This window comes from Strix uralensis, chromosome 27 (genome assembly GCF_047716275.1).
Source record: "Strix uralensis isolate ZFMK-TIS-50842 chromosome 27, bStrUra1, whole genome shotgun sequence".
NCBI classification, from domain to species: Eukaryota; Metazoa; Chordata; class Aves; order Strigiformes; family Strigidae; genus Strix; species Strix uralensis.
This window is the reverse complement of record NC_133998.1, coordinates 2755007-2821833: the sequence shown is the minus strand read 5'-3', so window position 1 is coordinate 2821833 and position 66827 is coordinate 2755007. Positions and strand designations below refer to the sequence as shown.

The following is a 66827-nucleotide window of genomic DNA, read 5'->3' as shown; positions in this document are numbered from 1 at the left end:
TCACTTGTGTGCAGGTGTTGGTGTTTGCGGGCAACAGCTGCAGAGGGGGGACTGCGATTGCTCCAGCCCGCGCATGTTCTCAGAGCTGGAGTGAGGAGCAGACACCTCCACTGCAATAAAAGAAAATTAAATCTGCCCTGTTGCTGTTCAAGACCAGTGATTAAACCTGCCACAGTACCCTTAACTCTGCCCACTGGAGTGCATTAAAAAAGGGGACTTCACGGGATATAGCGATCTTGGGGCTGAACAGAGAAGAATGAGGACTGAGAGAGGATGACAAATGTGAGTGCAGGTCCCCCAGGTCCAGTGGGAGATGGGGAATTCTTGTCCTTGATACACAATGCAGCTGTGGGGAATTTAACCTCTCCTACCTCTGAGCTGACCCCATTCCTGCATTTTGGCGAGCTCCTGGCATGGGCAGCAATGTCACCTTGATGCTATTGTATTGGCCCTAGTAGGGGACACCATGACCCACACTGTCAGGTGGCCACGTGGGGTTATACGAGGGGCTGTGGGGACAGGGATGGGGAAGGGAGTCCCTGGTCCCTGGCTTGGGGAGCCCCAATCCCACAGTCCCTGCAGAGCTGGGCAACAATACACTGCCCCCCCCCAGGGGAAACCCAGCCTGTGCCCGCCCACCCACCCCCAAGGGGTTTGGGCAGAATAATTGACAAATGGAGCTGTGACATCAGCTGGGGCTGAGGTGGTGACAGCACGTCACCCCCGCTGCCATGTGTCCTGGGGTCTCACCAGGTCGCCCTGTCTGGCCTCTGGTTGGCCTCAGAAAGGGCAGAGATCTGCCTGGCTGTGGGAGGTCCTGAGCAAATATCCTGCCCCGCTTTACAAGCAGGATTGAGTTGCTCTGCCCTTGTCCTGGGAAGCCCCTCTGTCCCCGCGGGTGGGGGTCTCCTCCTTGTGAAATGGTGCCTTCCCCAAAACACGGGGGGGCCGGGGGGTCTGTGGCCGCTGCTGCTTAGCCCAGCACCCTCTGGGTGATGGGTTAGTGGCGGACGCAGGAGCGTTGCTGCAGATGCAGAAATGTCCCTGGGACCAGGGGCCACGTTTGCAGCGTGACACATCGGGCTCTTTGCTCAGTCTTGTGTGAACACGTGGATTTAGTGATGCTGTCCCAGGGCTGGGGTTGAGGTCATGGACTGCAGTGAGGCTTTTCGGACCCAGTAAGATCAACTGGAAGGTGGTGGTTAAAGACAGCAGGGAGGCACCTCTGGGCCTGAAGCAAGGGATTTTCTGCCTCTGTGTCCCAAGCCAGTTTAGTAACACCACGATGCTCGATGGTATAATCTGCTTTTTGGCAGGAAAGTGGTGGAAAAGTGAATGCTACTGCCCAGCTCTGGCTCATGCAAACTCATGTTTCATAGGGGGTTTCGTGGTCTGCTTTTGGGCTTTTTTTGTTGTTTCTTGTAGTGCTCTTTGGCCAGAAGCCAGCAGCCCGGGGGATACAGTGTGCCCAGAGCTGCTCCTTCATGGCTGTGGTTACACACACCCAAGGGAAACAGCTCCTCATCTGCTGCAGGGCTCATCACTTCTTGTAAAATCCTGCTTAACATTATTCAGAGGTGCCAGCTGGCACTACACAACCTTCACCCTCAGCCCACGGGTGTTTCCCTCCACTCGAGATGGGCATTGCTGAGCTGCTGGGATTGAACGCGGGCAGGTTTCCCTCAGGGCTGTCTGATTAACGTGCAGGTGGCCTCATGCAGCCGGACCGGATGGCTTCGTGGTGTACCTGCTGGGTGGTGGTTTGCAGCACGGATCCGGCTTGCTTTCGCACCAGGGAGGCCGTGGTGGAGCGGGGGACACTGGGCTGCGCTGCGGGCACAAGAGCTGATGAAACGTTGCATTGCCTCAGTGCTCCTTCTTTCGCTGATGCATTGGGCAAACTGCAAGCTGAGGCATAAAAATATAATTTCCTGATCTTCTTTCTCCTGCTGCCCCTAAATCTGGTGCTTTTTACTGGAGAGGAGCAGGCGGGCTGGTGCAGGGAAAAGGAGCCATCAGGCCCAGCAGTGGCTCGGAGGGAGATTTTGTATTTGCTTCTTGCAGGCTGGAGGGGGGGAAACAAAATGCAGCAATTGTGGTGCCAACAAAATAAAGCTTTTACTCCTGATAAAGCAGACATTTCACAAATTAAATTCCTGGTTGGGCACAGTGCAACTCTCCTGCTGCCTGTCCCAGTCTAAAGTCCCCAGTGGAGCAGGGCAGGAGAAAGGCTGACAAGATGCAATTAGTGTTGAAGCAATGAAGGGGATGAGCAGAAAGGATGAGCCTCGCCTACAGAGCTATAAATCCTGGCAGCGAAGCTGGGGCCAGGTGCTCTCACTGTCTGCGCATGGGGTGGGTGGTCTGGATCCTGCCTGGGACAAGGCAGCTCAGGTTGTTCAGATTTTCCTCTCTGTCGAAGGTGGAACAGGATGGAGTTCAGCCGTTGGGAAACAGTTCTGGGTCGATGCTGAGAACAGGAGGTTAGAGAGGTGTCTGAATGTGTGCCCTTGCTGCATAAAGGGCTTTTTGATGACTGTTTCCAAAGCAGATGGAGAATTTTTCTATCTATAAGAGCCAAATTGAATAGAATTGCTGGGGAGAATGATGAGAAGCAGCTGAATCTTTTATCGCTGCACTTCAGGCTTGTTTCCAGTGTTCAGCACAAAATGTTTGAAGAGCTGAAAAGGAGACTGATAAACTGTCTCTTACTAAGCAGCAATTACCAGGCAGGGCCAGGCAGGTCCATCTAGCCCCATGCTGGGAAAAGAGGTGACCGAGTGCTGCCAGATGCCAGTTTGTACACTGGTAACAGCGGGGGAATCTGGGCTGAGTGGCATGAAGACAAGTGCAAGGACAGAAATGCTGAGAAGCAGTCCCAGTGCATCTGTAGTGCGAGGGGAGAGTAGAGGCACGGGGAGACCAACGATGGTGCTGGGGGAAAGCAGCGACGGTGGGTGGTGCTGCAGGCGGGCATTGATGGAACCAGGTCCAGGGCAGATCCCTGAGGTCAAGCTGAGCCTCTTTTCCCGCTTGCTCTGCCCTTCCCCAGCCCCAGTCTCTGCCTGGGGCCAGGCCACCACGCCAGAGGCTGAGCCACCTGCGTCACTGCTGAGCCAGCCAGGCCCCAGCAGCCTTGCCGGGGGCCCCTGTTTGGAAACAGCAGCTCCATAGCAAACGCAGGCGGGTGTCCAACCATAACATGAAGCGCATTGCGACATGGCGTAGGGGATGCTGAGAGGCACTGTGGTATGTGAGGGCTCCTTCCTCTTGGAAAGCATCCCTGCAGGAGGCTCATGGGCACCAGCCATCCCCACAGCGTGCTCAAGCTTGGCCCTCCCTCCCTGCTGCTTTCTCAGCTCCTCAGCCCCTTTTCCCCTCTCAGTTGTCTTGGTGCCCCTTCCTCAGTGTGTTTCAGCTTTAGTTTTGGGGGTTGGGTATCAGAGACTGGCTGGCAGGGCTGGGGTTGGACTCCCCTGCCCGTGGTGGCCAGGGTGCGTGGGGTCGGACGTGCGTGGCACATCCTGGTCTGCCAGTGAGTGCTGGTGGCTGTGCCAGGGAGAGGGGGATGCTCAGCATGTGTGGCTGCAGCTATTTCTGAGGAAAGGCATGTTTGCAGCAACCCCGTAGGGAAATGGGGGTCTCATGGTATTGCCAGGAAGGTTGCCTTGGCTCTCTGGATCCCCCACAAACAGGTCGGGCAGAGCTGAGTGCTGCTGTACTGCATCTAAGCTAAAGCTTTTCTAAATTAGATCAGCTATGTGTGCCTTTCTGTTGAGCAGACACAAATTTGTCCCACTGCTCTTGGGTTTGTCCTGGGGCTTGAGGTGTTGCCTGGAGCTCCCCTGGGAAACTGCTGTATTTTCTGCCTTCCTTTTTGTCCCTGGGCTGGACAGGACAGCGGTGCCAGTGCAGGGACTGCTGGTCTGTGCTCTGCAACATGTGCTGGGCCTCTCCTCCTGTTCCCAGCAAACCTGGGGAGGAGGCGGTGTGGCTCATGGTGCTGAGAGGTAGCTCTTCTCCCGTGGCCATGGTGTAAAAATGAAAATTCAAAACCTCTAGGATACAGGTCCAAAACATAGCACCTTCCTCACCCAGCGCGTGCTGGCTGTCACATCTCCACACCCTGTGCTGTTATTAACATCAGTCGTGTGTGTTTGAGAGCAAGAGAGGAGGCTCCATGGGGAGAGGGGAGTAGGGCACTGGGCTACCAGGATGAAGGAAATGGAGGCACAGCAGGGACAGTTGGCTGAAGATCTGGGGGGTTTCCCAGGGCTGCCAAGGCAGGAGCTGGTGCTCTGACTGGACCCCACCAGCCCTGCTCAGTCATTCAGCTTTTCTGGAGTGCTGGTATCAAAGCCTGAGCTGGGAAGTCCTTTCCCCTCTCAGCGCTTCTGTCTGCGATGGCTGTTGCAGCCAGAGCACTCTGGGTGGCACAGAAACTTGCAAAGGTCTTTTGGAAGCAGCTTTGAAAGCTTTTAATCTGATGTCACTGACATAATATTGGGTGCTTGAAAACCTTTGTTTGATCGAGCAAACAGGTTTCTAATCCTCTGCGTAGGAAACTCCACTCTGCGCAGAGGAATCTGACCTGGGGGACGAACTGGTCCAACTTGCCATTGAGGAGCTTTACTTTGAAAGTTAAAAACCAGTTTGATTGTGTGGAAACATTGCCTGCAGTGGAAGGATTAATGACTAATCATGGTTTCATTAATTCTAATTCTAGTGCTTTCACTTTCAGCAGAGAGTTCATCTAATGATAGTATCAAATAATTAAAGATCAGCACCATCTCCTGCGCTCCGCAGAAAATTGAGGCTTGCAACAGGCTCTCTCTGGGAAGTCTGTCTGGCTCAGGTGGTCTGGAGGGGCAGTAAAAGTCCTGATCTCTGTAACATCAGACCATGGGATGCCCGAGACAACTGAGGAGCTAAAGCTCAGGGACTTCAGCAGGGCAAAAGTAGTTTCCAACTTGGCATGAAAAGGGCCGCTACAGAGGAAATACTGTTTCATGGCAATAACCATGGTATTTATTCAGCTGAAATCAGTATCAGTCTCAAAAGACACAGTGTGACTGTACTGCACTCAGATTTAACAATGCATCTTTACATAATCTCTTGACATAATTTTAAATATATAAAATGTTTTAATCAATTTAAGATATTTGCATTTTAAAAGGTAAATTAGGAAAAAGCTAAAATCTAGATGAAGTTTCTATGTTTACAATAGTCCTCAAAATCTATAAATTAGCGTAATTTTAAGCCTTTTTCAGAAAACTGACATTAACACTGAAGGGCCTTGCAAACTGCTGTTCCTGGTAGTCTTTATTTTCTGTTGGTTGTGTAATATTTGTGTAAAATACTGCAGTGCTTAAAAAAATATTTTCCTCAAGATCTGCATTATTGGCAGTTTCCCATAGTATGAAAATAGTTGTGGTAATAGTGCAAAGATTTGCCTCAAGACAAGAGAAAATGCTAAACATAATTTATTAAAGAAACATTTTTCTAGTACTCATAAATATTTTTCCTTCATCAATGGACAAAGAGGTCTGTGAAGACAGACTTCATCTGTTATGTTAATGAACTTTTCTTGTGTTCAGATGTGGGAAGTACATCCCATAGATGCCTTGTTGAACTTGGTATAGATGTGACTTTCTTCTTAGGCAAAAGACAATCTGGTGGGAAAAGAACAATGTTAATAGCAAAAAAATGAGTCTGCACTTTTCCCTTCATTAGATGCCCCCAGACCATGTTGCCAGGTGGGGATGGAGGGACTAAAGCTGCCTAGGCAGACCCTAGCACAACCCCCAGTTTTGAATCTGAGGTTTTTCCTCTTCTAAATCTGTCTGACTGTAATTTTTACTCCTGAACCTCTAAGGACAGTAATCGATGTTCTCTGTAGATTTAGCTGTTCTTTTCTAGCTGGTCCAAAGCAAACACAGCTGCTTTCGAAACAGTGCTATTAAAATGGTGTCCCCTGTCAAATCAACACCAGAGATCAGAACAGGATCTGCTCTGTTCTCGCAAAGGGTACGCAGCTGGAGTACAGCCCTGCAAGGCTGCCACAGTCTGTATGTTAAAAGCACTGAATACAAAATTCTGGATGTCATCCTTCAGGTTATTAAAAATGTCATCTTCTGCGCTCCCTTATCTGATCATTGTGCAGATATTTGGACGGGGAAGAGATTTAAGAAATGCTGCAGGAGATCCCCTAACTCAAACTGCTTGTCATCTTGGTGTTTGCCTTTGGTTTTGTATTTTTCTCTCTGCAAAGGACTCTCATTCAGGATCTACTGCTTCCTCTCCTAGAAATCTGCTTAGCTGAGTGTAAATACCCTTCCCCGTCCTTGTGTGCGCAAGTCTTTGAAAGAGCTGGCAGTAACTGAAAGAGGATTTGGCATGACATTTGCTGTTACCATGCGTGTCTGGTACTGCTACCACTGGGCTTCTTGTGGATGTGTCTGAATGCCTCTCCTGCAACTCCCCAGGTGGCTGGGCACTGCTGGAGTCAAGTCAGAGTAGGACAGCAAAGGGGCCACTTACCAGGAAGCATAACAAGAGGAGGAGAATGAAGCCAAGCAGGGTAAAAACACAGATGAGGATAATAGCCCAGAACTGAAGCTCTGCAAAGGCAAAATAAGAGCACATCAGTTTGTTGGACTCCTGTACATGAGACACAGAGAGGGAGATCTTGACGAAGTTGAAAGTACTGTACAGTGCATAGCTGAGGCAAAATTGCTGAAAGACAGCATCTGGCCTTCCCTGGCCACAGGGCAAACATGCCCCAGCGACATCAAGACACGTGGGATGTACAGAAACTTTGGTAAAATGGAGCGAGGGTCTGAGGATCTACAGACTCTACTCTCAGTGAGTGTCAGACCCCTCAGATGGTTTCAGGGATGTTCAGAGAGACAAAGTTCTCTCTTAGCTGCTGGATGAACCCTTTTGGGGGAGGGCACAGGGCTAAAGGTGTCAGCAAAAGTCGTAGTTAATTTTGCCAGCATGTTTGTGGTGCATGGAAAAGCAACAGTTCAGAGTACTTTTTTTTTCCTGTTTACCGTTAATTCTGGGGTTATGGCTATTTCCACAACACCATATCTAGATTTTTTTGTAAATACTGTGTCGGGGGAGGCAGTGGGTCTGCCACCAGCCTGTTTGAAGAAGAATTTAGCCAATACTGCAGTTATCAAAATTTACTGGTGTCAGAGCTCCAAAACATCTTCCCAAATTGTATTGCTTTTGCCTGTCCTTCACCTCCATTTTCCTCAGGCTGGCTGACTCTGATGGTAACTGCTGTTTGCTGCCAGCCTACCAAGAATCCTAGATTTCTGGGCTCTTGCATGGGTCTAGTCTCCGTTTCAAGGTATGTGATGCTAATTTACTATAGTTCAAGTATTCAGTGGCTGTAGGGTCAATCCATCCCCAAAAGCACTTACCAGATCTTTCAGACTCCTGTTCATCTGTCTTGAGTGGAGAGTAACCTGGAAATAAAGGGTGGGACAGATGAGAAAGAGAGCGCTCTAGAGGTGATTAAAACAAAGCTAATAAGCATTCCCACAGGAGCTCTCACCTTCAACAACCAGACTCTGCTCCTCCAGCTCATAGCTGGGGCCCAGCTTGGTGAATCCCTGTGTCAGGCGTTTCAGCTCCTCATACACCTCTTGCTTTTGTAAAGTCCGTGAGAAGGGGTCCAGTGTGAATTTGCAGATGGAGGCAACATTTGTATAAGCTTTCCCACGGACAGGCCTGGAGGATGATGGCCAGAGTCATCATTATGGGAGAAAAGAAAAAAAAAAGTAGAGCTGAGTAGAGGCAGGGAAGAGGGATTCAGAATCAGGCTCAGGTCTGCAGATGTCTAAGCAATGTTTTATTAGCACGGGATCAGTTTTTGCAGTTTATGCTAGATGAGGGGGGAACTCATGCAGCGTTGTGAAATCCATCCACTGGTTTAATCCCAGGCAAGGCATTTCTAAGAGGTAAATCAGCTCAGCTTTTTTTGTTGCTCCAAAGAGGTGTTGGAGAAGACACACACAAGTAGATTTTGTTTTCAGGCTCGTCAGTTCTAATGATTGTTTTGATAATATGGTTCAGTGGAGTTTTAGCTTATTTGAATAAGCTAAATGAGAGAATGAATCTATTTGTTTTACTCTGGAATTGTTTATGCATGAAAATAGCTTTGCTAGCATGGAAACAAAACCAACTCTCATTTGGACAGAAACCTTTTGTGGTAAAGGCAAAACTGACTGAGAGTGAGTGAAGGTGCCTCCGATGTGTCATCCAGAGCACAAAGGTTGGCAATGAGGCATAAACACCGTGCTGAGGCTCTGGATGCCTTTTCTGCTAACTGCTCTTTTGGGACTCAAGAGAAAACACTTCCGAAGCAGGACTTACCCAAAGCTCTCGAGAGTACAGCCAGCGAAGTAGTCCTTCAGGTTGCTAGTTCTGAATACATCAAGCTGATGGGAAGAAGCAAAACAATTGAGGAAAATTGGGAAAATTTTAATGCATCCTTAATTTGGACAGGGAAATCAAGCTAGTGCTGTTAGTTTTACCTCTTTCTCAATTTTCTCTTTGTTCACTTGGTACACCTGTGACCTGGAGTCCTGCAGTTCTGGGGAGTAGGGAAGGTTGGAGATTCTGAAATTTAATCGGAAGGTTTCTTTCCCAGACTTGAGGGGTGTTTTGTAAGTTACTGCCTCAATTGCTAGTTCCAAGCCTGGAAATTGAGAGAAGCCAGTATAAATTCAAGCAGCATGACCTGCAGACTTATAGCTAGGAAAACTTGAAGAAGTCTTAATAGATTAACAGAACTTAAGTTGCAGTAGGGTCTGACCGCAAATTCCCAGTCTACCCTTTCAATCAGTCCTTCAGCAATGTACTAGGCTACTCATTTCCATGGGAAGTTGTACATTTGAAAAAAAGCTAAAAGTCTGTTTATCTCTAAATGCTTGCAGTTATGGTGACTAGTTACCACTTCATTTTCTTATTATTTAATACTGAGTAACACCTTAAGCCACTGAGGACTAAAGGGCTACACTGAGCCAGGCTGAATGTGGCAAAGGACTGGCCCAGGTCTGACCTGAGTTCAGTGATTCAACTTGATAACAGAATTATTTCCACACACATCCCCTCTGATAGACCAGAAGTTGGGGAATTCTGAGTATGCCGTAGCAAAGATCTGGGTGGAAACTGGGCAGCTGTGATTTGAGCTCTGCATACTGTCTACTGAGAATCCTTGCAGCTGGTAACTGCTTCCCAGCCACAGTCCGGTTGCATTGGAAGTCCCGTCCTGAAAGGCCCTTTCGACCACAGCCTGGTTGATGCTGGGCTCTGGCTGGAAGAAGCACTTGCAGTCAACCACTATGGATCCAGTCCTGTGGACAGAGAAACAGAGGTTCTGGGATAAATAGGCTGATGATCATAAAACTTCTTCACGTGGGAAAGTTTCCTGAGGGATTCCTGCTATTCTGAGTGTTAAGTGTTTTAAGCTAATGTGGTGCTATTGAGATGTAGAACAGGCTGTTTTGGACTTTTCCTTTGGACAGGGACAGTAAATAAAATACCACTACCTCTTCTCTCTGCAATCTTAGGTTATGCTGCATGCATACAGGGAAAGATCAGCACTTAAAAAAAAAAAAAAGCTTTTACCCTGTGTGAGGGTCCCTTGTCTAAGCCTCTTTTCATCTGGAGTAGGACACTACAGCTATACCTGAAGCCCACATTTAAAGCCCCGTGGAGTCCAAGTCAAGAGGAGGAGTGCAGAGGTTGCAGGGTCACCATCAGTCCTCATTAAGAGGATGGCAATGAGTAATTACTGGGATATTCAGAGACCTAAGAGTGCCTTACAGAAATCCTGACTGAGACTGAGAAAAATGTCGGTCCATACCAAGTCAGAAAAAATTCAAACTGATGAATTCTGGGGAACCTAGAAATGACCTCTTAGGGCATAAACTAAACCATTTCCAACATGAGAATGGAGAGGAGGAATTCTGCAGACGACAATGTCACTTGGCCATTGGGGAATGGTGCCAGGGTGTGGCAGCCTTTCAAACAAAATCAGATTGTTATCACAGACCTCAGCCTTGTGATACTGCAGTTCAGGAACTGGTCTCGCAGGTTGCTCTGATGGTACAGTTGATTCATCTGAAATAAAAATGTCATGTTAAATATTAATGAGTTCTGGGACTCCTAGTAGATGCTTCAGGGCAGCAGGAGGGCTTCTAACTTTGGAGAAACACCAGACTTTTTTTTTTTTTTTCCCTAGTTGGATTTCAGGGGAGTTGGTTTTTACTTCAGAATATGCCTTCTGGTGATGAAGTCTGACTTCCAGCTTGGCAAGCCTTTCTTGTCTTATCTGAGCAAGCTGCCAGTGATAAACAGCACAATCTGCTGACTGACAGCTGTCATCTTGATCCACATTTCACAGGCAGCACAGACTCAGAACTCAAAGTATGGAATGTTATGGCTTCATCTAAAAATCAAAACCTACCCAATTAGGGCTTTACTGGGTTGATATGTTGGTGGATTGGTGCTGAAGAGAACGTGTTGCATTCTCAGCAATGAATTATGATGTGCTGACCTCTGAGCTGGCAGAGATCTGTGTACACTTCTAGAGATGGACTGAAATGCCGAGTGGCTGCATTCAACAGATGACCTAAACCTCTTGCCTTTTGTAGTGCATGTCTTTGGCTGGAGATAATTTTTAAAGACCACATGTAATATAACAAAATCAAAAGTGATTCAAAGGACAATCTCATCTTTTAGACTAGAAATTTTTGTTCCCAAATGTTGATTTTTTTTTTTTTTTTTTTAAATTAAGACATAAATCTACAGCAGTTGTTGCAAAAATTGACCAGTGCAGACATGGTGGCATTTGAACTGCATTACCTTGTTACTGATGCTTTCCACTGCTGCTTTGTATTCTGGAGACTGAGAGTCTGGGTTAGTTAGATTTTCATTGACTATTTTAAAGCTCAATCTGTAGCCCAATTTGGCTGGAGCTTCAGTCAAGATAGGCTTTCTGGTGATAGCTGAGTCTGTGAGGGGGAAACCTAAATAAAAATGGTAGAGTTAATTTATTTTTACATTAGATCTACACATACCACAAAGCAATATAGGTATGCCCCTGTTTACATTATATAATGTAACAATGAAATTCTCCAGGAATTTGTATGATTTAAAGAATGGAAATGCTCCTAGAATGGCAATATCATGCTGGATTTGTTTTAGCATAGAGTCAAAACCTACAGAATACCAACAGACCAACGGGGAAGTTCATGAGTGCTCAATTCCCAGTGGAGTGGAAGAATGAGGAGTGATCTCCAAGTGATCCCAAAGTCATACCTTGATACTGTTCATGGACACTTACCATCGACATACAGGCTGTTCTTCTCTAGGCTGTAGTGCCCTAGTTTGGTGACATCATTTGTCATGATGCTCAGCTCATGATAAACCTTTTTTCTGTCAAATGTGGCGAGGCTGATGTTGTTTTTGTAGCTGCAGACAGCATCTACGCCTGTGTCACCCCTGTCTCTCCCAGACCTAAGTAAAAATGTCAGACACGTTCTTTAGGACACTGCTAATGCTTACAGAACATCCTGTGTAATTTGAATGACTAGGAATGACAGGCTATCAGTGCAGCTGGGCTCCTACATCTTTCAGCAGATTCTCAAGAACTGTGGAAATGACATTTAGATACCAAAATGAATTTACCAGCAAGAAGATCATGAACGGACAGGGAGGTGTCACTGGCTTCTGTTTTCTGGCATCAGAACAATTATGATAACATGCAAATTTAAGGTGTGTAAGAGCAGATAAAGAAATGGTTAATTGCACTTTCAGGAATCTTACCTAAATCTCATAACTTTACATCCTGTGTAGGCAGAGCTTATGCTGCTTCTTTTGAAAAGAGGGTCAATCTGTGGAAAAAAAAAAAATAACCGAGAACTTGAAAGCATGTCCTGCATTTAATGCAGGCAGATTAAGATCACCACCATAACACAAAATGGGCAGAACCAGAGCCAGACTTACATAATGGTTGATAACTTTTGCTGTGGAAATGAATTTTTGGGAACCAGTTGCATCCAGATCTGGAGTGTGCTGGAGGTTGGTCAAGGTGAAATTAAGTGTGAAATGCCTGAATGTTGGGCTTGGTGCAGTAGTTATGCTCAGAGCTATAATCAAAGAGGAGAAGGATTATGATCTTACTATTAAAAAAGCTATCTTCACTTTCAAAGACATTCCCAATCTTAGCACACTTCAAGGCTATTCTGAAGAATCTCTTCCCCTCTTATTTTCTGAGTGCACCAATCCTTTGATAGCTTTCCATGGAATGAGCTTGGCAAAACACTTACATGATCTCTCAAGTGGTTTGTTGTAACCTGAAAAGGAAATGCAAGAGAAACATTATGTAAGAGAACTATACACTTAAGAGAATGAAAGAGAAGAGGAGATGATTAAATGGATGACTTGGGAATGAATCATCAGAACCAGTCCCCGAGGGTGTGAATCTATTAAACAAACAACCTGCTGCTTTAAGCAGAACAATGTGCTTTTATAATAGTGAAGGCTACAGTGAGAAAATGTATGTGACACTGTTTAAATGAAATACTGGTGGAATAGAAATCAGGTAAAAATGTTCATATGCAGGTGAATGACTGAGGTCAAGACTAAAATTAAGTCACTCTTCAAAGTAATACAGAAATGAAAATCTTCAAAAATGTCTACGTGAAAATGTTCTTGGAAGCATTCGCTTAATCTTATGCACATAAATTATGCAGTAAACTCCAGTGGGACCACCTTCTCCTTAAGGTCAGCTTTTTTTTTTTTTTTTTTTTAATATTGAAATGGTCCCTAAGTCCTGAGGTGATCCCAGACTGCTCTAGTGCCTGGAGGAATGAGAAAATCAAGCACTTACCATTGATATAGAGGCTCTTGCTGTCCAGGTTATAGATTCCTAATTTGGTGATGCTGTTGGTCATGCTCCTTAGTTCTTGGTAAACCTTAGCTTGGTCAAACTTGGGCACTTGGGAGCCATTTCCATAGCTGCAGATGGTGTCTACTCCCGTGTTATCCCTATTCTTCACTGACCTGAGGAATTGAATATCATGAAGCTTCTGTTAGTTATTCCAAAAATCTGTTTTTTTCTGATGTGATTAAAAACCCCCCTAAACTATTAAAATCTGTCCACAGTTCTCAGAACTGCAGAAATTACTGAGATATGGTATTACAAAGAAAAAGGCTTTGTAAGATAAGGACCATACAAAAGTGCATAGAAGCTTTATTATAATGATACGGACTTCTTGAAAAAGGAAAAGAACTGTTATTAAAGTGCCAGTCAAACATAATGAAATCCGTTTGCTAAAGCTCAAAGTTAATCTTTCAGCTATATTGCTCACCTGAATCCTGTTACTTTGCAGCCAGTGAAATAGGGGCCAATGCTGCTCTTCCGAAACAGGGCAGCAAACTGAAAAGGGAAGGTCTTTGTGAGTATGGGGAACCCCAAATACTGGGTGATTTCAGTGAAAAGCAATGTGACTTTGGCTTACATAATGTTGCATTATTTTCTCAGTAGAATTGAATCTAGCAGAATTTGGTGTCCCTAGGTCTGTTGTGAATCTGAGGTTGGTTATTGTGAAGTTCAGTGTGAATTGCTCTGTTACTGGTCCTGGGCTTTGTGTGGTGGTTGGCTTCACCACTGTGAGAACAAAAATTACACAGATAAGATAAGAACAGGATCTTTATAAGACATAGTACTGTTATTATTTGTCTTTACATTTAGAGCAGAAAAACATATTAACATGATCACACACTTAAGATACTTTGCAATCTTCCAAGCACTGCCAAATCAGGGGGAAACAAAATCAACTTATGTCTTTGAGTAGCTTTAACGTATATCTGTTTTTAAATATACTTACATGACAGACCATGCAGTTCGTTGTAATCTGAAAAACAATGGACAATTATTAGGAAAATAGTCCAAGAATGTCTCAGCAGGACTAAACACGTGTTTTTTATTACAGAAGATTCAGGATCATGGCTACTAAATTCATGACTGTTTTAACTTAATGACTCTGGCAGTTCTTTGCCCTCTACTTTTTGTTAGCTGGTTTGAGAGGTGTGTTTAATCCTCTTCATTCTCATTTCAAAGTAGTCTGTGTCAACGTAAAGCCTAATGCCTCGAGGTGGTCTCATTACCATTAACGTAGAGGCTCCGGCTGTCAAGGCTGTAGTGTCCCAGCTTGGTGATACCATTTGTCATATTGCTCAGCTCATGGTAAACTACCACTCTGTTGAACTGGGGACCTGAAGGCTCCTCTCTGTAGCTGCAGATGGCATCTACTCCCGTGTCATCCCTGTCCTTCTTTGACCTAAGAAACGAGACATTGTTTTAGGATGTTTTAGCATTATTGAGAAGTCCCTCTTAAATTTTAGTATATGACCAAAGAGGTAGATAAGAAAACCACTCAGAGACATTACCACGATATAAAAAAACCACTCAGAGATGTGTTAAATGCTGAGAAATGGGAAGCAACTTTCAAAGAAGCAGGTAATGCAGACGTTTCCCAGACATGGCTCTTACCTGAATGCCATTACTTTGCAGCCAACATAAGCAGGGCCGATGCTGCTTTTCTGGAGTAAAGTGTCAACCTAGAAATTTAATAATAATATTTAAGTAAAACGTCATGGCAAAGGTAAGAGATTAGAGATATTAAAAGTACTGTGCCCAAGCAGGGCATCATTTGCCAGACTTACGTAATGGTACATGACTTTTTCTGTTGACTTGAATTTTTTAGAATTTGGCATCACCAGATCTGCAGTGAACTGGAGGTTGGTTATAGTGAAATTCAGTGTGAAGTTCCTTAGTGATGGCGTCAGAGGTTGTGTACTTTGATCGACAGCTGTAATGAGCAAGGCAAATTATTGCTTGAAAATACAGTTTATGATCATCATCCCTAGAGGAAACACTGTAAGAAAAATTCTCAGATATTCTAGTTGGCTTCAGGGTTATAGCAACTGCAGCTCCTTAACAGGCACCCAAATTCTCTTAACACTGTTTTATAAGTGTAGCAGTGCTCTTGGTTGGTTAGTCCAACCTTCTTTTTTGGTTATTGCTAACTAGCAAAATCTTCTTGCTCTTTCAGTTTCTATTTAAAGGTACTTACATAGTTCAGGCTGCAGTTCATTATAACCTGTGCGGGGGAAAAAAAAGGACAGTATCTGAGAAACTGGTTTAGAGTTTGGCAGGTCTGGCACACAGTAGAATATAGAACTTGAATTCTTTTTGTCTGAGAGATCCTGTGCACACATTTACTACAAAAGACTGATTTTATGACTCTCTAGGCATAAATACACATTTATACTTTTATTAGAGATCAGTGCACAGAATTGTCCCATCCCTTGGGATGTTGAGAGGGAATTTATCCATTCCCTTAGTCCAATTTAACTTCTACATTGACAATTTAAGTATGACTTTTGTCAAGTGGTGTCCAGTTCTAGCGCTGTTCCTCTGCAGGGGAACACGTTCCATAGTGCACCATGAGAGGTCAATCCTTAAATTTTCTGGAGAATGACCTATGCTGTATTTGGTTAAGTTACTTCGTTCAAAGCAATAACAAGGTGCAAAGGCTGAGTGACAGTGGCCTCTCTGCTTTGGTTAGCATTTGCTCTTGCTCTCTCTCCACATTTTATTGATTCTGTAGTTATGTAGTAACTCAGTTCCTCCTAATATCAAATCAGCAGTCAGGAGAGGATTCCCTCCTGACATCAGCTCAGCCACTTACCATTAACATAAAAACTTTCTGCATCCAGCCTGTAGGGTCCTAGCTCAGTGCAGCTGGCTGTCATCTTGCTGAACTCACGATAAACCTTGATTCGGTCAAATTCAGAGGTGGTAGCAGTGGTGCTGTATGTGCAGACTGCATCCATGGCAGTGCCCTCTCTGTTCTTCACAGACCTGAAAAATCACACACATGTTTACAGGGCTGAGTGGCACTTCTGTGCATTTGTTTGAATTTGCTTGCATGCTACCATGAAATTGGATTTCTCCTTAAAATACTGTGAAACAATGTTATTACATGAAAGAAGGCCCTCAGATTCTGGAAATTTTGTATTATGCTGTTTTATACAATTGGAACAGCACTCTTATGATCTAAATGAAATGCAAAATTGGTGTGAAATCAATGCAAGCATAATCAGAAGAAATTATGTAGTAACCACCCCATCACAAGGGATCATAAAGGAGGTGTAATTCTACTCAGCACTCTAGAATTTTACAGGTTCTACCAGGCTAGGAGGAAACAAAATCAGTAAGGGATTACATGAAAGGAAAGATTTCTGCATAATCCTATTGTCAGCCAAAATTTGAATTGCCCTTGTCTTCTATAACACTTCTAGGATGTGCCTACCTTAGTACCACCACTGCACATCCAGCGTAAGCAGGACTAATGCTGCTGTTCTTGAGCACACGATCAAGCTGCCAAGAAAAAAAAAACAGTTGATAAGTCACAGTGAATAAATAATAAAACCAACAAGAACATAGATACAAGAGGAACCTGACTGACACTCACCAAGTATGTCAGAGTTTTTTTTGTAGCAATGAACTTTTTAGAATTTGGATTTCCTAATGCTGGTGTGTAAAGGAGGTTGGTCACAGTGAAGTTCACTGTGAAATGCCCCTCTCTTGCAAGAGGAGTAGATGGAGCTGCTGCTGCAATAAAAGCACAAAATTTGTTGCAAAGAGAAAAGAAATACTCATAAACCTGCTAAAGCCAGAGATAAAGAAACTCTTATCAGTTGGAATGGAGGGGCACTATACATAACAGATCAGTATGGGATGATGATGCCAGCAACAGCGTAGCATACAGCTGTGGAGCAGATGAGGGCTCTCCAGCTCATCCAGATGCCTAGAGAAGGCCAGTCACAGCTGAGCAGGCTGTAAACAGGTACCTGACCACTTCAGATGAGGAGCTGAGGTTAACTCCATCTCCCCTTTTATCCTGGAGTGTACAAAACCTGATGTCCTTTAATCATACCGGCCTGATAGTCTACCTTTGTTAAACCTCAGATTCTTTTCACTTGTTGTGTTCCTGTTGGAAAAGACTGAACTGCATGTCAACATCAATTACCCTCCAGCCTTCCAGCAGTGCAATTCGGTGCACCTGGAAACAGATCTCTTCTGACTTCCTATGAAATCCTAAACTAATTAAAATATGTCATGAGACATTGATCCCAAAGGTGCTTAGTAGTTAATTCCAATTAGTGGGAATAACTCCCTGTCCCCAAGCCGCCTCTGCCCAGGAGAAGTCCCCCGCGAGGCACTTGGTGCCGTCTGAGCCCAGCCCGCTCCTGCAAGGGACTCACCGGGCAGCACTGGCTGTTCATTGTAACCTGGGAAGAGAGAGAGAGAGAGAGAGGGAGAGAGGGTCATGAGCTGGCAGTGGGGATGGGGCAGGGTGGGCAAGGCTGCCCCGGGACAGCCGAGGAGGCAGCGAGGGCAGCATCGGTCACCATTGACGTAGAGGCTGTCCCTGTCCAGGCGGTAAGGGCCCAGCTGCGTGGTGCCCCTGGTCTTGTTGGTCACTTCGCGGTAAAGGCCCACCCTGTCCAAGGGCGGGGCGGCGGGCTCCTTCCTGTAGGTGCAGACGGCGTCCACCCCCGTGTTGTCCCCTTGCCTCACGGGCCTGGAAAATAGAGCGCCGTGCCTGAGCACCCCTCCTGTGAGCCCTGGCGCTGCAAGGCCAGGCCTTGGGGCTTCGGTAGCCGTCCGTGCACGGGAAGACAAGCTGGGCCTTCCCAGCGCGTGCGTGCACGATGCCCGGCTACTGCTCTCCCGCCTGCACTAATGCCCTGGGTCTGCTGGGGAAACACGGGGCCAGGCAGGACTTGAGAGTCGTCTTGGGGCTAGCTGTCCGTGCCCTGAGGCGAGAGGGCAGGCAGCGAGGGGAGGCCCTAAGGCAGGCGGGCATAAGGAGGGGGCCCTGAGGCAGGGGAGTGTCTGGGAGAAGGTCCTCCAGCCTTAGTGTAGGCGGCAGCAGGGCACGGGAGCGTGACGGGCCCCGTCGTTGGGTCGTGGGGCCTGCAAAGGGAAACCTGAGCACGACCCGTACCTGAAGGCTGTTGTTTCACACCCGAGGAAAGCGGGGCCAATGCTGCTTTCCTTCAGAAGGCGGTCAAGCTGCCGAGGAGAGAAGGTTCACGGTTAAGCCCCGGCCACCTCCCTGCGCTCCCCCCAAGTCGAAGGGGCTACCGGAGCATGGCCATTGCTGTGTGGTGGGCCGCTTACCAAGGTGACCATGACTCTCCGTGTAGTGTTGAACTTTGCCGAGTTGGGAGTCGCCAGGTCGGAACTGTGGGGGAGGTTGGTGATGGTGAAGTTGATGGTGAAACGCTGGAGGGCTGCAGCGGTCGTTGGTGGGTGTGTGGGAGCTGCAAGAAGCACAGATGGGAAGTGACGGGGTGCATGAGCCAGGCTGTTAAGGCTCTCTCTGGGTGGACAGAGGCTGAGGTCTCCTGCCAGCCATCCCTCTTTTGCAGCCCTCATGTCGGTGAGGAAGGCTGGCAGGCTCCCTGCTTCTCCCAGGCATCAGGAGCCCTGTCCCGCAGCCGCCTCTGCCTGGGAGAAGCCCCCCGCGAGGCACTTGGTGCCGTCTGAGCCCAGCCCGCTCCTGCAAGGGACTCACCGGGCAGCACTGGCTGTTCGTTGTAACCTGGGAAGAGAGAGAGAGAGAGAGAGGGAGAGAGGGTCATGAGCTGGCGGTGGGGACGGGGCAGGGTGGGCAAGGCTGCCCCGGGACAACCGAGGAGGCAGCGAGGGCAGCATCGGTCACCATTGACGTAGAGGCTGTCCCTGTCCAGGCGGTAAGGGCCCAGCTGCGTGGTGCCCCTGGTCTTGTTGGTCACTTCGCGGTAAAGGCCCACCCTGTCCAAGGGCGGGGCGGCGGGCTCCTTCCTGTAGGTGCAGACGGCGTCCACCCCCGTGTTGTCCCCTTGCCTCACGGGCCTGGAAAATAGAGCGCCGTGCCTGAGCACCCCTCCTGTGAGCCCTGGCGCTGCAAGGCCAGGCCTTGGGGCTTCGGTAGCCGTCCGTGCACGGGAAGACAAGCTGGGCCTTCCCAGCGCGTGCGTGCACGATGCCCGGCTACTGCTCTCCCGCCTGCACTAATGCCCTGGGTCTGCTGGGGAAACACGGGGCCAGGCAGGACTTGAGAGTCGTCTTGGGGCTAGCTGTCCGTGCCCTGAGGCGAGAGGGCAGGCAGCGAGGGGAGGCCCTAAGGCAGGCGGGCATAAGGAGGGGGCCCTGAGGCAGGGGGGTGTCTGGGAGAAGGTCCTCCAGCCTTAGTGTAGGCGGCAGCAGGGCACGGGAGCGTGACGGGCCCCGTCGTTGGGTCGTGGGGCCTGCAAAGGGAAACCTGAGCACGACCCGTACCTGAAGGCTGTTGTTTCACACCCGAGGAAAGCGGGGCCAATGCTGCTTTCCTTCAGAAGGCGGTCAAGCTGCCGAGGAGAGAAGGTTCACGGTTAAGCCCCGGCCACCTCCCTGCGCTCCCCCCAAGTCGAAGGGGCTACCGGAGCATGGCCATTGCTGTGTGGTGGGCCGCTTACCAAGGTGACCATGACTCTCCGTGTAGTGTTGAACTTTGCCGAGTTGGGAGTCGCCAGGTCGGAACTGTGGGGGAGGTTGGTGATGGTGAAGTTGATGGTGAAACGCTGGAGGGCTGCAGCGGTCGTTGGTGGGTGTGTGGGAGCTGCAAGAAGCACAGATGGGAAGTGACGGGGTGCATGAGCCAGGCTGTTAAGGCTCTCTCTGGGTGGACAGAGGCTGAGGTCTCCTGCCAGCCATCCCTCTTTTGCAGCCCTCATGTCGGTGAGGAAGGCTGGCAGGCTCCCTGCTTCTCCCAGGCATCAGGAGCCCTGTCCCGCAGCCGCCTCTGCCCGGGAGAAGCCCCCCGCGAGGCACTTGGTGCCGTCTGAGCCCAGCCCGCTCCTGCAAGGGACTCACCGGGCAGCACTGGCTGTTCGTTGTAACCTGGGAAGAGAGAGAGAGAGAGAGAGGGAGAGAGGGTCATGAGCTGGCGGTGGGGACGGGGCAGGGTGGGCAAGGCTGCCCCGGGACAGCCGAGGAGGCAGCGAGGGCAGCATCGGTCACCATTGACGTAGAGGCTGTCCCTGTCCAGGCGGTAAGGGCCCAGCTGCGTGGTGCCCCTGGTCTTGTTGGTCACTTCGCGGTAAAGGCCCACCCTGTCCAAGGGCGGGGCAGCGGGCTCCTTCCTGTAGGTGCAGACGGCGTCCACCCCCGTGTTGTCCCCTTGCCTCACGGGCCTGGAAAATAGAGCGCCGTGCCTGAGCACCCCTCCTGTGAGCCCTGGCGCTGCAAGGCCAGGCCTTGGGGCTTCGGTAGCCGTCCGTGCACGGGAAGACAAGCTGAGCCTTCCCAGCGCGTGCGTGCACGATGCCCGGCTACTGCTCTCCCGCCTGCACTAATGCCCTGGGTCTGCTGGGGAAACACGGGGCCAGGCAGGACTTGAGAGTCGTCTTGGGGCTAGCTGTCCGTGCCCTGAGGCGAGAGGGCAGGCAGCGAGGGGAGGCCCTAAGGCAGGCGGGCATAAGGAGGGGGCCCTGAGGCAGGGGGGTGTCTGGGAGAAGGTCCTCCAGCCTTAGTGTAGGCGGCAGCAGGGCACGGGAGCGTGACGGGCCCCGTCGTTGGGTCGTGGGGCCTGCAAAGGGAAACCTGAGCACGACCCGTACCTGAAGGCTGTTGTTTCACACCCGAGGAAAGCGGGGCCAATGCTGCTTTCCTTCAGAAGGCGGTCAAGCTGCCGAGGAGAGAAGGTTCACGGTTAAGCCCCGGCCACCTCCCTGCGCTCCCCCCAAGTCGAAGGGGCTACCGGAGCATGGCCATTGCTGTGTGGTGGGCCGCTTACCAAGGTGACCATGACTCTCCGTGTAGTGTTGAACTTTGCCGAGTTGGGAGTCGCCAGGTCGGAACTGTGGGGGAGGTTGGTGATGGTGAAGTTGATGGTGAAACGCTGGAGGGCTGCAGCGGTCGTTGGTGGGTGTGTGGGAGCTGCAAGAAGCACAGATGGGAAGTGACGGGGTGCATGAGCCAGGCTGTTAAGGTTCTCTCTGGGTGGACAGAGGCTGAGGTCTCCTGCCAGCCATCCCTCTTTTGCAGCCCTCATGTCGGTGAGGAAGGCTGGCAGGCTCCCTGCTTCTCCCAGGCATCAGGAGCCCTGTCCCGCAGCCGCCTCTGCCCGGGAGAAGCCCCCCGCGAGGCACTTGGTGCCGTCTGAGCCCAGCCCGCTCCTGCAAGGGACTCACCGGGCAGCACTTGCTGTTCGTTGTAACCTGGGAAGAGAGAGAGAGAGAGAGAGGGAGAGAGGGTCATGAGCTGGCGGTGGGGACGGGGCAGGGTGGGCAAGGCTGCCCCAGGACAGCCTAGGAGGCAGCGAGGGCAGCATCGGTCACCATTGACGTAGAGGCTGTCCCTGTCCAGGCGGTAAGGGCCCAGCTGCGTGGTGCCCCTGGTCTTGTTGGTCACTTCGCGGTAAAGGCCCACCCTGTCCAAGGGCGGGGCGGCGGGCTCCTTCCTGTAGGTGCAGACGGCGTCCACCCCCGTGTTGTCCCCTTGCCTCACGGGCCTGGAAAATAGAGCGCCGTGCCTGAGCACCCCTCCTGTGAGCCCTGGCGCTGCAAGGCCAGGCCTTGGGGCTTCGGTAGCCGTCCGTGCACGGGAAGACAAGCTGGGCCTTCCCAGCGCGTGCGTGCACGATGCCCGGCTACTGCTCTCCCGCCTGCACTAATGCCCTGGGTCTGCTGGGGAAACACGGGGCCAGGCAGGACTTGAGAGTCGTCTTGGGGCTAGCTGTCCGTGCCCTGAGGCGAGAGGGCAGGCAGCGAGGGGAGGCCCTAAGGCAGGCGGGCATAAGGAGGGGGCCCTGAGGCAGGAGGGTGTCTGGGAGAAGGTCCTCCAGCCTTAGTGTAGGCGGCAGCAGGGCACGGGAGCGTGACGGGCCCCGTCGTTGGGTCGTGGGGCCTGCAAAGGGAAACCTGAGCACGACCCGTACCTGAAGGCTGTTGTTTCACACCCGAGGAAAGCGGGGCCAATGCTGCTTTCCTTCAGAAGGCGGTCAAGCTGCCGAGGAGAGAAGGTTCACGGTTAAGCCCCGGCCACCTCCCTGCGCTCCCCCCAAGTCGAAGGGGCTACCGGAGCATGGCCATTGCTGTGTGGTGGGCCGCTTACCAAGGTGACCATGACTCTCCGTGTAGTGTTGAACTTTGCCGAGTTGGGAGTCGCCAGGTCGGAACTGTGGGGGAGGTTGGTGATGGTGAAGTTGATGGTGAAACGCTGGAGGGCTGCAGCGGTCGTTGGTGGGTGTGTGGGAGCTGCAAGAAGCACAGATGGGAAGTGACGGGGTGCATGAGCCAGGCTGTTAAGGCTCTCTCTGGGTGGACAGAGGCTGAGGTCTCCTGCCAGCCATCCCTCTTTTGCAGCCCTCATGTCGGTGAGGAAGGCTGGCAGGCTCCCTGCTTCTCCCAGGCATCAGGAGCCCTGTCCCGCAGCCGCCTCTGCCCGGGAGAAGCCCCCCGCGAGGCACTTGGTGCCGTCTGAGCCCAGCCCGCTCCTGCAAGGGACTCACCGGGCAGCACTGGCTGTTCGTTGTAACCTGGGAAGAGAGAGAGAGAGAGAGAGGGAGAGAGGGTCATGAGCTGGCGGTGGGGACGGGGCAGGGTGGGCAAGGCTGCCCCGGGACAGCCGAGGAGGCAGCGAGGGCAGCATCGGTCACCATTGACGTAGAGGCTGTCCCTGTCCAGGCGGTAAGGGCCCAGCTGCGTGGTGCCCCTGGTCTTGTTGGTCACTTCGCGGTAAAGGCCCACCCTGTCCAAGGGCGGGGCGGCGGGCTCCTTCCTGTAGGTGCAGACGGCGTCCACCCCCGTGTTGTCCCCTTGCCTCACGGGCCTGGAAAATAGAGCGCCGTGCCTGAGCACCCCTCCTGTGAGCCCTGGCGCTGCAAGGCCAGGCCTTGGGGCTTCGGTAGCCGTCCATGCACGGGAAGACAAGCTGGGCCTTCCCAGCGCGTGCGTGCACGATGCCCGGCTACTGCTCTCCCGCCTGCACTAATGCCCTGGGTCTGCTGGGGAAACACGGGGCCAGGCAGGACTTGAGAGTCGTCTTGGGGCTAGCTGTCCGTGCCCTGAGGCGAGAGGGCAGGCAGCGAGGGGAGGCCCTAAGGCAGGCGGGCATAAGGAGGGGGCCCTGAGGCAGGAGGGTGTCTGGGAGAAGGTCCTCCAGCCTTAGTGTAGGCGGCAGCAGGGCACGGGAGCGTGACGGGCCCCGTCGTTGGGTCGTGGGGCCTGCAAAGGGAAACCTGAGCACGACCCGTACCTGAAGGCTGTTGTTTCACACCCGAGGAAAGCGGGGCCAATGCTGCTTTCCTTCAGAAGGCGGTCAAGCTGCCGAGGAGAGAAGGTTCACGGTTAAGCCCCGGCCACCTCCCTGCGCTCCCCCCAAGTCGAAGGGGCTACCGGAGCATGGCCATTGCTGTGTGGTGGGCCGCTTACCAAGGTGACCATGACTCTCCGTGTAGTGTTGAACTTTGCCGAGTTGGGAGTCGCCAGGTCGGAACTGTGGGGGAGGTTGGTGATGGTGAAGTTGATGGTGAAACGCTGGAGGGCTGCAGCGGTCGTTGGTGGGTGTGTGGGAGCTGCAAGAAGCACAGATGGGAAGTGACGGGGTGCATGAGCCAGGCTGTTAAGGCTCTCTCTGGGTGGACAGAGGCTGAGGTCTCCTGCCAGCCATCCCTCTTTTGCAGCCCTCATGTCGGTGAGGAAGGCTGGCAGGCTCCCTGCTTCTCCCAGGCATCAGGAGCCCTGTCCCGCAGCCGCCTCTGCCCGGGAGAAGCCCCCCGCGAGGCACTTGGTGCCGTCTGAGCCCAGCCCGCTCCTGCAAGGGACTCACCGGGCAGCACTGGCTGTTCGTTGTAACCTGGGAAGAGAGAGAGAGAGAGAGAGGGAGAGAGGGTCATGAGCTGGCGGTGGGGACGGGGCAGGGTGGGCAAGGCTGCCCCGGGACAGCCGAGGAGGCAGCGAGGGCAGCATCGGTCACCATTGACGTAGAGGCTGTCCCTGTCCAGGCGGTAAGGGCCCAGCTGCGTGGTGCCCCTGGTCTTGTTGGTCACTTCGCGGTAAAGGCCCACCCTGTCCAAGGGCGGGGCGGCGGGCTCCTTCCTGTAGGTGCAGACGGCGTCCACCCCCGTGTTGTCCCCTTGCCTCACGGGCCTGGAAAATAGAGCGCCGTGCCTGAGCACCCCTCCTGTGAGCCCTGGCGCTGCAAGGCCAGGCCTTGGGGCTTCGGTAGCCGTCCGTGCACGGGAAGACAAGCTGAGCCTTCCCAGCGCGTGCGTGCACGATGCCCGGCTACTGCTCTCCCGCCTGCACTAATGCCCTGGGTCTGCTGGGGAAACACGGGGCCAGGCAGGACTTGAGAGTCGTCTTGGGGCTAGCTGTCCGTGCCCTGAGGCGAGAGGGCAGGCAGCGAGGGGAGGCCCTAAGGCAGGCGGGCATAAGGAGGGGGCCCTGAGGCAGGGGGGTGTCTGGGAGAAGGTCCTCCAGCCTTAGTGTAGGCGGCAGCAGGGCACGGGAGCGTGACGGGCCCCGTCGTTGGGTCGTGGGGCCTGCAAAGGGAAACCTGAGCACGACCCGTACCTGAAGGCTGTTGTTTCACACCCGAGGAAAGCGGGGCCAATGCTGCTTTCCTTCAGAAGGCGGTCAAGCTGCCGAGGAGAGAAGGTTCACGGTTAAGCCCCGGCCACCTCCCTGCGCTCCCCCCAAGTCGAAGGGGCTACCGGAGCATGGCCATTGCTGTGTGGTGGGCCGCTTACCAAGGTGACCATGACTCTCCGTGTAGTGTTGAACTTTGCCGAGTTGGGAGTCGCCAGGTCGGAACTGTGGGGGAGGTTGGTGATGGTGAAGTTGATGGTGAAACGCTGGAGGGCTGCAGCGGTCGTTGGTGGGTGTGTGGGAGCTGCAAGAAGCACAGATGGGAAGTGACGGGGTGCATGAGCCAGGCTGTTAAGGCTCTCTCTGGGTGGACAGAGGCTGAGGTCTCCTGCCAGCCATCCCTCTTTTGCAGCCCTCATGTCGGTGAGGAAGGCTGGCAGGCTCCCTGCTTCTCCCAGGCATCAGGAGCCCTGTCCCGCAGCCGCCTCTGCCCGGGAGAAGCCCCCCGCGAGGCACTTGGTGCCGTCTGAGCCCAGCCCGCTCCTGCAAGGGACTCACCGGGCAGCACTGGCTGTTCGTTGTAACCTGGGAAGAGAGAGAGAGAGAGAGAGGGAGAGAGGGTCATGAGCTGGCGGTGGGGACGGGGCAGGGTGGGCAAGGCTGCCCCGGGACAGCCTAGGAGGCAGCGAGGGCAGCATCGGTCACCATTGACGTAGAGGCTGTCCCTGTCCAGGCGGTAAGGGCCCAGCTGCGTGGTGCCCCTGGTCTTGTTGGTCACTTCGCGGTAAAGGCCCACCCTGTCCAAGGGCGGGGCGGCGGGCTCCTTCCTGTAGGTGCAGACGGCGTCCACCCCCGTGTTGTCCCCTTGCCTCACGGGCCTGGAAAATAGAGCGCCGTGCCTGAGCACCCCTCCTGTGAGCCCTGGCGCTGCAAGGCCAGGCCTTGGGGCTTCGGTAGCCGTCCGTGCACGGGAAGACAAGCTGAGCCTTCCCAGCGCGTGCGTGCACGATGCCCGGCTACTGCTCTCCCGCCTGCACTAATGCCCTGGGTCTGCTGGGGAAACACGGGGCCAGGCAGGACTTGAGAGTCGTCTTGGGGCTAGCTGTCCGTGCCCTGAGGCGAGAGGGCAGGCAGCGAGGGGAGGCCCTAAGGCAGGCGGGCATAAGGAGGGGGCCCTGAGGCAGGGGGGTGTCTGGGAGAAGGTCCTCCAGCCTTAGTGTAGGCGGCAGCAGGGCACGGGAGCGTGACGGGCCCCGTCGTTGGGTCGTGGGGCCTGCAAAGGGAAACCTGAGCACGACCCGTACCTGAAGGCTGTTGTTTCACACCCGAGGAAAGCGGGGCCAATGCTGCTTTCCTTCAGAAGGCGGTCAAGCTGCCGAGGAGAGAAGGTTCACGGTTAAGCCCCGGCCACCTCCCTGCGCTCCCCCCAAGTCGAAGGGGCTACCGGAGCATGGCCATTGCTGTGTGGTGGGCCGCTTACCAAGGTGACCATGACTCTCCGTGTAGTGTTGAACTTTGCCGAGTTGGGAGTCGCCAGGTCGGAACTGTGGGGGAGGTTGGTGATGGTGAAGTTGATGGTGAAACGCTGGAGGGCTGCAGCGGTCGTTGGTGGGTGTGTGGGAGCTGCAAGAAGCACAGATGGGAAGTGACGGGGTGCATGAGCCAGGCTGTTAAGGCTCTCTCTGGGTGGACAGAGGCTGAGGTCTCCTGCCAGCCATCCCTCTTTTGCAGCCCTCATGTCGGTGAGGAAGGCTGGCAGGCTCCCTGCTTCTCCCAGGCATCAGGAGCCCTGTCCCGCAGCCGCCTCTGCCCGGGAGAAGCCCCCCGCGAGGCACTTGGTGCCGTCTGAGCCCAGCCCACTCCTGCAAGGGACTCACCGGGCAGCACTGGCTGTTCGTTGTAACCTGGGAAGAGAGAGAGAGAGAGAGAGGGAGAGAGGGTCATGAGCTGGCGGTGGGGACGGGGCAGGGTGGGCAAGGCTGCCCCAGGACAGCCTAGGAGGCAGCGAGGGCAGCATCGGTCACCATTGACGTAGAGGCTGTCCCTGTCCAGGCGGTAAGGGCCCAGCTGCGTGGTGCCCCTGGTCTTGTTGGTCACTTCGCGGTAAAGGCCCACCCTGTCCAAGGGCGGGGCGGCGGGCTCCTTCCTGTAGGTGCAGACGGCGTCCACCCCCGTGTTGTCCCCTTGCCTCACGGGCCTGGAAAATAGAGCGCCGTGCCTGAGCACCCCTCCTGTGAGCCCTGGCGCTGCAAGGCCAGGCCTTGGGGCTTCGGTAGCCGTCCGTGCACGGGAAGACAAGCTGGGCCTTCCCAGCGCGTGCGTGCACGATGCCCGGCTACTGCTCTCCCGCCTGCACTAATGCCCTGGGTCTGCTGGGGAAACACGGGGCCAGGCAGGACTTGAGAGTCGTCTTGGGGCTAGCTGTCCGTGCCCTGAGGCGAGAGGGCAGGCAGCGAGGGGAGGCCCTAAGGCAGGCGGGCATAAGGAGGGGGCCCTGAGGCAGGAGGGTGTCTGGGAGAAGGTCCTCCAGCCTTAGTGTAGGCGGCAGCAGGGCACGGGAGCGTGACGGGCCCCGTCGTTGGGTCGTGGGGCCTGCAAAGGGAAACCTGAGCACGACCCGTACCTGAAGGCTGTTGTTTCACACCCGAGGAAAGCGGGGCCAATGCTGCTTTCCTTCAGAAGGCGGTCAAGCTGCCGAGGAGAGAAGGTTCACGGTTAAGCCCCGGCCACCTCCCTGCGCTCCCCCCAAGTCGAAGGGGCTACCGGAGCATGGCCATTGCTGTGTGGTGGGCCGCTTACCAAGGTGACCATGACTCTCCGTGTAGTGTTGAACTTTGCCGAGTTGGGAGTCGCCAGGTCGGAACTGTGGGGGAGGTTGGTGATGGTGAAGTTGATGGTGAAACGCTGGAGGGCTGCAGCGGTCGTTGGTGGGTGTGTGGGAGCTGCAAGAAGCACAGATGGGAAGTGACGGGGTGCATGAGCCAGGCTGTTAAGGCTCTCTCTGGGTGGACAGAGGCTGAGGTCTCCTGCCAGCCATCCCTCTTTTGCAGCCCTCATGTCGGTGAGGAAGGCTGGCAGGCTCCCTGCTTCTCCCAGGCATCAGGAGCCCTGTCCCGCAGCCGCCTCTGCCCGGGAGAAGCCCCCCGCGAGGCACTTGGTGCCGTCTGAGCCCAGCCCGCTCCTGCAAGGGACTCACCGGGCAGCACTGGCTGTTCGTTGTAACCTGGGAAGAGAGAGAGAGAGAGAGAGGGAGAGAGGGTCATGAGCTGGCGGTGGGGACGGGGCAGGGTGGGCAAGGCTGCCCCAGGACAGCCTAGGAGGCAGCGAGGGCAGCATCGGTCACCATTGACGTAGAGGCTGTCCCTGTCCAGGCGGTAAGGGCCCAGCTGCGTGGTGCCCCTGGTCTTGTTGGTCACTTCGCGGTAAAGGCCCACCCTGTCCAAGGGCGGGGCGGCGGGCTCCTTCCTGTAGGTGCAGACGGCGTCCACCCCCGTGTTGTCCCCTTGCCTCACGGGCCTGGAAAATAGAGCGCCGTGCCTGAGCACCCCTCCTGTGAGCCCTGGCGCTGCAAGGCCAGGCCTTGGGGCTTCGGTAGCCGTCCGTGCACGGGAAGACAAGCTGGGCCTTCCCAGCGCGTGCGTGCACGATGCCCGGCTACTGCTCTCCCGCCTGCACTAATGCCCTGGGTCTGCTGGGGAAACACGGGGCCAGGCAGGACTTGAGAGTCGTCTTGGGGCTAGCTGTCCGTGCCCTGAGGCGAGAGGGCAGGCAGCGAGGGGAGGCCCTAAGGCAGGCGGGCATAAGGAGGGGGCCCTGAGGCAGGAGGGTGTCTGGGAGAAGGTCCTCCAGCCTTAGTGTAGGCGGCAGCAGGGCACGGGAGCGTGACGGGCCCCGTCGTTGGGTCGTGGGGCCTGCAAAGGGAAACCTGAGCACGACCCGTACCTGAAGGCTGTTGTTTCACACCCGAGGAAAGCGGGGCCAATGCTGCTTTCCTTCAGAAGGCGGTCAAGCTGCCGAGGAGAGAAGGTTCACGGTTAAGCCCCGGCCACCTCCCTGCGCTCCCCCCAAGTCGAAGGGGCTACCGGAGCATGGCCATTGCTGTGTGGTGGGCCGCTTACCAAGGTGACCATGACTCTCCGTGTAGTGTTGAACTTTGCCGAGTTGGGAGTCGCCAGGTCGGAACTGTGGGGGAGGTTGGTGATGGTGAAGTTGATGGTGAAACGCTGGAGGGCTGCAGCGGTCGTTGGTGGGTGTGTGGGAGCTGCAAGAAGCACAGATGGGAAGTGACGGGGTGCATGAGCCAGGCTGTTAAGGCTCTCTCTGGGTGGACAGAGGCTGAGGTCTCCTGCCAGCCATCCCTCTTTTGCAGCCCTCATGTCGGTGAGGAAGGCTGGCAGGCTCCCTGCTTCTCCCAGGCATCAGGAGCCCTGTCCCGCAGCCGCCTCTGCCCGGGAGAAGCCCCCCGCGAGGCACTTGGTGCCGTCTGAGCCCAGCCCACTCCTGCAAGGGACTCACCGGGCAGCACTGGCTGTTCGTTGTAACCTGGGAAGAGAGAGAGAGAGAGAGAGGGAGAGAGGGTCATGAGCTGGCGGTGGGGACGGGGCAGGGTGGGCAAGGCTGCCCCAGGACAGCCTAGGAGGCAGCGAGGGCAGCATCGGTCACCATTGACGTAGAGGCTGTCCCTGTCCAGGCGGTAAGGGCCCAGCTGCGTGGTGCCCCTGGTCTTGTTGGTCACTTCGCGGTAAAGGCCCACCCTGTCCAAGGGCGGGGCGGCGGGCTCCTTCCTGTAGGTGCAGACGGCGTCCACCCCCGTGTTGTCCCCTTGCCTCACGGGCCTGGAAAATAGAGCGCCGTGCCTGAGCACCCCTCCTGTGAGCCCTGGCGCTGCAAGGCCAGGCCTTGGGGCTTCGGTAGCCGTCCGTGCACGGGAAGACAAGCTGGGCCTTCCCAGCACGTGCGTGCACGATGCCCGGCTACTGCTCTCCCGCCTGCACTAATGCCCTGGGTCTGCTGGGGAAACACGGGGCCAGGCAGGACTTGAGAGTCGTCTTGGGGCTAGCTGTCCGTGCCCTGAGGCGAGAGGGCAGGCAGCGAGGGGAGGCCCTAAGGCAGGCGGGCATAAGGAGGGGGCCCTGAGGCAGGGGGGTGTCTGGGAGAAGGTCCTCCAGCCTTAGTGTAGGCGGCAGCAGGGCACGGGAGCGTGACGGGCCCCGTCATTGGGTCGTGGGGCCTGCAAAGGGAAACCTGAGCACGACCCGTACCTGAAGGCTGTTGTTTCACACCCGAGGAAAGCGGGGCCAATGCTGCTTTCCTTCAGAAGGCGGTCAAGCTGCCGAGGAGAGAAGGTTCACGGTTAAGCCCCGGCCACCTCCCTGCGCTCCCCCCAAGTCGAAGGGGCTACCGGAGCATGGCCATTGCTGTGTGGTGGGCCGCTTACCAAGGTGACCATGACTCTCCGTGTAGTGTTGAACTTTGCCGAGTTGGGAGTCGCCAGGTCGGAACTGTGGGGGAGGTTGGTGATGGTGAAGTTGATGGTGAAACGCTGGAGGGCTGCAGCGGTCGTTGGTGGGTGTGTGGGAGCTGCAAGAAGCACAGATGGGAAGTGACGGGGTGCATGAGCCAGGCTGTTAAGGCTCTCTCTGGGTGGACAGAGGCTGAGGTCTCCTGCCAGCCATCCCTCTTTTGCAGCCCTCATGTCGGTGAGGAAGGCTGGCAGGCTCCCTGCTTCTCCCAGGCATCAGGAGCCCTGTCCCGCAGCCGCCTCTGCCCGGGAGAAGCCCCCCGCGAGGCACTTGGTGCCGTCTGAGCCCAGCCCGCTCCTGCAAGGGACTCACCGGGCAGCACTTGCTGTTCGTTGTAACCTGGGAAGAGAGAGAGAGAGAGAGAGGGAGAGAGGGTCATGAGCTGGCGGTGGGGACGGGGCAGGGTGGGCAAGGCTGCCCCAGGACAGCCTAGGAGGCAGCGAGGGCAGCATCGGTCACCATTGACGTAGAGGCTGTCCCTGTCCAGGCGGTAAGGGCCCAGCTGCGTGGTGCCCCTGGTCTTGTTGGTCACTTCGCGGTAAAGGCCCACCCTGTCCAAGGGCGGGGCGACGGGCTCCTTCCTGTAGGTGCAGACGGCGTCCACCCCCGTGTTGTCCCCTTGCCTCACGGGCCTGGAAAATAGAGCGCCGTGCCTGAGCACCCCTCCTGTGAGCCCTGGCGCTGCAAGGCCAGGCCTTGGGGCTTCGGTAGCCGTCCGTGCACGGGAAGACAAGCTGGGCCTTCCCAGCACGTGCGTGCACGATGCCCGGCTACTGCTCTCCCGCCTGCACTAATGCCCTGGGTCTGCTGGGGAAACACGGGGCCAGGCAGGACTTGAGAGTCGTCTTGGGGCTAGCTGTCCGTGCCCTGAGGCGAGAGGGCAGGCAGCGAGGGGAGGCCCTAAGGCAGGCGGGCATAAGGAGGGGGCCCTGAGGCAGGGGGGTGTCTGGGAGAAGGTCCTCCAGCCTTAGTGTAGGCGGCAGCAGGGCACGGGAGCGTGACGGGCCCCGTCATTGGGTCGTGGGGCCTGCAAAGGGAAACCTGAGCACGACCCGTACCTGAAGGCTGTTGTTTCACACCCGAGGAAAGCGGGGCCAATGCTGCTTTCCTTCAGAAGGCGGTCAAGCTGCCGAGGAGAGAAGGTTCACGGTTAAGCCCCGGCCACCTCCCTGCGCTCCCCCCAAGTCGAAGGGGCTACCGGAGCATGGCCATTGCTGTGTGGTGGGCCGCTTACCAAGGTGACCATGACTCTCCGTGTAGTGTTGAACTTTGCCGAGTTGGGAGTCGCCAGGTCGGAACTGTGGGGGAGGTTGGTGATGGTGAAGTTGATGGTGAAACGCTGGAGGGCTGCAGCGGTCGTTGGTGGGTGTGTGGGAGCTGCAAGAAGCACAGATGGGAAGTGACGGGGTGCATGAGCCAGGCTGTTAAGGCTCTCTCTGGGTGGACAGAGGCTGAGGTCTCCTGCCAGCCATCCCTCTTTTGCAGCCCTCATGTCGGTGAGGAAGGCTGGCAGGCTCCCTGCTTCTCCCAGGCATCAGGAGCCCTGTCCCGCAGCCGCCTCTGCCCGGGAGAAGCCCCCCGCGAGGCACTTGGTGCCGTCTGAGCCCAGCCCGCTCCTGCAAGGGACTCACCGGGCAGCACTGGCTGTTCGTTGTAACCTGGGAAGAGAGAGAGAGAGAGAGAGAGGGAGAGAGGGTCATGAGCTGGCGGTGGGGACGGGGCAGGGTGGGCAAGGCTGCCCCGGGACAGCCGAGGAGGCAGCGAGGGCAGCATCGGTCACCATTGACGTAGAGGCTGTCCCTGTCCAGGCGGTAAGGGCCCAGCTGCGTGGTGCCCCTGGTCTTGTTGGTCACTTCGCGGTAAAGGCCCACCCTGTCCAAGGGCGGGGCGGCGGGCTCCTTCCTGTAGGTGCAGACGGCGTCCACCCCCGTGTTGTCCCCTTGCCTCACGGGCCTGGAAAATAGAGCGCCGTGCCTGAGCACCCCTCCTGTGAGCCCTGGCGCTGCAAGGCCAGGCCTTGGGGCTTCGGTAGCCGTCCGTGCACGGGAAGACAAGCTGGGCCTTCCCAGCGCGTGCGTGCACGATGCCCGGCTACTGCTCTCCCGCCTGCACTAATGCCCTGGGTCTGCTGGGGAAGCACGGGGCCAGGCAGGACTTGAGAGTCGTCTTGGGGCTAGCTGTCCGTGCCCTGAGGCGAGAGGGCAGGCAGCGAGGGGAGGCCCTAAGGCAGGCGGGCATAAGGAGGGGGCCCTGAGGCAGGGGGGTGTCTGGGAGAAGGTCCTCCAGCCTTAGTGTAGGCGGCAGCAGGGCACGGGAGCGTGACGGGCCCCGTCGTTGGGTCGTGGGGCCTGCAAAGGGAAACCTGAGCACGACCCGTACCTGAAGGCTGTTGTTTCACACCCGAGGAAAGCGGGGCCAATGCTGCTTTCCTTCAGAAGGCGGTCAAGCTGCCGAGGAGAGAAGGTTCACGGTTAAGCCCCGGCCACCTCCCTGCGCTCCCCCCAAGTCGAAGGGGCTACCGGAGCATGGCCATTGCTGTGTGGTGGGCCGCTTACCAAGGTGACCATGACTCTCCGTGTAGTGTTGAACTTTGCCGAGTTGGGAGTCGCCAGGTCGGAACTGTGGGGGAGGTTGGTGATGGTGAAGTTGATGGTGAAACGCTGGAGGGCTGCAGCGGTCGTTGGTGGGTGTGTGAGAGCTGCAAGAAGCACAGATGGGAAGTGATGGGTTGCACAAGCTCTAGGTGGACAAAGGAGAGGGCTCTAAGTAGAAAAAAGAGAGGGCTCATGCAGCAACGCCCTTTAATTTTGACTTCTCTGTGGTTTTTCATGTTCTTTGTTACTATGTTAACTTGGTCACAAATATTAAACTCATAATTTAAGTCATTAAGAAATTATATATTTGTTTAAATCTGAAATATAGTATTAAATGTACGACTACCTTCACACATATAGAGAGAGTGGCTAATTACTTTTCTTACAATACAATATATCATGGATATGAAAGTTTAATTTAGGATGTAGATGGCTACTACTTGGTGGAGAAGAAAACAGTATTGGCCTCGAGGGTTGACGTTAATATACCAACAATAGTGAATTTTTCAGCAGAGTAGAGGTGGATTTAGGTGTGTTCAAACCTTGAGAAGTGTTCTGCAGAGCCGCGCTCATTTTCAGAGGCGAGGTGGTGGCAGGAGGTGGGCTTGTCCCAGGAGCAGAGGAGGATGTTTCTGCAAGGAGCGTGGTGGGAGAGGCTGTTGGCTCTGTAGGGGTGGTGCTGAGAACAGCAGGAGTGGGTGTTCCAGCGGGGCTGGAAGTGACTGCGGTGGTTGTTGCAGCAGCTGGTGTGCTAGTTTCTGCTGTGGTGGAGAGGAATGTGGTGGTTGTCTGCAGGGTACTCAAGTGCGGTTGGTTGGAAGAGGCTGAAGCTGTCATCCCAGGAGTGGATGTGGACTGGGCAGCCGTACTGGAGGGTTCCTCCGTGGTGGAGAAGAGCACAGTGTTGGCCTCGAGGGTTGACGTGCCTGTAGCGGTAGCAGTGGAGGTTGTCAGCAGAGTAGAGGTGGGTGTCTGTGTGGTCACAGTTGAGGAGGTGTTCTGCAGAGCCGCGCTCATTTTCAGAGGCGAGGTGGTGGCAGGAGGTAGACTTGTCCCAGGAGCAGAGGAGGATGTTTCTGCAAGGAGCGTGGTGGGAGAGGCTGTTGTCTCTGTAGGGGTGGTGCTGAGAACAGCAGGAGTGGGTGTTCCGGCGGGGCTGGAAGTGACTGCGGTGGTTGTTGCAGCAGCTGGTGTGCTAGTTTCTGCTGTGGTGGAGAGGAGAGTGGTGGTTGTCTGCAGGTTACTCAACTGCGGTTGGTTGGAAGAGGCTGAAGCTGTCATCCCAGGAGTGGATGTGGACTGGGCAGCCGTACTGGAGGGTTCCTCCGTGGTGGAGAAGACCACAGTGTTGGCCTCTAGGGTTGACGTGCCTGTAGAGGTAGCAGTGGAGGTTGTCAGCAGAGTAGAGGTGGGTGCCGGTGTGGTCACAGTTGAGGAGGTGTTCTGCAGAGCCGTGCTCATTTTCAGAGGCGAGGTGGTGGCAGGACGTGGGCTTGTCCCAGGAGCAGAGGAAGATGTTTCTGCAAGGAGCGTGGTGGGAGAGGCTGTTGGCTCTGTAGGGGTGGTGCTGAGAACAGCAGGAGTGGGTGTTCCAGCGGGGCTGGAAGTGACTGCGGTGGTTGTTGCAGCAGCTGGTGTGCTAGTTTCTGCTGTGGTGGAGAGGAGAGTGGTGGTTGTCTGCAGTGTACTCAAGTGCGGTTGGTTGGAAGAGGCTGAAGCTGTCATCCCAGGAGTGGATGTGGACTGGGCAGCCGTACTGGAGGGTTCCTCCGTGGTGGAGAAGACCACAGTGTTGGCCTCGAGGGTTGACGTGCCTGTAGCGGTAGCAGTGGAGGTTGTCAGCAGAGTAGAGGTGGGTGTCGGTGTGGTCACAGTTGAGGAGGTGTTCTGCAGAGCCGTGCTCATTTTCAGAGGCGAGGTGGTGGCAGGAGGTGGGCTTGTCCCAGGAGCAGAGGAGGATGTTTCTGCAAGGAGCGTGGTGGGAGAGGCTGTTGGCTCTGTAGGGGTGGTGCTGAGAACAGCAGGAGTGGGTGTTCCAGCGGGGCTGGAAGTGACTGTGGTGGTTGTTGCAGCAGCTGGTGTGCTAGTTTCTGCTGTGGTGGAGAGGAATGTGGTGGTTGTCTGCAGGGTACTCAAGTGCGGTTGGTTGGAAGAGGCTGAAGCTGTCATCCCAGGAGTGGATGTGGACTGGGCAGCCGTACTGGAGGGTTCCTCCGTGGTGGAGAAGACCACAGTGTTGGCCTCGAGGGTTGACGTGCCTGTAGCGGTAGCAGTGGAGGTTGTCAGCAGAGTAGAGGTGGGTGCCGGTGTGGTCACAGTTGAGGAGGTGTTCTGCAGAGCCGTGCTCATTTTCAGAGGCGAGGTGGTGGCAGGACGTGGGCTTGTCCCAGGAGCAGAGGAGGATGTTTCTGCAAGGAGCGTGGTGGGAGAGGCTGTTGGCTCTGTAGGGGTGGTGCTGAGAACAGCAGGAGTGGGTGTTCCAGCGGGGCTGGAAGTGACTGCGGTGGTTGTTGCAGCAGCTGGTGTGCTAGTTTCTGCTGTGGTGGAGAGGAATATGGTGGTTGTCTGCAGGGTACTCAACTGTGGTTGGTTGGAAGAGGCTGAAGCTGTCATCCCAGGAGTGGATGTGGACTGGGCAGCCGTACTGGAGGGTTCCTCCGTGGTGGAGAAGACCACAGTGTTGGCCTCGAGGGTTGACGTGCCTGTAGCGGTAGCAGTGGAGGTTGTCAGCAGAGTAGAGGTGGGTGTCTGTGTGGTCACAGTTGAGGAGGTGTTCTGCAGAGCCGTGATCATTTTCAGAGGCGAGGTGGTGGCAGGAGGTGGGCTTGTCCCAGGAGCAGAGGAAGATGTTTCTGCAAGGAGCGTGGTGGGAGAGGCTGTTGGCTCTGTAGGGGTGGTGCTGAGAACAGCAGGAGTGGGTGTTCCAGTGGGGCTGGAAGTGACTGCGGTGGTTGTTGCAGCAGCTGGTGTGCTAGTTTCTGCTGTGGTGGAGAGGAGAGTGGTGGTTGTCTGCAGTGTACTCAAGTGCGGTTGGTTGGAAGAGGCTGAAGCTGTCATCCCAGGAGTGGATGTGGACTGGGCAGCCGTACTGGAGGGTTCCTCCGTGGTGGAGAAGACCACAGTGTTGGCCTCGAGGGTTGACGTGCCTGTAGCGGTAGCAGTGGAGGTTGTCAGCAGAGTAGAGGTGGGTGTCTGTGTGGTCACAGTTGAGGAGGTGTTCTGCAGAGCCGTGCTCATTTTCAGAGGCGAGGTGGTGGCAGGAGGTGGGCTTGTCCCAGGAGCAGAGGAGGATGTTTCTGCAAGGAGCGTGGTGGGAGAGGCTGTTGGCTCTGTAGGGGTGGTGCTGAGAACAGCAGGAGTGGGTGTTCCAGCGGGGCTGGAAGTGACTGCGGTGGTTGTTGCAGCAGCTGGTGTGCTAGTTTCTGCTGTGGTGGAGAGGAATGTGGTGGTTGTCTGCAGGGTACTCAAGTGCGGTTGGTTGGAAGAGGCTGAAGCTGTCATCCCAGGAGTGGATGTGGACTGGGCAGCCGTACTGGAGGGTTCCTCCGTGGTGGAGAAGACCACAGTGTTGGCCTCGAGGGTTGACGTGCCTGTAGCGGTAGCAGTGGAGGTTGTCAGCAGAGTAGAGGTGGGTGTCTGTGTGGTCACAGTTGAGGAGGTGTTCTGCAGAGCCGTGCTCATTTTCAGAGGCGAGGTGGTGGCAGGACGTGGGCTTGTCCCAGGAGCAGAGGAGGATGTTTCTGCAAGGAGCGTGGTGGGAGAGGCTGTTGTCTCTGTAGGGGTGGTGCTGAGAACAGCAGGAGTGGGTGTTCCAGCGGGGCTGGAAGTGACTGCAGTGGTTGTTGCAGCAGCTGGTGTGCTAGTTTCTGCTGTGGTGGAGAGGAGAGTGGTGGTTGTCTGCAGGGTACTCAAGTGCGGTTGGTTGGAAGAGGCTGAAGCTGTCATCCCAGGAGTGGATGTGGACTGGGCAGCCGTACTGGAGGGTTCCTCCGTGGTGGAGAAGACCACAGTGTTGGCCTCGAGGGTTGACGTGCCTGTAGCGGTGGCAGTGGAGGTTGTCAGCAGAGTAGAGGTGGGTGTCTGTGTGGTCACAGTTGAGGAGGTGTTCTGCAGAGCCGTGCTCATTTTCAGAGGCGAGGTGGTGGCAGGAGGTGGGCTTGTCCCAGGAGCAGAGGAGGATGTTTCTGCAAGGAGCGTGGTGGGAGAGGCTGTTGTCTCTGTAGGGGTGGTGCTGAGAACAGCAGGAGTGGGTGTTCCAGCGGGGCTGGAAGTGACTGCAGTGGTTGTTGCAGCAGCTGGTGTGCTAGTTTCTGCTGTGGTGGAGAGGAGAGTGGTGGTTGTCTGCAGGGTACTCAAGTGCGGTTGGTTGGAAGAGGCTGAAGCTGTCATCCCAGGAGTGGATGTGGACTGGGCAGCCGTACTGGAGGGTTCCTCCGTGGTGGAGAAGACCACAGTGTTGGCCTCGAGGGTTGACGTGCCTGTAGCGGTAGCAGTGGAGGTTGTCAGCAGAGTAGAGGTGGGTGTCGGTGTGGTCACAGTTGAGGAGGTGTTCTGCAGAGCCGTGCTCATTTTCAGAGGCGAGGTGGTGGCAGGACGTGGGCTTGTCCCAGGAGCAGAGGAAGATGTTTCTGCAAGGAGCGTGGTGGGAGAGGCTGTTGGCTCTGTAGGGGTGGTGCTGAGAACAGCAGGAGTGGGTGTTCCAGTGGGGCTGGAAGTGACTGTGCTGGTTGTTGCAGCAGCTGGTGTGCTAGTTTCTGCTGTGGTGGAGAGGAGAGTGGTGGTTGTCTGCAGGTTACTCAAGTGCGGTTGGTTGGAAGAGGCTGAAGCTGTCATCCCAGGAGTGGATGTGGACTGGGCAGCCGTACTGGAGGGTTCCTCCGTGGTGGAGAAGACCACAGTGTTGGCCTCGAGGGTTGACGTGCCTGTAGCGGTAGCAGTGGAGGTTGTCAGCAGAGTAGAGGTGGGTGTCTGTGTGGTCACAGTTGAGGAGGTGTTCTGCAGAGCCGCGCTCATTTTCAGAGGCGAGGTGGTGGCAGGAGGTAGACTTGTCCCAGGAGCAGAGGAGGATGTTTCTGCAAGGAGCGTGGTGGGAGAGGCTGTTGTCTCTGTAGGGGTGGTGCTGAGAACAGCAGGAGTGGGTGTTCCGGCGGGGCTGGAAGTGACTGCGGTGGTTGTTGCAGCAGCTGGTGTGCTAGTTTCTGCTGTGGTGGAGAGGAGAGTGGTGGTTGTCTGCAGGTTACTCAACTGCGGTTGGTTGGAAGAGGCTGAAGCTGTCATCCCAGGAGTGGATGTGGACTGGGCAGCCGTACTGGAGGGTTCCTCCGTGGTGGAGAAGACCACAGTGTTGGCCTCTAGGGTTGACGTGCCTGTAGAGGTAGCAGTGGAGGTTGTCAGCAGAGTAGAGGTGGGTGCCGGTGTGGTCACAGTTGAGGAGGTGTTCTGCAGAGCCGTGCTCATTTTCAGAGGCGAGGTGGTGGCAGGACGTGGGCTTGTCCCAGGAGCAGAGGAAGATGTTTCTGCAAGGAGCGTGGTGGGAGAGGCTGTTGGCTCTGTAGGGGTGGTGCTGAGAACAGCAGGAGTGGGTGTTCCAGTGGGGCTGGAAGTGACTGCGGTGGTTGTTGCAGCAGCTGGTGTGCTAGTTTCTGCTGTGGTGGAGAGGAGAGTGGTGGTTGTCTGCAGTGTACTCAAGTGCGGTTGGTTGGAAGAGGCTGAAGCTGTCATCCCAGGAGTGGATGTGGACTGGGCAGCCGTACTGGAGGGTTCCTCCGTGGTGGAGAAGACCACAGTGTTGGCCTCGAGGGTTGACGTGCCTGTAGCGGTAGCAGTGGAGGTTGTCAGCAGAGTAGAGGTGGGTGTCTGTGTGGTCACAGTTGAGGAGGTGTTCTGCAGAGCCGTGCTCATTTTCAGAGGCGAGGTGGTGGCAGGAGGTGGGCTTGTCCCAGGAGCAGAGGAGGATGTTTCTGCAAGGAGCGTGGTGGGAGAGGCTGTTGGCTCTGTAGGGGTGGTGCTGAGAACAGCAGGAGTGGGTGTTCCAGCGGGGCTGGAAGTGACTGCGGTGGTTGTTGCAGCAGCTGGTGTGCTAGTTTCTGCTGTGGTGGAGAGGAATGTGGTGGTTGTCTGTAGGGTACTCAAGTGCGGTTGGTTGGAAGAGGCTGAAGCTGTCATCCCAGGAGTGGATGTGGACTGGGCAGCCGTACTGGAGGGTTCCTCCGTGGTGGAGAAGACCACAGTGTTGGCCTCGAGGGTTGACGTGCCTGTAGCGGTAGCAGTGGAGGTTGTCAGCAGAGTAGAGGTGGGTGTCGGTGTGTTCACAGTTGAGGAGGTGTTCTGCAGAGCCGTGCTCATTTTCAGAGGCGAGGTGGTGGCAGGAGGTGGGCTTGTCCCAGGAGCAGAGGAGGATGTTTCTGCAAGGAGCGTGGTGGGAGAGGCTGTTGTCTCTGTAGGGGTGGTGCTGAGAACAGCAGGAGTGGGTGTTCCAGCGGGGCTGGAAGTGACTGCAGTGGTTGTTGCAGCAGCTGGTGTGCTAGTTTCTGCTGTGGTGGAGAGGAGAGTGGTGGTTGTCTGCAGTGTACTCAAGTGCGGTTGGTTGGAAGAGGCTGAAGCTGTCATCCCAGGAGTGGATGTGGACTGGGCAGCCGTACTGGAGGGTTCCTCCGTGGTGGAGAAGACCACAGTGTTGGCCTCGAGGGTTGACGTGCCTGTAGCGGTAGCAGTGGAGGTTGTCAGCAGAGTAGAGGTGGGTGTCGGTGTGGTCACAGTTGAGGAGGTGTTCTGCAGAGCCGTGCTCATTTTCAGAGGCGAGGTGGTGGCAGGACGTGGGCTTGTCCCAGGAGCAGAGGAGGATGTTTCTGCAAGGAGCGTGGTGGGAGAGGCTGTTGGCTCTGTAGGGGTGGTGCTGAGAACAGCAGGAGTGGGTGTTCCAGCGGGGCTGGAAGTGACTGCGGTGGTTGTTGCAGCAGCTGGTGTGCTAGTTTCTGCTGTGGTGGAGAGGAGAGTGGTGGTTGTCTGCAGGGTACTCAAGTGCGGTTGGTTGGAAGAGGCTGAAGCTGTCATCCCAGGAGTGGATGTGGACTGGGCAGCCGTACTGGAGGGTTCTTCCGTGGTGGAGAAGACTACAGTGTTGGCCTCGAGGGTTGACGTGCCTGTAGCGGTAGCAGTGGAGGTTGTCAGCAGAGTAGAGGTGGGTGTCTGTGTGGTCACAGTTGAGGAGGTGTTCTGCAGAGCCGTGCTCATTTTCAGAGGCGAGGTGGTGGCAGGACGTGGGCTTGTCCCAGGAGCAGAGGAAGATGTTTCTGCAAGGAGCGTGGTGGGAGAGGCTGTTGGCTCTGTAGTGGTGGTGCTGAGAACAGCAGGAGTGGGTGTTCCAGCGGGGCTGGAAGTGACTGCGGTGGTTGTTGCAGCAGCTGGTGTGCTAGTTTCTGCTGTGGTGGAGAGGAATGTGGTGGTTGTCTGCAGGGTACTCAACTGCGGTTGGTTGGAAGAGGCTGAAGCTGTCATCCCAGGAGTGGATGTGGACTGGGCAGCCGTACTGGAGGGTTCCTCCGTGGTGGAGAAGACCACAGTGTTGGCCTCGAGGGTTGACGTGCCTGTAGCGGTAGCAGTGGAGGTTGTCAGCAGAGTAGAGGTGGGTGTCGGTGTGGTCACAGTTGAGGAGGTGTTCTGCAGAGCCGTGATCATTTTCAGAGGCGAGGTGGTGGCAGGAGGTGGGATTGTCCCAGGAGCAGAGGAGGATGTTTTTGCAAGGAGCGTGGTGGGAGAGGCTGTTGTCTCTGTAGGGGTGGTGCTGAGAACAGCAGGAGTGGGTGTTCCAGCGTGGCTGGAAGTGACTGCGGTGGTTGTTGCAGCAGCTGGTGTGCTAGTTTCTGCTGTGGTGGAGAGGAGAGTGGTGGTTGTCTGCAGGGTACTCAAGTGCGGTTGGTTGGAAGAGGCTGAAGCTGTCATCCCAGGAGTGGATGTGGACTGGGCAGCCGTACTGGAGGGTTCCTCCGTGGTGGAGAAGACCACAGTGTTGGCCTCGAGGGTTGACGTGCCTGTAGCGGTAGCAGTGGAGGTTGTCAGCAGAGTAGAGGTGGGTGTCTGTGTGGTCACAGTTGAGGAGGTGTTCTGCAGAGCCGTGCTCATTTTCAGAGGCGAGGTGGTGGCAGGAGGTGGGCTTGTCCCAGGAGCAGAGGAGGATGTTTCTGCAAGGAGCGTGGTGGGAGAGGCTGTTGGCTCTGTAGTGGTGGTGCTGAGAACAGCAGGAGTGGGTGTTCCAGCGGGGCTGGAAGTGACTGCGGTGGTTGTTGCAGCAGCTGGTGTGCTAGTTTCTGCTGTGGTGGAGAGGAATGTGGTGGTTGTCTGCAGGGTACTCAACTGCGGTTGGTTGGAAGAGGCTGAAGCTGTCATCCCAGGAGTGGATGTGGACTGGGCAGCTGTACTGGAGGGTTCCTCCGTGGTGGAGAAGACCACAGTGTTGGCCTCGAGGGTTGACGTGCCTGTAGCGGTAGCAGTGGAGGTTGTCAGCAGAGTAGAGGTGGGTGTCTGTGTGGTCACAGTTGAGGAGGTGTTCTGCAGAGCCGTGCTCATTTTCAGAGGCGAGGTGGTGGCAGGAGGTGGGCTTGTCCCAGGAGCAGAGGAGGATGTTTCTGCAAGGAGCGTGGTGGGAGAGGCTGTTGGCTCTGTAGGGGTGGTGCTGAGAACAGTAGGAGTGGGTGTTCCAGCGGGGCTGGAAGTGACTGCGGTGGTTGTTGCAGCAGCTGGTGTGCTAGTTTCTGCTGTGGTGGAGAGGAGAGTGGTGGTTGTCTGCAGGGTACTCAAGTGCGGTTGGTTGGAAGAGGCTGAAGCTGTCATCCCAGGAGTGGATGTGGACTGGGCAGCCTTACTGGAGGGTTCCTCCATGGTGGAGAAGACCACAGTGTTGGCCTCGAGGGTTGACGTGCCTGTAGAGGTAGCAGTGGAGGTTGTCAGCAGAGTAGAGTTGGGTGTCGGTGTGGTCACAGTTGAGGAGGTGTTCTGCAGAGCCGTGATCATTTTCAGAGGCGAGGTGGTGGCAGGAGGTGGGATTGTCCCAGGAGCAGAGGAGGATGTTTCTGCAAGGAGCGTGGTGGGAGAGGCTGTTGTCTCTGTAGGGGTGGTGCTGAGAACAGCAGGAATGGGTGTTCCAGCGGGGCTGGAAGTGACTGCGGTGGTTGTTGCAGCAGCTGGTGTGCTAGTTTCTGCTGTGGTGGAGAGGAATGTGGTGGTTTTCTGCAGTGTACGCAAGTGCGGTTGGTTGGAAGAGGCTGAAGCTGTCATCCCAGGAGTGGATGTGGACTGGGCAGCCGTACTGGAGGGTTCCTCCGTGGTGGAGAAGACCACAGTGTTGGCCTCGAGGGTTGACGTGCCTGTAGCGGTAGCAGTGGAGGTTGTCAGCAGAGTAGAGGTGGGTGTCTGTGTGGTCACAGTTGAGGAGGTGTTCTGCAGAGCCGTGATCATTTTCAGAGGCGAGGTGGTGGCAGGAGGTGGGATTGTACCAGGAGCAGAGGAGGATGTTTCTGCAAGGAGCGTGGTGGGAGAGGCTGTTGTCTCTGTAGGGGTGGTGCTGAGAACAGCAGGAGTGGGTGTTCCAGTGGGGCTGGAAGTGACTGCGGTGGTTGTTGCAGCAGCTGGTGTGCTAGTTTCTGCTGTGGTGGAGAGGAATGTGGTGGTTGTCTGCAGGGTACTCAAGTGCGGTTGGTTGGAAGAGGCTGAAGCTGTCATCCCAGGAGTGGATGTGGACTGGGCAGCCGTACTGGAGGGTTCCTCCGTGGTGGAGAAGACCACAGTGTTGGCCTCGAGGGTTGACGTGCCTGTAGAGGTAGCAGTGGAGGTTGTCAGCAGAGTAGAGGTGGGTGTCTGTGTGGTCACAGTTGAGGAGGTGTTCTGCAGAGCCGTGCTCATTTTCAGAGGCGAGGTGGTGGCAGGAGGTGGGCTTGTCCCAGGAGCAGAGGAGGATGTTTCTGCAAGGAGCGTGGTGGGAGAGGCTGTTGGCTCTGTAGGGGTGGTGCTGAGAACACCAGGAGTGGGTGTTCCAGCGGGGCTGGAAGTGACTGCGGTGGTTGTTGCAGCAGCTGGTGTGCTAGTTTCTGCTGTGGTGGAGAGGAATGTGGTGGTTGTCTGCAGGGTACTCAAGTGCGGTTGGTTGGAAGAGGCTGAAGCTGTCATCCCAGGAGTGGATGTGGACTGGGCAGCTGTACTGGAGGGTTCCTCCGTGGTGGAGAAGACCACAGTGTTGGCCTCGAGGGTTGACGTGCCTGTAGCGGTAGCAGTGGAGGTTGTCAGCAGAGTAGAGGTGGGTGTCTGTGTGGTCACAGTTGAGGAGGTGTTCTGCAGAGCCGTGCTCATTTTCAGAGGCGAGGTGGTGGCAGGAGGTGGGCTTGTCCCAGGAGCAGAGGAGGATGTTTCTGCAAGGAGCGTGGTGGGAGAGGCTGTTGGCTCTGTAGGGGTGGTGCTGAGAACAGTAGGAGTGGGTGTTCCAGCGGGGCTGGAAGTGACTGCGGTGGTTGTTGCAGCAGCTGGTGTGCTAGTTTCTGCTGTGGTGGAGAGGAGAGTGGTGGTTGTCTGCAGGGTACTCAAGTGCGGTTGGTTGGAAGAGGCTGAAGCTGTCATCCCAGGAGTGGATGTGGACTGGGCAGCCGTACTGGAGGGTTCTTCCGTGGTGGAGAAGACCACAGTGTTGGCCTCGAGGGTTGACGTGCCTGTAGCGGTAGCAGTGGAGGTTGTCAGCAGAGTAGAGGTGGGTGTCTGTGTGGTCACAGTTGAGGAGGTGTTCTGCAGAGCCGTGCTCATTTTCAGAGGCGAGGTGGTGGCAGGACGTGGGCTTGTCCCAGGAGCAGAGGAAGATGTTTCTGCAAGGAGCGTGGTGGGAGAGGCTGTTGGCTCTGTAGTGGTGGTGCTGAGAACAGCAGGAGTGGGTGTTCCAGCGGGGCTGGAAGTGACTGCGGTGGTTGTTGCAGCAGCTGGTGTGCTAGTTTCTGCTGTGGTGGAGAGGAATGTGGTGGTTGTCTGCAGGGTACTCAACTGCGGTTGGTTGGAAGAGGCTGAAGCTGTCATCCCAGGAGTGGATGTGGACTGGGCAGCCGTACTGGAGGGTTCCTCCGTGGTGGAGAAGACCACAGTGTTGGCCTCGAGGGTTGACGTGCCTGTAGCGGTAGCAGTGGAGGTTGTCAGCAGAGTAGAGGTGGGTGTCGGTGTGGTCACAGTTGAGGAGGTGTTCTGCAGAGCCGTGATCATTTTCAGAGGCGAGGTGGTGGCAGGAGGTGGGATTGTCCCAGGAGCAGAGGAGGATGTTTTTGCAAGGAGCGTGGTGGGAGAGGCTGTTGTCTCTGTAGGGGTGGTGCTGAGAACAGCAGGAGTGGGTGTTCCAGCGTGGCTGGAAGTGACTGCGGTGGTTGTTGCAGCAGCTGGTGTGCTAGTTTCTGCTGTGGTGGAGAGGAGAGTGGTGGTTGTCTGCAGGGTACTCAACTGCGGTTGGTTGGAAGAGGCTGAAGCTGTCATCCCAGGAGTGGATGTGGACTGGGCAGCCGTACTGGAGGGTTCTTCCGTGGTGGAGAAGACCACAGTGTTGGCCTCGAGGGTTGACGTGCCTGTAGAGGTAGCAGTGGAGGTTGTCAGCAGAGTAGAGGTGGGTGTCGGTGTGTTCACAGTTGAGGAGGTGTTCTGCAGAGTCGTGCTCATTTTCAGAGGCGAGGTGGTGGCAGGAGGTGGGCTTGTCCCAGGAGCAGAGGAGGATGTTTCTGCAAGGAGCGTGGTGGGAGAGGCTGTTGGCTCTGTAGGGGTGGTGCTGATAACAGCAGGAATGGGTGTTCCAGCGGGGCTGGAAGTGACTGCGGTGGTTGTTGCAGCAGCTGGTGTGCTAGTTTCTGCTGTGGTGGAGAGGAGAGTGGTGGTTGTCTGCAGGGTACTCAAGTGCGGTTGGTTGGAAGAGGCTGAAGCTGTCATCCCAGGAGTGGATGTGGACTGGGCAGCCGTACTGGAGGGTTCCTCCGTGGTGGAGAAGACCACAGTGTTGGCCTCGAGGGTTGACGTGCCTGTAGCGGTAGCAGTGGAGGTTGTCAGCAGAGTAGAGGTGGGTGTCTGTGTGGTCACAGTTGAGGAGGTGTTCTGCAGAGCCGTGCTCATTTTCAGAGGCGAGGTGGTGGCAGGAGGTGGGCTTGTCCCAGGAGCAGAGGAGGATGTTTCTGCAAGGAGCGTGGTGGGAGAGGCTGTTGGCTCTGTAGTGGTGGTGCTGAGAACAGCAGGAGTGGGTGTTCCAGCGGGGCTGGAAGTGACTGCCGTGGTTGTTGCAGCAGCTGGTGTGCTAGTTTCTGCTGTGGTGGAGAGGAATGTGGTGGTTGTCTGCAGGGTACTCAACTGCGGTTGGTTGGAAGAGGCTGAAGCTGTCATCCCAGGAGTGGATGTGGACTGGGCAGCTGTACTGGAGGGTTCCTCCGTGGTGGAGAAGACCACAGTGTTGGCCTCGAGGGTTGACGTGCCTGTAGCGGTAGCAGTGGAGGTTGTCAGCAGAGTAGAGGTGGGTGTCTGTGTGGTCACAGTTGAGGAGGTGTTCTGCAGAGCCGTGCTCATTTTCAGAGGCGAGGTGGTGGCAGGAGGTGGGCTTGTCCCAGGAGCAGAGGAGGATGTTTCTGCAAGGAGCGTGGTGGGAGAGGCTGTTGGCTCTGTAGGGGTGGTGCTGAGAACAGTAGGAGTGGGTGTTCCAGCGGGGCTGGAAGTGACTGCGGTGGTTGTTGCAGCAGCTGGTGTGCTAGTTTCTGCTGTGGTGGAGAGGAGAGTGGTGGTTGTCTGCAGGGTACTCAAGTGCGGTTGGTTGGAAGAGGCTGAAGCTGTCATCCCAGGAGTGGATGTGGACTGGGCAGCCTTACTGGAGGGTTCCTCCATGGTGGAGAAGACCACAGTGTTGGCCTCGAGGGTTGACGTGCCTGTAGAGGTAGCAGTGGAGGTTGTCAGCAGAGTAGAGTTGGGTGTCGGTGTGGTCACAGTTGAGGAGGTGTTCTGCAGAGCCGTGATCATTTTCAGAGGCGAGGTGGTGGCAGGAGGTGGGATTGTCCCAGGAGCAGAGGAGGATGTTTCTGCAAGGAGCGTGGTGGGAGAGGCTGTTGTCTCTGTAGGGGTGGTGCTGAGAACAGCAGGAATGGGTGTTCCAGCGGGGCTGGAAGTGACTGCGGTGGTTGTTGCAGCAGCTGGTGTGCTAGTTTCTGCTGTGGTGGAGAGGAATGTGGTGGTTTTCTGCAGTGTACGCAAGTGCGGTTGGTTGGAAGAGGCTGAAGCTGTCATCCCAGGAGTGGATGTGGACTGGGCAGCCGTACTGGAGGGTTCCTCCGTGGTGGAGAAGACCACAGTGTTGGCCTCGAGGGTTGACGTGCCTGTAGCGGTAGCAGTGGAGGTTGTCAGCAGAGTAGAGGTGGGTGTCTGTGTGGTCACAGTTGAGGAGGTGTTCTGCAGAGCCGTGATCATTTTCAGAGGCGAGGTGGTGGCAGGAGGTGGGATTGTACCAGGAGCAGAGGAGGATGTTTCTGCAAGGAGCGTGGTGGGAGAGGCTGTTGTCTCTGTAGGGGTGGTGCTGAGAACAGCAGGAGTGGGTGTTCCAGCAGGGCTGGAAGTGACTGCGGTGGTTGTTGCAGCAGCTGGTGTGCTAGTTTCTGCTGTGGTGGAGAGGAATGTGGTGGTTGTCTGCAGGGTACTCAAGTGCGGTTGGTTGGAAGAGGCTGAAGCTGTCATCCCAGGAGTGGATGTGGACTGGGCAGCCGTACTGGAGGGTTCCTCCGTGGTGGAGAAGACCACAGTGTTGGCCTCGAGGGTTGACGTGCCTGTAGCGGTAGCAGTGGAGGTTGTCAGCAGAGTAGAGGTGGGTGTCTGTGTGGTCACAGTTGAGGAGGTGTTCTGCAGAGCCGTGCTCATTTTCAGAGGCGAGGTGGTGGCAGGAGGTGGGCTTGTCCCAGGAGCAGAGGAGGATGTTTCTGCAAGGAGCGTGGTGGGAGAGGCTGTTGGCTCTGTAGGGGTGGTGCTGAGAACACCAGGAGTGGGTGTTCCAGCGGGGCTGGAAGTGACTGCGGTGGTTGTTGCAGCAGCTGGTGTGCTAGTTTCTGCTGTGGTGGAGAGGAATGTGGTGGTTGTCTGCAGGGTACTCAACTGCGGTTGGTTGGAAGAGGCTGAAGCTGTCATCCCAGGAGTGGATGTGGACTGGGCAGCCGTACTGGAGGGTTCCTCCGTGGTGGAGAAGACCACAGTGTTGGCCTCGAGGGTTGACGTGCCTGTAGCGGTAGCAGTGGATGTTGTCAGCAGAGTAGAGGTGGGTGTCTGTGTGGTCACAGTTGAGGAGGTGTTCTGCAGAGCCGTGCTCATTTTCAGAGGCGAGGTGGTGGCAGGAGGTGGGCTTGTCCCAGGAGCAGAGGAGGATGTTTCTGCAAGGAGCGTGGTGGGAGAGGCTGTTGGCTCTGTAGGGGTGGTGCTGAGAACAGTAGGAGTGGGTGTTCCAGCGGGGCTGGAAGTGACTGCGGTGGTTGTTGCAGCAGCTGGTGTGCTAGTTTCTGCTGTGGTGGAGAGGAGAGTGGTGGTTGTCTGCAGGGTACTCAAGTGCGGTTGGTTGGAAGAGGCTGAAGCTGTCATCCCAGGAGTGGATGTGGACTGGGCAGCCGTACTGGAGGGTTCCTCCGTGGTGGAGAAGACCACAGTGTTGGCCTCGAGGGTTGACGTGCCTGTAGAGGTAGCAGTGGAGGTTGTCAGCAGAGTAGAGTTGGGTGTCGGTGTGGTCACAGTTGAGGAGGTGTTCTGCAGAGCCGTGATCATTTTCAGAGGCGAGGTGGTGGCAGGAGGTGGGATTGTCCCAGGAGCAGAGGAGGATGTTTCTGCAAGGAGCGTGGTGGGAGAGGCTGTTGTCTCTGTAGGGGTGGTGCTGAGAACAGCAGGAATGGGTGTTCCAGCGGGGCTGGAAGTGACTGCGGTGGTTGTTGCAGCAGCTGGTGTGCTAGTTTCTGCTGTGGTGGAGAGGAATGTGGTGGTTTTCTGCAGTGTACGCAAGTGCGGTTGGTTGGAAGAGGCTGAAGCTGTCATCCCAGGAGTGGATGTGGACTGGGCAGCCGTACTGGAGGGTTCCTCCGTGGTGGAGAAGACCACAGTGTTGGCCTCGAGGGTTGACGTGCCTGTAGCGGTAGCAGTGGATATTGTCAGCAGAGTAGAGGTGGGTGTCTGTGTGGTCACAGTTGAGGAGGTGTTCTGCAGAGCCGTGCTCATTTTCAGAAGCGAGGTGGTGGCAGGAGGTGGGCTTGTCCCAGGAGCAGAGGAGGATGTTTCTGCAAGGAGCGTGGTGGGAGAGGCTGTTGGCTCTGTAGGGGTGGTGCTGAGAACAGCAGGAGTGGGTGTTCCAGCGGGGCTGGAAGTGACTGCGGTGGTTGTTGCAGCAGCTGTTGTGCTAGTTTCTGCTGTGGTGGAGAGGAATGTGGTGGTTGTCTGCAGTGTACTCAAGTGCGGTTGGTTGGAAGAGGCTGAAGCTGTCATCCCAGGAGTGGATGTGGACTGGGCAGCCGTACTGGAGGGTTCCTCCGTGGTGGAGAAGACCACAGTGTTGGCCTCGAGGGTTGACGTGCCTGTAGCGGTGGCAGTGGAGGTTGTCAGCAGAGTAGAGGTGGGTGTCTGTGTGGTCACAGTTGAGGAGGTGTTCTGCAGAGCCGTGCTCATTTTCAGAGGCGAGGTGGTGGCAGGAGGTGGGATTGTCCCAGGAGCAGAGGAGGATGTTTCTGCAAGGAGCGTGGTGGGAGAGGCTGTTGTCTCTGTAGGGGTGGTGCTGAGAACAGCAGGAGTGGGTGTTCCAGCGGGGCTGGAAGTGACTGCGGTGGTTGTTGCAGCAGCTGGTGTGCTAGTTTCTGCTGTGGTGGAGAGGAGAGTGGTGGTTGTCTGCAGGGTACTCAAGTGCGGTTGGTTGGAAGAGGCTGAAGCTGTCATCCCAGGAGTGGATGTGGACTGGGCAGCCGTACTGGAGGGTTCCTCCGTGGTGGAGAAGACCACAGTGTTGGCCTCGAGGGTTGACGTGCCTGTAGAGGTAGCAGTGGAGGTTGTCAGCAGAGTAGAGTTGGGTGTCGGTGTGGTCACAGTTGAGGAGGTGTTCTGCAGAGCCGTGCTCATTTTCAGAGGCGAGGTGGTGGCAGGAGGTGGGATTGTCCCAGGAGCAGAGGAGGATGTTTCTGCAAGGAGCGTGGTGGGAGAGGCTGTTGTCTCTGTAGTGGTGGTGCTGAGAACAGCAGGAGTGGGTGTTCCAGCGGGGCTGGAAGTGACTGCGGTGGTTGTTGCAGCAGCTGGTGTGCTAGTTTCTGCTGTGGTGGAGAGGAATGTGGTGGTTTTCTGCAGTGTACGCAAGTGCGGTTGGTTGGAAGAGGCTGAAGCTGTCATCCCAGGAGTGGATGTGGACTGGGCAGCCGTACTGGAGGGTTCCTCCGTGGTGGAGAAGACCACAGTGTTGGCCTCGAGGGTTGACGTGCCTGTAGCGGTAGCAGTGGATGTTGTCAGCAGAGTAGAGGTGGGTGTCTGTGTGGTCACAGTTGAGGAGGTGTTCTGCAGAGCCGTGCTCATTTTCAGAGGCGAGGTGGTGGCAGGAGGTGGGCTTGTCCCAGGAGCAGAGGAGGATGTTTCTGCAAGGAGCGTGGTGGGAGAGGCTGTTGGCTCTGTAGGGGTGGTGCTGAGAACAGCAGGAGTGGGTGTTCCAGCAGGGCTGGAAGTGACTGCGGTGGTTGTTGCAGCAGCTGGTGTGCTAGTTTCTGCTGTGGTGGAGAGGAATGTGGTGGTTGTCTGCAGTGTACTCAAGTGCGGTTGGTTGGAAGAGGCTGAAGCTGTCATCCCAGGAGTGGATGTGGACTGGGCAGCCGTACTGGAGGGTTCCTCCGTGGTGGAGAAGACCACAGTGTTGGCCTCGAGGGTTGACGTGCCTGTAGCGGTAGCAGTGGAGGTTGTCAGCAGAGTAGAGGTGGGTGTCTGTGTGGTCACAGTTGAGGAGGTGTTCTGCAGAGCCGTGCTCATTTTCAGAGGCGAGGTGGTGGCAGGAGGTGGGCTTGTCCCAGGAGCAGAGGAGGATGTTTCTGCAAGGAGCGTGGTGGGAGAGGCTGTTGGCTCTGTAGGGGTGGTGCTGAGAACAGTAGGAGTGGGTGTTCCAGCGGGGCTGGAAGTGACTGCGGTGGTTGTTGCAGCAGCTGGTGTGCTAGTTTCTGCTGTGGTGGAGAGGAGAGTGGTGGTTGTCTGCAGGGTACTCAAGTGCGGTTGGTTGGAAGAGGCTGAAGCTGTCATCCCAGGAGTGGATGTGGACTGGACAGCCGTACTGGAGGGTTCCTCCGTGGTGGAGAAGACCACAGTGTTGGCCTCGAGGGTTGACGTGCCTGTAGAGGTAGCAGTGGAGGTTGTCAGCAGAGTAGAGTTGGGTGTCGGTGTGGTCACAGTTGAGGAGGTGTTCTGCAGAGCCGTGATCATTTTCAGAGGCGAGGTGGTGGCAGGAGGTGGGATTGTCCCAGGAGCAGAGGAGGATGTTTCTGCAAGGAGCGTGGTGGGAGAGGCTGTTGTCTCTGTAGGGGTGGTGCTGAGAACAGCAGGAATGGGTGTTCCAGCGGGGCTGGAAGTGACTGCGGTGGTTGTTGCAGCAGCTGGTGTGCTAGTTTCTGCTGTGGTGGAGAGGAATGTGGTGGTTTTCTGCAGTGTACGCAAGTGCGGTTGGTTGGAAGAGGCTGAAGCTGTCATCCCAGGAGTGGATGTGGACTGGGCAGCCGTACTGGAGGGTTCCTCCGTGGTGGAGAAGACCACAGTGTTGGCCTCGAGGGTTGACGTGCCTGTAGCGGTAGCAGTGGATATTGTCAGCAGAGTAGAGGTGGGTGTCTGTGTGGTCACAGTTGAGGAGGTGTTCTGCAGAGCCGTGCTCATTTTCAGAAGCGAGGTGGTGGCAGGAGGTGGGCTTGTCCCAGGAGCAGAGGAGGATGTTTCTGCAAGGAGCGTGGTGGGAGAGGCTGTTGGCTCTGTAGGGGTGGTGCTGAGAACAGCAGGAGTGGGTGTTCCAGCAGGGCTGGAAGTGACTGCGGTGGTTGTTGCAGCAGCTGTTGTGCTAGTTTCTGCTGTGGTGGAGAGGAATGTGGTGGTTGTCTGCAGTGTACTCAAGTGCGGTTGGTTGGAAGAGGCTGAAGCTGTCATCCCAGGAGTGGATGTGGACTGGGCAGCCGTACTGGAGGGTTCCTCCGTGGTGGAGAAGACCACAGTGTTGGCCTCGAGGGTTGACGTGCCTGTAGCGGTGGCAGTGGAGGTTGTCAGCAGAGTAGAGGTGGGTGTCTGTGTGGTCACAGTTGAGGAGGTGTTCTGCAGAGCCGTGATCATTTTCAGAGGCGAGGTGGTGGCAGGAGGTGGGATTGTCCCAGGAGCAGAGGAGGATGTTTCTGCAAGGAGCGTGGTGGGAGAGGCTGTTGTCTCTGTAGGGGTGGTGCTGAGAACAGCAGGAGTGGGTGTTCCAGCGGGGCTGGAAGTGACTGCGGTGGTTGTTGCAGCAGCTGGTGTGCTAGTTTCTGCTGTGGTGGAGAGGAATGTGGTGGTTTTCTGCAGTGTACGCAAGTGCGGTTGGTTGGAAGAGGCTGAAGCTGTCATCCCAGGAGTGGATGTGGACTGGGCAGCCGTACTGGAGGGTTCCTCCGTGGTGGAGAAGACCACAGTGTTGGCCTCGAGGGTTGACGTGCCTGTAGCGGTAGCAGTGGATGTTGTCAGCAGAGTAGAGGTGGGTGTCTGTGTGGTCACAGTTGAGGAGGTGTTCTGCAGAGCCGTGCTCATTTTCAGAGGCGAGGTGGTGGCAGGAGGTGGGCTTGTCCCAGGAGCAGAGGAGGATGTTTCTGCAAGGAGCGTGGTGGGAGAGGCTGTTGGCTCTGTAGGGGTGGTGCTGAGAACAGCAGGAGTGGGTGTTCCAGCAGGGCTGGAAGTGACTGCGGTGGTTGTTGCAGCAGCTGGTGTGCTAGTTTCTGCTGTGGTGGAGAGGAATGTGGTGGTTGTCTGCAGTGTACTCAAGTGCGGTTGGTTGGAAGAGGCTGAAGCTGTCATCCCAGGAGTGGATGTGGACTGGGCAGCCGTACTGGAGGGTTCCTCCGTGGTGGAGAAGACCACAGTGTTGGCCTCGAGGGTTGACGTGCCTGTAGCGGTAGCAGTGGAGGTTGTCAGCAGAGTAGAGGTGGGTGTCTGTGTGGTCACAGTTGAGGAGGTGTTCTGCAGAGCCGTGCTCATTTTCAGAGGCGAGGTGGTGGCAGGAGGTGGGCTTGTCCCAGGAGCAGAGGAGGATGTTTCTGCAAGGAGCGTGGTGGGAGAGGCTGTTGGCTCTGTAGGGGTGGTGCTGAGAACAGCAGGAGTGGGTGTTCCAGCAGGGCTGGAAGTGACTGCGGTGGTTGTTGCAGCAGCTGGTGTGCTAGTTTCTGCTGTGGTGGAGAGGAATGTGGTGGTTGTCTGCAGTGTACTCAAGTGCGGTTGGTTGGAAGAGGCTGAAGCTGTCATCCCAGGAGTGGATGTGGACTGGGCAGCCGTACTGGAGGGTTCCTCCGTGGTGGAGAAGAGCACAGTGTTGGCCTCGAGGGTTGACGTGCCTGTAGCGGTAGCAGTGGAGGTTGTCAGCAGAGTAGAGGTGGGTGTCTGTGTGGTCACAGTTGAGGAGGTGTTCTGCAGAGCCGTGATCATTTTCAGAGGCGAGGTGGTGGCAGGAGGTGGGCTTGTCCCAGGAGCAGAGGAGGATGTTTCTGCAAGGAGCGTGGTGGGAGAGGCTGTTGTCTCTGTAGGGGTGGTGCTGAGAACAGCAGGAGTGGGTGTTCCAGCGGGGCTGGAAGTGACTGCGGTGGTTGTTGCAGCAGCTGGTGTGCTAGTTTCTGCTGTGGTGGAGAGGAGAGTGGTGGTTGTCTGCAGGGTACTCAAGTGCGGTTGGTTGGAAGAGGCTGAAGCTGTCATCCCAGGAGTGGATGTGGACTGGGCAGCCGTACTGGAGGGTTCCTCCGTGGTGGAGAAGACCACAGTGTTGGCCTCGAGGGTTGACGTGCCTGTAGAGGTAGCAGTGGAGGTTGTCAGCAGAGTAGAGGTGGGTGTCTGTGTGGTCACAGTTGAGGAGGTGTTCTGCAGAGCCGTGCTCATTTTCAGAGGCGAGGTGGTGGCAGGAGGTGGGCTTGTCCCAGGAGCAGAGGAGGATGTTTCTGCAAGGAGCGTGGTGGGAGAGGCTGTTGGCTCTGTAGGGGTGGTGCTGAGAACAGCAGGAGTGGGTGTTCCAGCGGGGCTGGAAGTGACTGCGGTGGTTGTTGCAGCAGCTGGTGTGCTAGTTTCTGCTGTGGTGGAGAGGAATGTGGTGGTTGTCTGCAGTGTACTCAAGTGCGGTTGGTTGGAAGAGGCTGAAGCTGTCATCCCAGGAGTGGATGTGGACTGGGCAGCCATACTGGAGGGTTCCTCCGTGGTGGAGAAGACCACAGTGTTGGCCTCGAGGGTTGACGTGCCTGTAGCGGTAGCAGTGGAGGTTGTCAGCAGAGTAGAGGTGGGTGTCTGTGTGGTCACAGTTGAGGAGGTGTTCTGCAGAGCCGTGATCATTTTCAGAGGCGAGGTGGTGGCAGGAGGTGGGCTTGTCCCAGGAGCAGAGGAGGATGTTTCTGCAAGGAGCGTGGTGGGAGAGGCTGTTGTCTCTGTAGGGGTGGTGCTGAGAACAGCAGGAGTGGGTGTTCCAGCGGGGCTGGAAGTGACTGCGGTGGTTGTTGCAGCAGCTGGTGTGCTAGTTTCTGCTGTGGTGGAGAGGAGAGTGGTGGTTGTCTGCAGGGTACTCAAGTGCGGTTGGTTGGAAGAGGCTGAAGCTGTCATCCCAGGAGTGGATGTGGACTGGGCAGCCGTACTGGAGGGTTCCTCCGTGGTGGAGAAGACCACAGTGTTGGCCTCGAGGGTTGACGTGCCTGTAGAGGTAGCAGTGGAGATTGTCAGCAGAGTAGAGGTGGGTGTCTGTGTGGTCACAGTTGAGGAGGTGTTCTGCAGAGCCGTGCTCATTTTCAGAGGCGAGGTGGTGGCAGGAGGTGGGCTTGTCCCAGGAGCAGAGGAGGATGTTTCTGCAAGGAGCGTGGTGGGAGAGGCTGTTGGCTCTGTAGGGGTGGTGCTGAGAACAGCAGGAGTGGGTGTTCCAGCGGGGCTGGAAGTGACTGCGGTGGTTGTTGCAGCAGCTGGTGTGCTAGTTTCTGCTGTGGTGGAGAGGAATGTGGTGGTTGTCTGCAGTGTACTCAAGTGCGGTTGGTTGGAAGAGGCTGAAGCTGTCATCCCAGGAGTGGATGTGGACTGGGCAGCCGTACTGGAGGGTTCCTCCGTGGTGGAGAAGACCACAGTGTTGGCCTCGAGGGTTGACGTGCCTGTAGAGGTAGCAGTGGAGGTTGTCAGCAGAGTAGAGGTGGGTGTCGGTGTGGTCACAGTTGAGGAGGTGTTCTGCAGAGCCGTGCTCATTTTCAGAGGCGAGGTGGTGGCAGGAGGTGGGCTTGTCCCAGGAGCAGAGGAGGATGTTTCTGCAAGGAGCGTGGTGGGAGAGGCTGTTGGCTCTGTAGGGGTGGTGCTGAGAACAGCAGGAGTGGGTGTTCCAGCGGGGCTGGAAGTGTCTGCGGTGGTTGTTGCAGCAGCTGGTGTGCTAGTTTCTGCTGTGGTGGAGAGGAATGTGGTGGTTGTCTGCAGGGTACTCAAGTGCGGTTTGTTGGAAGAGGCTGAAGCTGTCATCCCAGGAGTGGATGTGGACTGGGCAGCCGTACTGGAGGGTTCCTCCGTGGTGGAGAAGACCACAGTGTTGGCCTCGAGGGTTGACGTGCCTGTAGCGGTAGCAGTGGAGGTTGTCAGCAGAGTAGAGGTGGGTGTCTGTGTGGTCACAGTTGAGGAGGTGTTCTGCAGAGCCGTGCTCATTTTCAGAGGCGAGGTGGTGGCAGGAGTTGGGCTTGTCCCAGGAGCAGAGGAGGATGTTTCTGCAAGGAGCGTGGTGGGAGAGGCTGTTGGCTCTGTAGGGGTGGTGCTGAGAACAGCAGGAGTGGGTGTTCCAGCGGGGCTGGAAGTGACTGCGGTGGTTGTTGCAGCAGCTGGTGTGCTAGTTTCTGCTGTGGTGGAGAGGAGAGTGGTGGTTGTCTGCAGGGTACTCAACTGCGGTTGGTTGGAAGAGGCTGAAGCAGTCATCTCAGGAGTGGATGTGGACTGGGCAGCCGTACTGGAGGGTTCCTCCGTGATGGAGAAGACCACAGTGTTGGCCTCGAGGGTTGACGTGCCTGTAGCGGTAGCAGTGGAGGTTGTCAGCAGAGTAGAGGTGGGTGTCGGTGTGGTCACAGTTGAGGAGGTGTTCTGCAGAGCCGTGCTCATTTTCAGAGGCGAGGTGGTGGCAGGAGGTGGGCTTGTCCCAGGAGCAGAGGAGGATATTTCTGCAGGGAGCGTGGTGGGAGAGGCTGTTGGCTCTGTAGGGGTGGTGCTGAGAACAGCAGGAGTGGGTGTTCCAGCGGGGCTGGAAGTGACTGCGGTGGTTGTTGCAGCAGCTGGTGTGCTAGTTTCTGCTGTGGTGGAGATGAATGTGGTGGTTGTCTGCAGGGTACTCAAGTGCGGTTGGTTGGAAGAGGCTGAAGCTGTCATCCCAGGAGTGGATGTGGACTGGGCAGCCGTACTGGAGGGTTCCTCCGTGGTGGAGAAGACCACAGTGTTGGCCTCGAGGGTTGACGTGCCTGTAGCGGTAGCAGTGGAGGTTGTCAGCAGAGTAGAGTTGGGTGTCTGTGTGGTCACAGTTGAGGAGGTGTTCTGCAGAGCCGTGCTCATTTTCAGAGGCGAGGTGGTGGCAGGAGGTGGGCTTGTCCCAGGAGCAGAGGAGGATGTTTCTGCAAGGAGCGTGGTGGGAGAGGCTGTTGGCTCTGTAGGGGTGGTGCTGAGAACAGCAGGAGTGGGTGTTCCAGCGTGGCTGGAAGTGACTGCGGTGGTTGTTGCAGCAGCTGGTGTGCTAGTTTCTGCTGTGGTGGAGAGGAGAGTGGTGGTTGTCTGCAGGTTACTCAAGTGCGGTTGGTTGGAAGAGGCTGAAGCTGTCATCCCAGGAGTGGATGTGGACTGGGCAGCCGTACTGGAGGGTTCCTCCGTGGTGGAGAAGACCACAGTGTTGGCCTCGAGGGTTGACGTGCCTGTAGCGGTGGCAGTGGAGGTTGTCAGCAGAGTAGAGGTGGGTGCCGGTGTGGTCACAGTTGAGGAGGTGTTCTGCAGAGCCGTGCTCATTTTCAGAGGCGAGGAGGTGGCAGGAGGTGGGCTTGTCCCAGGAGCAGAGGAGGATGTTTCTGCAAGGAGCGTGGTGGGAGAGGCTGTTGTCTCTGTAGGGGTGGTGCTGAGAACAGCAGGAGTGGGTGTTCCAGCGGGGCTGGAAGTGACTGCGGTGGTTGTTGCAGCAGCTGGTGTGCTAGTTTCTGCTGTGGTGGAGATGAATGTGGTGGTTGTCTGCAGGGTACTCAAGTGCGGTTGGTTGGAAGAGGCTGAAGCTGTCATCCCAGGAGTGGATGTGGACTGGGCAGCCGTACTGGAGGGTTCCTCCGTGGTGGAGAAGACCACAGTGTTGGCCTCGAGGGTTGACGTGCCTGTAGCGGTAGCAGTGGAGGTTGTCAGCAGAGTAGAGGTGGGTGTCTGTGTGGTCACAGTTGAGGAGGTGTTCTGCAGAGCCGTGCTCATTTTCAGAGGCGAGGTGGTGGCAGGAGGTGGGCTTGTCCCAGGAGCAGAGGAGGATGTTTCTGCAAGGAGCGTGGTGGGAGAGGCTGTTGGCTCTGTAGGGGTGGTGCTGAGAACAGCAGGAGTGGGTGTTCCAGCGGGGCTGGAAGTGACTGCGGTGGTTGTTGCAGCAGCTGGTGTGCTAGTTTCTGCTGTGGTGGAGAGGACAGTGGTGGTTGTCTGCAGGGTACTCAAGTGCGGTTGGTTGGAAGAGGCTGAAGCTGTCATCCCAGGAGTGGATGTGGACTGGGCAGCCGTACTGGAGGGTTCCTCCGTGGTGGAGAAGACCACAGTGTTGGCCTCGAGGGTTGACGTGCCTGTAGCGGTAACAGTGGAGGTTGTCAGCAGAGTAGAGGTGGGTGCCGGTGTGGTCACAGTTGAGGAGGTGTTCTGCAGAGCCGTGCTCATTTTCAGAGGCGAGGATGTGGCAGGAGGTGGGCTTGTCCCAGGAGCAGAGGAGGATGTTTCTGCAAGGAGTGTGGTGGGAGAGGCTGTTGGCTCTGTAGGGATGGTGCTGCGAACAGCAGGAGTGGGTGTTCCAGCGGGGCTGGAAGTGACTGCCGTGGTTGTTGCAGCAGCTGGTGTGCTAGTTTTTGGTGTGGTGGAGAGGAGAGTGGTGGTTGTCTGCAGGGTACTCAAGTGCGGTTGGTTGGAAGAGGCTGAAGCTGTCATCCCAGGAGTGGATGTGGACTGGGCAGCCGTACTGGAGGGTTCCTCCGTGGTGGAGAAGACCACAGTTTTGGCCTCGAGGGTTGACGTGCCTGTAGCGGTAGCAGTGGAGGTTGTCAGCAGAGTAGAGTTGGGTGTCTGTGTGGTCACAGTTGAGGAGGTGTTCTGCAGAGTCGTGCTCATTTTCAGAGGCGAGGTGGTGGCAGGAGGTGGGCTTGTCCCAGGAGCAGAGGAGGATGTTTCTGCAGGGAGCGTGGTGGGAGAGGCTGTTGGCTCTGTAGGGGTGGTGCTGAGAACAGCAGGAGTGGGTGTTCCAGCGGGGCTGGAAGTGACTGCGGTGGTTGTTGCAGCAGCTGGTGTGCTAGTTTCTGCTGTGGTGGAGAGGAATGTGGTGGTTGTCTGCAGGGTACTCAACTGCGGTTGGTTGGAAGAGGCTGAAGCTGTCATCCCAGGAGTGGATGTGGACTGGGCAGCCGTACTGGAGGGTTCCTCCGTGGTGGAGAAGACCACAGTGTTGGCCTCGATGGTTGACGTGCCTGTAGCGGTAGCAGTGGAGGTTGTCAGCAGAGTAGAGGTGGGTGTCTGTGTGGTCACAGTTGAGGAGGTGTTCTGCAGAGCCGTGCTCATTTTCAGAGGCGAGGTGGTGGCAGGACGTGGGCTTGTCCCAGGAGCAGAGGAGGATGTTTCTGCAAGGAGCGTGGTGGGAGAGGCTGTTGGCTCTGTAGGGGTGGTGCTGAGAACAGCAGGAGTGGGTGTTCCAGCGGGGCTGGAAGTGACTGCGGTGGTTGTTGCAGCAGCTGGTGTGCTAGTTTCTGCTGTGGTGGAGAGGAATGTGGTGGTTGTCTGCAGGGTACTCAAGTGCGGTTGGTTGGAAGAGGCTGAAGCTGTCATCCCAGGAGTGGATGTGGACTGGGCAGCCGTACTGGAGGGTTCCTCCGTGGTGGAGAAGACCACAGTTTTGGCCTCGAGGGTTGACGTGCCTGTAGCGGTAGCAGTGGAGCTTGTCAGCAGAGTAGAGTTGGGTGTCTGTGTGGTCACAGTTGAGGAGGTGTTCTGCAGAGTCGTGCTCATTTTCAGAGGCGAGGTGGTGGCAGGAGGTGGGCTTGTCCCAGGAGCAGAGGAGGATGTTTCTGCAGGGAGCGTGGTGGGAGAGGCTGTTGGCTCTGTAGGGGTGGTGCTGAGAACAGCAGGAGTGGGTGTTCCAGCGGGGCTGGAAGTGACTGCGGTGGTTGTTGCAGCAGCTGGTGTGCTAGTTTCTGCTGTGGTGGAGAGGAATGTGGTGGTTGTCTGCAGGGTACTCAAGTGCGGTTGGTTGGAAGAGGCTGAAGCTGTCATCCCAGGAGTGGATGTGGACTGGGCAGCCGTACTGGAGGGTTCCTCCGTGGTGGAGAAGAGCACAGTGTTGGCCTCGAGGGTTGACGTGCCTGTAGCGGTGGCATTGGAGGTTGTCAGCAGAGTAGAGGTGGGTGTCGGTGTGGTCACAGTTGAGGAGGTGTTCTGCAGAGCCGTGCTCATTTTCAGAGGCGAGGTGGTGGCAGGACGTGGGCTTGTCCCAGGAGCAGAGGAGGATGTTTCTGCAAGGAGCGTGGTGGGAGAGGCTGTTGGCTCTGTAGGGGTGGTGCTAGGAACAGCAGGAGTGGGTGTTCCAGCGGGGCTGGAAGTGACTGCGGTGGTTGTTGCAGCAGCTGGTGTGCTAGTTTCTGCTGTGGTGGAGAGGAATGTGGTGGTTTTCTGCAGTGTACGCAAGTGCGGTTGGTTGGAAGAGGCTGAAGCTGTCATCCCAGGAGTGGATGTGGACTGGGCAGCCGTACTGGAGGGTTCCTCCGTGGTGGAGAAGACCACAGTGTTGGCCTCGAGGGTTGACGTGCCTGTAGCGGTAACAGTGGAGGTTGTCAGCAGAGTAGAGGTGGGTGCCGGTGTGGTCACAGTTGAGGAGGTGTTCTGCAGAGCCGTGCTCATTTTCAGAGGCGAGGAGGTGGCAGGAGGTGGGCTTGTCCCAGGAGCAGAGGAGGATGTTTCTGCAAGGAGTGTGGTGGGAGAGGCTGTTGGCTCTGTAGGGATGGTGCTGAGAACAGCAGGAGTGGGTGTTCCAGCGGGGCTGGAAGTGACTGTGCTGGTTGTTGCAGCAGCTGGTGTGCTAGTTTCTGCTGTGGTGGAGAGGACAGTGGTGGTTGTCTGCAGGGTACTCAAGTGCGGTTGGTTGGAAGAGGCTGAAGCTGTCATCCCAGGAGTGGATGTGGACTGGGCAGCCGTACTGGAGGGTTCCTCCGTGGTGGAGAAGACCACAGTGTTGGCCTCGAGGGTTGACGTGCCTGTAGCGGTAGCAGTGGAGGTTGTCAGCAGAGTAGAGGTGGGTGTCTGTGTGGTCACAGTTGAGGAGGTGTTCTGCAGAGCCGTGCTCATTTTCAGAGGCGAGGTGGTGGCAGGAGGTGGGATTGTCCCAGGAGCAGAGGAGGATGTTTCTGCAAGGAGCGTGGTGGGAGAGGCTGTTGGCTCTGTAGGGGTGGTGCTGAGAACAGCAGGAGTGGGTGTTCCAGCAGGGCTGGAAGTGACTGCGGTGGTTGTTGCAGCAGCTGGTGTGCTAGTTTCTGCTGTGGTGGAGAGGAATGTGGTGGTTGTCTGCAGGGTACTCAACTGCGGTTGGTTGGAAGAGGCTGAAGCAGTCATCTCAGGAGTGGATGTGGACTGGGCAGCCGTACTGGAGGGTTCCTCCGTGATGGAGAAGACCACAGTGTTGGCCTCGAGGGTTGACGTGCCTGTAGAGGTAGCAGTGGAGGTTGTCAGCAGAGTAGAGGTGGGTGTCTGTGTGGTCACAGTTGAGGAGGTGTTCTGCAGAGCCGTGCTCATTTTCAGAGGCGAGGTGGTGGCAGGAGGTGGGCTTGTCCCAGGAGCAGAGGAGGATATTTCTGCAGGGAGCGTGGTGGGAGAGGCTGTTGGCTCTGTAGGGGTGGTGCTGAGAACAGCAGGAGTGGGTGTTCCAGCGGGGCTGGAAGTGACTGCGGTGGTTGTTGCAGCAGCTGGTGTGCTAGTTTCTGCTGTGGTGGAGATGAATGTGGTGGTTGTCTGCAGGGTACTCAAGTGCGGTTGGTTGGAAGAGGCTGAAGCTGTCATCCCAGGAGTGGATGTGGACTGGGCAGCCGTACTGGAGGGTTCCTCCGTGGTGGAGAAGACCACAGTGTTGGCCTCGAGGGTTGACGTGCCTGTAGCGGTAGCAGTGGAGGTTGTCAGCAGAGTAGAGTTGGGTGTCTGTGTGGTCACAGTTGAGGAGGTGTTCTGCAGAGCCGTGCTCATTTTCAGAGGCGAGGTGGTGGCAGGAGGTGGGCTTGTCCCAGGAGCAGAGGAGGATGTTTCTGCAAGGAGCGTGGTGGGAGAGGCTGTTGGCTCTGTAGGGGTGGTGCTGAGAACAGCAGGAGTGGGTGTTCCAGCGTGGCTGGAAGTGACTGCGGTGGTTGTTGCAGCAGCTGGTGTGCTAGTTTCTGCTGTGGTGGAGAGGAGAGTGGTGGTTGTCTGCAGGTTACTCAAGTGCGGTTGGTTGGAAGAGGCTGAAGCTGTCATCCCAGGAGTGGATGTGGACTGGGCAGCCGTACTGGAGGGTTCCTCCGTGGTGGAGAAGACCACAGTGTTGGCCTCGAGGGTTGACGTGCCTGTAGCGGTGGCAGTGGAGGTTGTCAGCAGAGTAGAGGTGGGTGCCGGTGTGGTCACAGTTGAGGAGGTGTTCTGCAGAGCCGTGCTCATTTTCAGAGGCGAGGAGGTGGCAGGAGGTGGGCTTGTCCCAGGAGCAGAGGAGGATGTTTCTGCAAGGAGCGTGGTGGGAGAGGCTGTTGTCTCTGTAGGGGTGGTGCTGAGAACAGCAGGAGTGGGTGTTCCAGCGGGGCTGGAAGTGACTGCGGTGGTTGTTGCAGCAGCTGGTGTGCTAGTTTCTGCTGTGGTGGAGAGGAATGTGGTGGTTGTCTGCAGGGTACTCAAGTGCGGTTGGTTGGAAGAGGCTGAAGCTGTCATCCCAGGAGTGGATGTGGACTGGGCAGCCGTACTGGAGGGTTCCTCCGTGGTGGAGAAGACCACAGTGTTGGCCTCGAGGGTTGACGTGCCTGTAGCGGTAGCAGTGGAGGTTGTCAGCAGAGTAGAGGTGGGTGTCTGTGTGGTCACAGTTGAGGAGGTGTTCTGCAGAGCCGTGCTCATTTTCAGAGGCGAGGTGGTGGCAGGAGTTGGGCTTGTCCCAGGAGCAGAGGAGGATGTTTCTGCAAGGAGCGTGGTGGGAGAGGCTGTTGGCTCTGTAGGGGTGGTGCTGAGAACAGCAGGAGTGGGTGTTCCAGCGGGGCTGGAAGTGACTGCGGTGGTTGTTGCAGCAGCTGGTGTGCTAGTTTCTGCTGTGGTGGAGAGGACAGTGGTGGTTGTCTGCAGGGTACTCAAGTGCGGTTGGTTGGAAGAGGCTGAAGCTGTCATCCCAGGAGTGGATGTGGACTGGGCAGCCGTACTGGAGGGTTCCTCCGTGGTGGAGAAGACCACAGTGTTGGCCTCGAGGGTTGACGTGCCTGTAGCGGTAACAGTGGAGGTTGTCAGCAGAGTAGAGGTGGGTGCCGGTGTGGTCACAGTTGAGGAGGTGTTCTGCAGAGCCGTGCTCATTTTCAGAGGCGAGGTGGTGGCAGGAGGTGGGCTTGTCCCAGGAGCAGAGGAGGATGTTTCTGCAAGGAGTGTGGTGGGAGAGGCTGTTGGCTCTGTAGGGATGGTGCTGCGAACAGCAGGAGTGGGTGTTCCAGCGGGGCTGGAAGTGACTGCCGTGGTTGTTGCAGCAGCTGGTGTGCTAGTTTTTGGTGTGGTGGAGAGGAGAGTGGTGGTTGTCTGCAGGGTACTCAAGTGCGGTTGGTTGGAAGAGGCTGAAGCTGTCATCCCAGGAGTGGATGTGGACTGGGCAGCCGTACTGGAGGGTTCCTCCGTGGTGGAGAAGACCACAGTTTTGGCCTCGAGGGTTGACGTGCCTGTAGCGGTAGCAGTGGAGCTTGTCAGCAGAGTAGAGTTGGGTGTCTGTGTGGTCACAGTTGAGGAGGTGTTCTGCAGAGTCGTGCTCATTTTCAGAGGCGAGGTGGTGGCAGGAGGTGGGCTTGTCCCAGGAGCAGAGGAGGATGTTTCTGCAGGGAGCGTGGTGGGAGAGGCTGTTGGCTCTGTAGGGGTGGTGCTGAGAACAGCAGGAGTGGGTGTTCCAGCGGGGCTGGAAGTGACTGCGGTGGTTGTTGCAGCAGCTGGTGTGCTAGTTTCTGCTGTGGTGGAGAGGACAGTGGTGGTTGTCTGCAGGGTACTCAAGTGCGGTTGGTTGGAAGAGGCTGAAGCTGTCATCCCAGGAGTGGATGTGGACTGGGCAGCCGTACTGGAGGGTTCCTCCGTGGTGGAGAAGACCACAGTGTTGGCCTCGAGGGTTGACGTGCCTGTAGCGGTAGCAGTGGAGGTTGTCAGCAGAGTAGAGGTGGGTGTCTGTGTGGTCACAGTTGAGGAGGTGTTCTGCAGAGTCGTGCTCATTTTCAGAGGCGAGGTGGTGGCAGGAGGTGGGCTTGTCCCAGGAGCAGAGGAGGATGTTTCTGCAGGGAGCGTGGTGGGAGAGGCTGTTGGCTCTGTAGGGGTGGTGCTGAGAACAGCAGGAGTGGGTGTTCCAGCGGGGCTGGAAGTGACTGCGGTGGTTGTTGCAGCAGCTGGTGTGCTAGTTTCTGCTGTGGTGGAGAGGAATGTGGTGGTTGTCTGCAGGGTACTCAAGTGCGGTTGGTTGGAAGAGGCTGAAGCTGTCATCCCAGGAGTGGATGTGGACTGGGCAGCCGTACTGGAGGGTTCCTCCGTGGTGGAGAAGAGCACAGTGTTGGCCTCGAGGGTTGACGTGCCTGTAGCGGTAGCAGTGGAGGTTGTCAGCAGAGTAGAGGTGGGTGTCTGTGTGGTCACAGTTGAGGAGGTGTTCTGCAGAGCCGTGCTCATTTTCAGAGGCGAGGTGGTGGCAGGACGTGGGCTTGTCCCAGGAGCAGAGGAGGATGTTTCTGCAAGGAGCGTGGTGGGAGAGGCTGTTGGCTCTGTAGGGGTGGTGCTGAGAACAGCAGGAGTGGGTGTTCCAGCGGGGCTGGAAGTGACTGCGGTGGTTGTTGCAGCAGCTGGTGTGCTAGTTTCTGCTGTGGTGGAGAGGAATGTGGTGGTTGTCTGCAGGGTACTCAACTGCGGTTGGTTGGAAGAGGCTGAAGCTGTCATCCCAGGAGTGGATGTGGACTGGGCAGCCGTACTGGAGGGTTCCTCCGTGGTGGAGAAGACCACAGTGTTGGCCTCGAGGGTTGACGTGCCTGTAGCGGTAGCAGTGGAGGTTGTCAGCAGAGTAGAGGTGGGTGTCTGTGTGGTCACAGTTGAGGAGGTGTTCTGCAGAGCCGTGCTCATTTTCAGAGGCGAGGTGGTGGCAGGACGTGGGCTTGTCCCAGGAGCAGAGGAGGATGTTTCTGCAAGGAGCGTGGTGGGAGAGGCTGTTGGCTCTGTAGGGGTGGTGCTGAGAACAGCAGGAGTGGGTGTTCCAGCGGGGCTGGAAGTGACTGCGGTGGTTGTTGCAGCAGCTGGTGTGCTAGTTTTTGGTGTGGTGGAGAGGAATGTGGTGGTTGTCTGCAGGGTACTCAACTGCGGTTGGTTGGAAGAGGCTGAAGCAGTCATCTCAGGAGTGGTTGTGGACTGGGCAGCCGTACTGGAGGGTTCCTCCGTGGTGGAGAAGACCACAGTGTTGGCCTCGAGGGTTGACGTGCCTGTAGCGGTAGCAGTGGAGGTTGTCAGCAGAGTAGAGGTGGGTGTCTGTGTGGTCACAGTTGAGGAGGTGTTCTGCAGAGCCGTGCTCATTTTCAGAGGCGAGGTGGTGGCAGGAGGTGGGCTTGTCCCAGGAGCAGAGGAGGATATTTCTGCAGGGAGCGTGGTGGGAGAGGCTGTTGGCTCTGTAGGGGTGGTGCTGAGAACAGCAGGAGTGGGTGTTCCAGCGGGGCTGGAAGTGACTGCGGTGGTTGTTGCAGCAGCTGGTGTGCTAGTTTCTGCTGTGGTGGAGATGAATGTGGTGGTTGTCTGCAGGGTACTCAAGTGCGGTTGGTTGGAAGAGGCTGAAGCTGTCATCCCAGGAGTGGATGTGGACTGGGCAGCCGTACTGAAGGCTTCCTCCGTGGTGGAGAAGACCACAGTGTTGGCCTCGAGGGTTGACGTGCCTGTAGCGGTGGCATTGGAGGTTGTCAGCAGAGTAGAGGTGGGTGTCGGTGTGGTCACAGTTGAGGAGGTGTTCTGCAGAGCCGTGCTCATTTTCAGAGGCGAGGTGGTGGCAGGACGTGGGCTTGTCCCAGGAGCAGAGGAGGATGTTTCTGCAAGGAGCGTGGTGGGAGAGGCTGTTGGCTCTGTAGGGGTGGTGCTGAGAACAGCAGGAGTGGGTGTTCCAGCGGGGCTGGAAGTGACTGCGGTGGTTGTTGCAGCAGCTGGTGTGCTAGTTTCTGCTGTGGTGGAGAGGAATGTGGTGGTTTTCTGCAGTGTACGCAAGTGCGGTTGGTTGGAAGAGGCTGAAGCTGTCATCCCAGGAGTGGATGTGGACTGGGCAGCCGTACTGGAGGGTTCCTCCGTGGTGGAGAAGACCACAGTGTTGGCCTCGAGGGTTGACGTGCCTGTAGCGGTAACAGTGGAGGTTGTCAGCAGAGTAGAGGTGGGTGCCGGTGTGGTCACAGTTGAGGAGGTGTTCTGCAGAGCCGTGCTCATTTTCAGAGGCGAGGAGGTGGCAGGAGGTGGGCTTGTCCCAGGAGCAGAGGAGGATGTTTCTGCAAGGAGTGTGGTGGGAGAGGCTGTTGGCTCTGTAGGGATGGTGCTGAGAACAGCAGGAGTGGGTGTTCCAGCGGGGCTGGAAGTGACTGTGCTGGTTGTTGCAGCAGCTGGTGTGCTAGTTTCTGCTGTGGTGGAGAGGACAGTGGTGGTTGTCTGCAGGGTACTCAAGTGCGGTTGGTTGGAAGAGGCTGAAGCTGTCATCCCAGGAGTGGATGTGGACTGGGCAGCCGTACTGGAGGGTTCCTCCGTGGTGGAGAAGACCACAGTGTTGGCCTCGAGGGTTGACGTGCCTGTAGCGGTAGCAGTGGAGGTTGTCAGCAGAGTAGAGGTGGGTGTCTGTGTGGTCACAGTTGAGGAGGTGTTCTGCAGAGCCGTGCTCATTTTCAGAGGCGAGGTGGTGGCAGGAGGTGGGATTGTCCCAGGAGCAGAGGAGGATGTTTCTGCAAGGAGCGTGGTGGGAGAGGCTGTTGGCTCTGTAGGGGTGGTGCTGAGAACAGCAGGAGTGGGTGTTCCAGCAGGGCTGGAAGTGACTGCGGTGGTTGTTGCAGCAGCTGGTGTGCTAGTTTCTGCTGTGGTGGAGAGGAATGTGGTGGTTGTCTGCAGGGTACTCAACTGCGGTTTGTTGGAAGAAGCTGAAGCAGTCATCTCAGGAGTGGATGTGGACTGGGCAGCCGTACTGGAGGGTTCCTCCGTGGTGGAGAAGACCACAGTGTTGGCCTCGAGGGTTGACGTGCCTGTAGCTGTAGCAGTGGAGGTTGTCAGCAGAGTAGAGGTGGGTGTCGGTGTGGTCACAGTTGAGGAGGTGTTCTGCAGAGCCGTGCTCATTTTCAGAGGCGAGGAGGTGGCAGGAGTTGGGCTTGTCCCAGGAGCAGAGGAGGGTCTTTCTACAAGGAGCGTGGTGGGAGAGGCTGTTGTCTCTGTAGGGGTGGTGCTGAGAACAGCAGGAGTGGGTGTTCCAGCGGGGCTGGAATTGACTGCGGTGGTTGTTGCATCAGCTGGTGTGCTAGTTTCTGCTCTGGTGGAGAGGATTGTTGAGGTTGTCTCCATAGCAGGGTCTTGCAGTTGGTTGGATGAGGCTGAAGCTCTCATTCCAGATGTATGGCTTGACTTGTCTTCCATGGTGAAGTTTCCTGCTCTGGTGGAATATGCCGTAGTGGTGGTCTCAAGGATTGATGTGCTTTTAGCAGTAGGTGTTGAGGTCGTCACCAGAGTAGAGTTGGCTTTATTTGTTGTCACAGTTTTGGTTGTGTTCTCTGGAACTGTGGTCAGATGAGGATCCACCGTTGTTTCAGGATTTGATGTTTTCCCAGGAGGAGCGGTGGTTCTTCCTGTTTTTTCGGAAAGTGTTAAGTCAGTCCTTGGTAAACACTTTATTAAATGATTAATATAAATGAGGATTTCCTTTTGGCCAAAAGCTCTTTTCAAATAAGGAAATCGGTTTGGACTGTCACAATTTGTTCCTTCTGGTCAGTTTTACACTTTGTTATTTTTTATGGTCTTGTGGATTTTTAATAGCGAGTACTAATATCCTTTTGCTTATTGCAGTAAGGAGTTTGCTGAGAATTCCCCAACAAACCAAGTAATTCTTTTCAATTATAAATCATGTTCCTACCAGTCTCCAATTCTTTTTGACCTCATTTTTCTGTAAGCCATAGAGAAAAGGATCAAGGACTGAATTTTCAGAGATTGCTCAATTAGTTGATTGAGAACTCTTGAACTATTTCAAAATTTTGAATATATTTCACTGAGGGAGATATTGTTAAGTTTTGTCTGTCATTCTCATATTACAAAACAGCAGTAGATACCCAAATTGATCTATGTAGCGGTCAAGAAAATA

At 56.0% G+C, this 66827-nt stretch overlaps 1 protein-coding gene across 1 annotated transcript; it reads right to left on the bottom strand.

Moving 5' to 3' along the window:
- Window positions 1–6880: 6880 nt before the first annotated feature.
- On the bottom strand, window positions 6881–65635 carry MUC16 (mucin 16, cell surface associated). The gene is made up of 82 exons (XM_074851247.1): window positions 65599–65635; window positions 63380–63504; window positions 62411–62458; window positions 61628–61702; window positions 59687–59743; window positions 51377–51460; window positions 45893–45940; window positions 45053–45106; window positions 43865–43915; window positions 34877–34936; window positions 32792–32998; window positions 32616–32683; window positions 32017–32189; window positions 31868–31894; window positions 31471–31613; window positions 31295–31362; window positions 30696–30868; window positions 30549–30575; window positions 30152–30294; window positions 29976–30043; window positions 29377–29549; window positions 29230–29256; window positions 28833–28975; window positions 28657–28724; window positions 28058–28230; window positions 27911–27937; window positions 27514–27656; window positions 27338–27405; window positions 26739–26911; window positions 26592–26618; window positions 26195–26337; window positions 26019–26086; window positions 25420–25592; window positions 25273–25299; window positions 24876–25018; window positions 24700–24767; window positions 24101–24273; window positions 23954–23980; window positions 23557–23699; window positions 23381–23448; window positions 22782–22954; window positions 22635–22661; window positions 22238–22380; window positions 22062–22129; window positions 21463–21635; window positions 21316–21342; window positions 20919–21061; window positions 20743–20810; window positions 20144–20316; window positions 19997–20023; window positions 19600–19742; window positions 19424–19491; window positions 18825–18997; window positions 18678–18704; window positions 18281–18423; window positions 18105–18172; window positions 17506–17678; window positions 17359–17385; window positions 16566–16705; window positions 16404–16471; window positions 15780–15952; window positions 15162–15188; window positions 14752–14897; window positions 14579–14646; window positions 14175–14366; window positions 13807–13835; window positions 13545–13693; window positions 13395–13462; window positions 13255–13297; window positions 12764–13112; window positions 12351–12377; window positions 12028–12170; window positions 11848–11915; window positions 11366–11538; window positions 11131–11240; window positions 10073–10140; window positions 9217–9371; window positions 8550–8713; window positions 8389–8453; window positions 7568–7743; window positions 7434–7478; window positions 6881–6939 (listed from the first exon to the last, which is right to left on the bottom strand). Exons 1-82 carry the CDS (start codon window positions 65633–65635, stop codon window positions 6881–6883), a joined length of 8340 nt encoding a protein of 2779 aa, XP_074707348.1.
- Window positions 65636–66827: the final 1192 nt, after the last annotated feature.

What these genes read in the sequence shown, in the direction of transcription:
- MUC16 (XM_074851247.1), bottom strand. Translation starts at nt 65,635, where the DNA reads ATGACTGCTTCAGCTTCTTCCAACAAACCGCAGTTGA. An exon ending in CGAACAGCCAGTGCTGCCCG is followed by an intron (nt 31,614 to 31,867) that starts GTGAGTCCCTTG and finishes TGCTTCTTGCAG; the next exon opens with CTCCCACACACCCACCAACG. An exon ending in GGACAGCCTCTACGTCAATG is followed by an intron (nt 22,662 to 22,781) that starts GTGACCGATGCT and finishes CTCTCTTCCCAG; the next exon opens with GTTACAACGAACAGCCAGTG.